The following is a 72,089-nucleotide window of genomic DNA, read 5'->3' as shown; positions in this document are numbered from 1 at the left end:
CCACACCCTCTAACATGTAAACTCACTGAGCAGGAGCAGGCCCTCAATCCCTCTGTTACTGTGTCACTATACCCCACTCCCTCTAACATGTAACCTCACTGAGCAGGGCCCTCAATCCCTCTGTCACTGTGTCACTATACCCCACACCCTCTAACATGTAAACTCACTGAGCAGGAGCAGGCCCTCAATCCCTCTGTTACTGTGTCACTATACCCCACTCCCTCTAACATGTAAACTCACTGAGCAGGGCCCTCAATCCCTCTGTTACTGTGTCACTATACCTCACTCCCTCTAACATGTAAACTCACTGAGCAGGGCCCTCAATCCCTCTGTTACTGTGTCACTATACCCCACACCCTCTAACATGTAAACTCACTGAGCAGGAGCAGGCCCTCAATCCCTCTGTTACTGTGTCACTATACCCCACTCACTCTAGCATGTAAACTCACTGAGCAGGCCCTCAATCCCTCTGTTACTGTGTCACTATACCCCACTCCCTCTAACATGTAAACTCACTGAGCAGGGCCCTCAATCCCTCTGTTACTGTGTCACTATACCCCACTCCCTCTAACATGTAAACTCACTGAGCAGGCCCTCAATCCCTCTGTTACTGTGTCACTATACCCCACTCCCTCTAACATGTAAACTCACTGAGCAGGCCCTCTATCCCTCTGTTACTGTGTCACTATATCCCCACTCCCTCTAACATGTAAACTCACTGAGCAGGGCCCTCAATCCCTCTTTTACTGTGTCACTATACCCCACTCCCTCTAACATGTAAACTCACTGAGCAGGGTCCTCAATCCCTCTGTTACTGTGTCACTATACCCCACTCCCTCTAACATGTAAACTCACTGAGCAGGGCCTCAATCCCTCTGTTACTGTGTCACTATACCCCACTCCCTCTAACATGTAAACTCACTGAGCAGGCCCTCAATCCCTCTGTTACTGTGTCACTATACCCCACTCCCTCTAACATGTAAACTCACTGAGCAGGCCCTCAATCCCTCTGTTACTGTGTCACTATGCCCCACTCCCTCTAACATGTAAACTCACTGAGCAGGGCCCTCAGTCCCCTCTGTTACTGTCACTATACCCCACTCCCTCTAGCATGTAAACTCACTGAGCAGGGCCCTCAATCCCTCTGTTACTGTGTCACTATACCCCACTCCCTCTAACAAGTAAACTCACCGAGCAGGGCCTCAATCCCTCTGTTACTGTGTCACTATACCCCACTCCCTCTAACATGTAAACTCACTGAGCAGGGCCTCAATCCCTCTGTTACTGTGTCACTATACCCCACTCCCTCTAACATGTAAACTCACTGAGCAGGGCCCTCAGTCCCTCTGTTACTGTGTCACTATACCCCACTCCCTCTAACATGTAAACTCACTGAGCAGGGCCCTCAATCCCTCTGTTACTGTTTCACTATACCCCACTCCCTCTAACATGTAAACTCACTGAGCAGGGCCTCAATCCCTCTGTTACTGTGTCACTATACCCCACTCCCTCTAACATGTAAACTTACTGAGCAGGGCCCTCAATCCCTCTGTTACTGTCACTATACCCCACTCCCTCTAACATGTAAACTCACTGAGCAGGGCCCTCAATCCCTCTGTTACTGTGTCACTATACCCCACTCCCTCTAACATGTAAACTCACTGAGCAGGCCCTCAACCCCTCTGTTACTGTGTCACTATGCCCCACTCCCTCTAACATGTAAACTCACTGAGCAGGGCCCTCAGTCCCTCTGTTACTGTGTCACTATAACCCACTCCCTCTAACATGTAAACTCACTGAGCAGGGCCCTCAATCCCTCTGTTACTGTGTCACTATACCCCACTCCCTCTAACATGTAAACTCACTGAGCAGGCCCTCAATCCCTCTGTTACTGTGTCACTATGCCCCACACCCTCTAACATGTAAACTCACTGAGCAGGGCCCTCAGTCCCTCTGTTACTGTGTCACTATAACCACTCCCTCTAACATGTAAACTCACTGAGCAGGGCCCTCAATCCCTCTGTTACTGTCACTATACCCCACTCCCTCTAACATGTAAACTCACTGAGCAGGCCCTCAATCCCTCTGTTACTGTCACTATACCCCACTCCCTCTAACATGTAAACTCACTGAGCAGGGCCTCAATCCCTCTGTTACTGTGTCACTATACCCCACTCCCTCTAACATGTAAACTTACTGAGCAGGGCCCTCAATCCCTCTGTTACTGTTTCACTATACCCCACTCCCTCTAACATGTAAACTCACTGAGCAGGCCCTCAATCCCTCTGTTACTGTCACTATACCCCACTCCCTCTAACATGTAAACTCACTGAGCAGGGCCCTCAATCCCTCTGTTACTGTGTCACTATACCCCACTACCTCTAACATGTAAGCTCACTGACCAGGGCCCTCAATCCCTCTGTTACTGTGTCACTATACCCCACTCCCTCTAACATGTAAACTCACTGAGCAGGGCCTCAATCCCTCTGTTACTGTGTCACTATACCCCACTCCCTCTAACATGTAAACTCACTGAGCAGGGCCTCAATCCCTCTGTTACTGTGTCACTATACCCCACTCCCTCTAACATGTAAACTCACTGAGCAGGGCCTCAATCCCTCTGTTACTGTGTCACTATACCCCACTCCCTCTAACATGTAAACTCACTGAGCAGGGCCCTCAATCCCTCTGTTACTGTGTCACTATACCCCACTCCCTCTAACATGTAACCTCACTGAGCAGGGCCCTAAATCCCTCTGTTACTGTGTCACTATACCCCACTCCCTCTAGCATGTAAACTCACTAAGCAGGGCCTCAATCCCTCTGTTACTGTGTCACTATACCCCACTCCCTCTAACATGTAAACTCACTAAGCAGGGCCCTCAATCCCTCTGTTACTGTGTCACTATACCCCACTCCCTCTAACATGTAACCTCACTGAGCAGGGCCCTCAATCCCTCTGTTACTGTGTCACTATACCCCACTCCCTCTAGCATGTGAACTCACTGAGCAGGGCCTCAATCCCTCTGTTACTGTGTCACTATACCCCACTCCCTCTAACATGTAAACTTTCTGAGCAGGCCCTCATCCCCCCTGTTACTGTGTCACTATACCCCACTCCCTCTAACATGTAAACTTACTGAGCAGGGCCCTCAATCCCTCTGTTACTGTTTCACTATACCCCACTCCCTCTAACATGTAAACTCACTGAGCAGGCCCTCAATCCCTCTGTTACTGTGTCACTATACCCCACTCCCTCTAACATGTAACCTCACTGAGCAGGGCCCTCAATCCCTCTGTTACTGTGTCACTATACCCCACTCCCTCTAACATGTAAACTCACTGAGCAGGCCCTCAATCCCTCTGTTACTGTGTCACTATACCCCACTCCCTCTAACATGTAACCTCACTGAGCAGGGCCTCAATCCCTCTGTTACTGTGTCACTATACCCCACACCCTCTAACATGTAAACTCACTGAGCAGGAGCAGGCCCTCAATCCCTCTGTTACTGTGTCACTATACCCCACTCCCTCTAACATGTAACCTCACTGAGCAGGGCCCTCAATCCCTCTGTTACTGTGTCACTATACCCCACTCCCTCTAACATGTAAACTCACTGAGCAGGGCCCTCAATCCCTCTGTTACTGTGTCACTATACCTCACTCCCTCTAACATGTAAACTCACTGAGCAGGGCCCTCAATCCCTCTGTTACTGTGTCACTATACCCCACACCCTCTAACATGTAAACTCACTGAGCAGGAGCAGGCCCTCAATCCCTCTGTTACTGTGTCACTATACCCCACTCCCTCTAACATGTAACCTCACTGAGCAGGGCCCTCAATCCCTCTGTTACTGTGTCACTATACCCCACTCCCTCTAACATGTAACCTCACTGAGCAGGCCCTCAATCCCTCTGTTACTGTGTCACTATACCCCACTCCCTCTAACATGTAACCTCACTGAGCAGGGCCCTCAATCCCTCTGTTACTGTGTCACTATACCCCACTCCCTCTAACATGTAAACTCACTGAGCAGGCCCTCAATCCCTCTGTTACTGTGTCACTATACCCCACTCCCTCTAACATGTAACCTCACTGAGCAGGGCCTCAATCCCTCTGTTACTGTGTCACTATACCCCACACCCTCTAACATGTAAACTCACTGAGCAGGAGCAGGCCCTCAATCCCTCTGTTACTGTGTCACTATACCCCACTCCCTCTAACATGTAACCTCACTGAGCAGGGCCCTCAATCCCTCTGTTACTGTGTCACTATACCCCACTCCCTCTAACATGTAAACTCACTGAGCAGGGCCCTCAATCCCTCTGTTACTGTGTCACTATACCTCACTCCCTCTAACATGTAAACTCACTGAGCAGGGCCCTCAATCCCTCTGTTACTGTGTCACTATACCCCACACCCTCTAACATGTAAACTCACTGAGCAGGAGCAGGCCCTCAATCCCTCTGTTACTGTGTCACTATACCCCACTCCCTCTAACATGTAACCTCACTGAGCAGGGCCCTCAATCCCTCTGTTACTGTGTCACTATACCCCACTCCCTCTAACATGTAACCTCACTGAGCAGGCCCTCAATCCCTCTGTTACTGTGTCACTATACCCCACTCCCTCTAACATGTAAACTCACTGAGCAGGGCCCTCAATCCCTCTGTTACTGTGTCACTATACCCCACTCCCTCTAACATGTAACCTCACTGAGCAGGCCCTCAATCCCTCTGTTACTGTCACTATACCCCACTCCCTCTAACATGTAACCTCACTGAGCAGGCCCTCAATCCCTCTGTTACTGTGTCACTATACCCCACTCCCTCTAACATGTAAACTCACTGAGCAGGGCCCTCAATCCCTCTGTTACTGTGTCACTATACCCCACTCCCTCTAACATGTAAACTCACTGAGCAGGGCCCTCAATCCCTCTGTTACTGTGTCACTATACCCCACTCCCTCTAGCATGTAAACTCACTGAGCAGGGCCTCAATCCCTCTGTTACTGTCACTATACCCCACTCCCTCTAGCATGTAAACTCACTGAGCAGGGCCTCAATCCCTCTGTTACCGTGTCACTATACCCCACTCCCTCTAACATGTAAACTCACTGAGCAGGCCCTCAATCCCTCTGTTACTGTGTCACTATACCCCACTCCCTCTAACATGTAAACTCACTGAGCAGTGCCCTCAATCCCTCTGTTACTGTGTCACTATACCCCACTCCCTCTAACATGTAAACTCACTGAGCAGGCCCTCAATCCCTTTGTTACTGTGTCACTATACCCCACTCCTTCTAACATTTAAACTCACTGAGCAGGCCCTCAATCCCTTTGTTACTGTGTCACTATACCCCACTCCTTCTAACATTTAAACTCACTGAGCAGGGCCCTCAATCCCTCTGTTACCGTGTCACTATACCCCACTCCCTCTAACATGTAAACTCACTGAGCAGGGCCTCAATCCCTCTGTTACTGTGTCACTATACCCCACTCCCTCTAGCATGTAAACTCACTGAGCAGGGCCCTCAATCCCTCTGTTACTGTGTCACTATACCCCACTCCCTCTAACATGTAAACTCACTGAGCAGGGCCCTCAATCCCTCTGTTACTGTCACTATACCCCACTCCCTCTAACATGTAAACTCACTGAGCAGGGCCTCAATCCCTCTGTTACTGTCACTATACCCCACTCCCTCTAACATGTAAACTCACTGAGCAGGGCCCTCAATCCCTCTGTTACTGTCACTATACCCCACTCCCTCTAACATGTAAACTCACTGAGCAGGCCCTCAATCCCTCTGTTACTGTGTCACTATACCCCACTCCCTCTAACATGTAAACTCACTGAGCAGGCCCTCAATCCCTCTGTTACTGTCACTATACCCCACTCCCTCTAGCATGAAAACTCACTGAGCAGGGACCTCAATCCCTCTGTTACTGTGTCACTTTACCCCACTCCCTCTAACATGTAAACTCACTGAGCAGGGCCTCAATCCCTCTGTTACTGTGTCATTATACCCCACTCCCTCTAACATGTAAACTCACTGAGCAGGGCCTCAATCCCTCTGTTACTGTGTCATTATACCCCACTCCCTCTAACATGTAAACTCACTGAGCAGGGCCTCAATCCCTCTGTTACTGTGTCATTATACCCCACTCCCTCTAGCATGAAAACTCACTGAGCAGGGACCTCAATCCCTCTGTTACTGTGTCACTATACCCCACTCCCTGTAACATGTAAACTCACTGAGCAGGCCCTCAATCCCTCTGTTACTGTGTCATTATACCCCACTCCCTCTAACATGTAAACTCATTGAGCAGGAAACTCAGTCCCTCTGTTACTGTGTCACTATACCCCACTCCCTCTAACATGTAAACTCACCGAGCAGGGCCCACAATCCCTCTGTTACTGTGTCACTATACCCCACTCCCTCTAGCATGTAAACTCACTGAGCAGGGCCCTCAATCCCTCTGTTACTGTGTCATTATACCCAACTCCCTCTAACATGTAACCTCACTGAGCAGGCCCTCAATCCCTCTGTTACTGTGTCACTATACCCCACTCCCTCTAACATGTAAACTCACTGAGCAGGGCCCCCAATCCCTCTGTTACTGTGTCACTATACCCCACTCCCTCTAACATGTAAACTCACTGAGCAGGGCCCTCAATCCCTCTGTTACTGTGTCACTATACCCCACTCCCTCTAACATGTAAACTCACTGAACTGGGCCCTCAATCCCTCTGTTACTGTGTCACTATACCCCACTCCCTCTAACATGTAAACTCACTGAGCAGGGCCCTCAATCCCTCTGTTACTGTGTCACTATACCCCACTCCCTCTAACATGTAAGCTCACTGAGCCGGGCCCTCAATCCCTCTGTTACTGTCACTATACCCCACTCCCTCTAACATGTAAACTCACTGAGCAGGGCCCCCAATCCCTCTGTTACAGTCACTATACCCCACTCCCTCTAACATGTAAACTCACTGAGCAGGACCCTCAATCCCTCTGTTACTGTCACTATACCCCACTCCCTCTAACATGTAAACTCACTGAGCAGGGCCCCCAATCCCTCTGTTACTGTGTCACTATACCCCACTCCCTCTAACATGTAAACTCACTGAGCAGGGCCCCCAATCCCTCTGTTACTGTGTCACTATACCCCACTCCCTCTAACATGTAAACTCACTGAGCAGGGCCCTCAATCCCTCTGTTACTGTGTCACTATACCCCACTCCCTCTAACATGTAAGCTCGCTGAGCAGGCCCTCAATCCCTCTGTTACTGTGTCACTATACCCCACTCCCTCTAACATGTAAACTCACTGAGCAGGGCCCTCAATCCCTCTGTTACTGTGTCACTATACCCCAGGGGAGGGCTGGCAGCCTTAGGCCTGGGGGGCAAAACCAGTCAAGTGGCCCATTGCGCCACCAAATCAGTTCACTATCCATGCCCACCTTTTCCTGGTTTTATAACGGATATTGATGTTATGCTAATCAGTAGCTCTTTGCCATACCCGCTCCTTCACGGCTCTGACTTTCAATGTTGTCAGAGCACAGGCTGAGAATCTCTGAGCCTGTGCTCTGACTCACTAACTGAGCGCCGGAACCACGAGGGAGATGATATGATCTGACTGCACCTACTGCTGGTGCGCACCAGTGGACCACCAGCGAATCGTTTAAATTAAATATGCTGGTGTACCCAACTTGTGAGCTGTGTTGGCCGCCGGGCGCCTCTGTTGTCATGGCACCCTGCGTGACCGCACAGCTTGCCCACCCTAATGGCTGGCCCTGCTGACACACACTGATGTTACTACTTAGATATCCCTCAATATTAATACAGAGATGAGAGTAAACACCAATAAACTGTGGAAACAGAGCTGATCCCCCCCCAAATTTATAAAGGTTTTGTTAGAGGATTTATTCAAGATTAAATCATGCCTCCTCCTCTCTCCCCCATGCGCTGCTCTGTAGGCTGGGAGGAAGTGAAGAGTAATCACAGTCTCCCAGCACAACGCCATCTGTGGCTGCATGGGGAACAGCTGTTTAATGTAATGCTTGCAGGACGGCCAGCTGCCGCAGAACCTCTTTGTTTCCGTCTCTGCAAAGGGCTCTAGGCACTGCTTGTGAGTGTGAGCCACTGTAAATTAGGGGTAGAGGGCACTTGCACTGCGGTCAAGACGGGTCTGGGCAGGAGGAGAGTGCAGTGCAATCCGTGCACTCCCCTCCTGTGGGTCACCAGTAGACTGGTGCACCTGCGCAGGATCAGAGCCGGTGCAAGGATTTTTGCCGCCCTAGACAAAATATAAATTTGCCGCCCCCCATGTGACATCACAATGCCCCACCCATATGATCTGCCATATGAACTAACGCCAGTGCTGCACACAGTGTGTGTTTACATTAAAAAGCCTGCAGGGACCAGCTATAGACACCAGAACCACTTCATTAAGCTATAGTGTCCCTTTAATGTGAGGTAAATTATAGATTAGTGTCACTAATAATATACTAGATTGCCTACTTACAATTAGATGAGGATGATGATGGGCTGCAGATTGGCTCCACTCGTCTGGTGTAGAACAGGACCTCTGGAGGCTGTTTGCAACTGTGGTCACAAAATTCAACGTTCTGGGAGAATTGGAAGCAGCTCCATTTTTTGGGGGGCCTCTTACACAGCTCAAGGTCTGGGCCCCAGTGCCTGACGGTGAGTATGCCCATAAGGCCCACTCATAAGTCCACTTATATGTTCCACCCACCCATGAGCTCGCTCACAGGGAGTGGAGTGTGTAGGGGATGTGTTATGTGTTATCTCATATGTGTGCTTATGGTATGTAGTATATAGGGATACCAGTTTGAGCAGGTGATGCAGTGTGTTTGTGTGTAGTGGAAGCAGTGTGTATTTGTGTATAAGGGATGTATTATGTGTTTCTGGTTGTGTGTGAGGGATGCATTGTGTAAATCTGTGTTTGTATGCATAAGGGATGCAAGGTGTGTGTCTGTATGTGTGTGCATTGAGTGTAAGAGATGCATTGTGTTTCTGTGTGCATGTAAGAAAAACAGTGTGTGTGTTTGCATGTGTGTGTAAGGGTTTGCATTGTATGTTTCTGTGTATGTGTGCAAATGATGCATTGTCTTTGTGTGTGTAAGGGTTGCATTGTGTGTGTGTGTGTAATGGATGCATTGTGTGTTTCTCTGTGTGTAAGGGAAGCATGTTCTGTTTCTGTGTGTATGTGTATGTATAGGGGTGCATTGTGTGTTTCTGTGTATGTATAGGGGCGCATTGTGTGTTTCTGTGTATGTATAGGGATGCATTGTGTGTGTGTGTGTGTGTGTGTGTGTGTGTGTGTGTGTGTGTGTGTGCGCGTAGTGTTAAAGAGCGCCCTGTCTTGCCCCCTGTCCTATAGAGCTGTCCCTATTGTCCCTTAGAGCTCTCCCCTGCCCCTTAGTGGTCTCTCCTCTCCCCCACCCTCCCCTAGCAGTCTCTTCTCACACTCACCCACCCTCCCTGTGCTCTTCTCATCCCCCCTCCACCCTCCCTGTGTTCTTCTCACTCCTCCCTCTGTGTGTTCTCAACCCCCCTGTGTTCTTCTTACCCCCCTCCTCCCCGTGTTCTTCTTACTCCCCCCTTGTTCTTCTTACCCCCTTCTTCTTATTACTCCCCCCTTCTTCTTACCCCCTCTTCTTCTTCTTACCCCCTCTTCTTCTTCTTACCCCCTCTTCTTCTTCTTACCCCCTCCTTCTTCTTCTTACCCCCTCCTTCTTCTTCTTACCCCCTCCTTCTTCTTCTTACCCCTTCCTTCTTCTTCTTACCCCTTCCTTCTTCTTCTTACCCCCTCCTTCTTCTTCTTACCCCATTGTTCTTCTTACCCCCCTTCTTCTTCTTACCCCCTTCTTCTTACCCCCCTTCTTCTTCTTCTTACTCCCCCCTCTTCTTCTTACTCCCCCCTCTTCTTCTTACCCCCTTCTTCTAATTACTCCCCACTCTTGTTCTTACCCCCCTCTTTTTCTTATCTCCCCTCCTTCTTACCCCCCCCCCTCTTATTATCCCCCCTCCCCTCTTATTATCCCCCCTCCCCTCTTATTATCCCCCCTCCCCTCTTATTATCCCCCTCCCCTCTTATTATCCCCCTCCCCTCTTATTATCCCCCTCTCTTCCCTCTTCTTACTCCCTCTCTTCCCTCTTCTTACTCCCTCTCTTCCCTCTTCTTACTCCCTCTCTTCCCTCTTCTTACTCCCTCTTCTTACTCCCCCCTCCCCTCTTCTTACTCCCCCCTTCTTCTTACTCTCCCCTTCTTCTTACTCTCCCCCCCTCCCCTTCTTCTTACTCTCCCCCCCTCCCCTCTTCTTACTCTCCCCCCTCCCCTCTTCTTACTCTCCCCCCTCCCCTCTTCTTACTCTCCCCCCTCCCCTCTTCTTACTCTCCCCCTCCCCCTTCTTACTGTCCCCCCTCTTCTTACTGTCCCCCCCTCTTCTTACTCTCCCCCCTCCCCTCTTTTTACTCTCCCCCCCCTCTTCTTACTCTCCCCCCCTCTTCTTACTCTCCCCCCCTCTTCTTACTGTCACCCCCTCCCCTCTTTTTACTCTCCCCCCTCCCTTCTTTTTACTCTCTCCCCCCTCCCTTCTTTTTACTCTCTCCCCCCTCCCTTCTTTTTACTCTCTCCCCCCCCCCCTCCCCTCCCCTCTTCTTACTCTTACCCCCTCCCCTGGAGGTGGCCGAGCTGCACTCCAGTCCGCGGTCCCGGCCGGAGTGATAGGAAGGTGCTCAGTGTGCACCTTCCTGTCAGTCCGGCCGGGTACAGGAAACAGAAACTCCTGTTCCGCGCGGAACAGGAGTTTCTGTTTCCTGTACCCGGCCGGACTGACAGGAAGTGCACACTCAGTGTGCACCTTCCCATCACTCCGGCCGGGACCGCGGACCGGAGTGCAGCTCGGCCACCTACAGGGGAGGGGAGGGAGGGAAAAGCAGCTGCAGTCGTCTGAGCGCTCTTTACAGATCGCTCGGCGGCTGCAGCATTTAAAGGGCCGGCCCGCCGCGGCCGGTCCTAAAATAATTTCGGGCGGCCTGGGGGGCAATTGCCTCCCTGCCCCCCGGCCCAGCCCGCCCCTGCTATACCCCACTCCCTCTAACATGTAAACTCACTGAGCAGGACCCTCAATCCCTCTGTTACTGTCACTATACCCCACTCCCTCTAACATGTAACCTCACTGAGCAGGGCCCTCAATCCCTCTGTTACTGTGTCACTATACCCCACTCCCTCTAACATGTAAACTCACTGAGCAGGGCCCACAATCCCTCTGTTACTGTGTCACTATACCCCACTCCCTCTAACATGTAAACTCACTGAGCAGGACCCTCAATCCCTCTGTTACTGTCACTATACCCCACTCCCTCTAACATGTAAACTCACTGAGCAGGGCCCCCAATCCCTCTGTTACTGTGTCACTATACCCCACTCCCTCTAACATGTAAACTCACTGAGCAGGGCCTCAATCCCTCTGTTACTGTGTCACTATACCCCACTCCCTCTAACATGTAAACTTACTGAGCAGGGCCTCAATCCCTCTGTTACTGTGTCTTTATACCCCACTCCCTCTAACATGTAAACTCACTGAGCAGGGCCTCAATCCCTCTGTTACTGTGTCACTATACCCCACTCCCTCTAACATGTAATCTCACTAAGCAGGGCTCTCAATGCCTCTGTTACTGTGTCACTATACCCCACTCCCTCTAACATGTAAACCTACTGAGCAGGGCCCTCAATCCCTCTGTTACTGTGTCACTATACCCCACTCCCTCTAACATGTAAACTCACTGAGCAGGGCCTCAATCCCTCTATTACTGTGTCACTATACCCCACTCCCTCTAACATGTAAACTCACTGAGCAGGCCCTCAATCCCTCTGTTACTGTGTCACTATACCCCACTCCCTCTAGCATGTAAACTCACTGAGCAGGGCCCTCAATCCCTCTGTTATTGTCACTATACTCCACTCCCTCTAACATGTAAACTCACTGAGCAGGGCCCTCAATCCCTCTGTTACTGTGTCACTATACCCCACTCCCTCTAACTTGTAAACTTACTGAGCAGGGCCTCAATCCCTCTGTTACTGTCACTATACCCCACTCCCTCTAACAAGTAAACTCACTGAGCAGGGCCCTCAATCCCTCTGTTACTGTGTCACTATACTCCACTCCCTCTAACATGTAAACTCACTGAGCAGGGCCTCAATCCCTCTATTACTGTGTCACTATACCCCACTCCCTCTAACATGTAACCTCACTGAGCAGGGCCCTCAATCCTTCTGTTACTGTGTCACTATACCCCACTCCCTCTAACATGTAAACTCACTGAGCAGGGCCCTCAATCCCTCTGTTACTGTGTCACTATACCTCACTCCCTCTAACATGTAAACTCACTGAGCAGGGCCCTCAATCCCTCTGTTACTGTGTCACTATACCCCACTCCCTCTAACATGTAAACTCACTGAGCAGGCCCTCAATCCCTCTGTTACTGTGTCACTATACCCCACTCCCTCTAACATGTAAACTCACTGAGCAGGCCCTCAATCCCTCTGTTACTGTGTCACTATACCCCACTCCATCTAACATGTAAACTTACTGAGCAGGGCCCTCAATCCCTCTGTTACTGTGTCACTATACCCCACTCCCTCTAACATGTAAACTCACTGAGCAGGCCCTCAATCCCTCTGTTACTGTGTCACTATACCCCACTCCTTCTAACATTTAAACTCACTGAGCAGGGCCCTCAATCCCTCTGTTACCGTGTCACTATACACCACTCCCTCTAACATGTAAACTCACTGAGCAGTGCCCTCAATCCCTCTGTTACTGTGTCACTATACCCCACTCCCTCTAACATGTAAACTCACTGAGCAGGGCCTCAATCCCTCTGTTACTGTGTCACTATACCCCACTCCCTCTAGCATGTAAACTCACTGAGCAGGGCCCTCAATCCCTCTGTTACTGTGTCAATATACCCCACTCCCTCTAACATGTGAACTCACTGAGCAGGGCCCTCAATCCCTCTGTTACTGTCACTATACCCCACTCCCTCTAACATGTAAACTCACTGAGCAGGGCCTCAATCCCTCTGTTACTGTCACTATACCCCACTCCCTCTAACATGTAAACTCACTGAGCAGGGCCCTCAATCCCTCTGTTACTGTCACTATACCCCACTCCCTCTAACATGTAAACTCACTGAGCAGGCCCTCAATCCCTCTGTTACTGTGTCACTATACCCCACTCCCTCTAACATGTAAACTCACTGAGCAGGCCCTCAATCCCTCTGTTACTGTCACTATACCCCACTCCCACTAGCATGTAAACTCACTGAGCAGGGCCCTCAATCCCTCTGTTACTGTGTCACTTTACCCCACTCCCTCTAACATGTAAACTCACTGAGCAGGCCCTCAATCCCTCTGTTACTGTCACTATACCCCACTCCCTCTAACTTGTAAACTTACTGAGCAGGGCCTCAATCCCTCTGTTACTGTCACTATACCCCACTCCCTCTAACAAGTAAACTCACTGAGCAGGGCCCTCAATCCCTCTGTTACTGTGTCACTATACTCCACTCCCTCTAACATGTAAACTCACTGAGCAGGGCCTCAATCCCTCTATTACTGTGTCACTATACCCCACTCCCTCTAACATGTAACCTCACTGAGCAGGGCCCTCAATCCCTCTGTTACTGTGTCACTATACCCCACTCCCTCTAACATGTAAACTCACTGAGCAGGGCCCTCAATCCCTCTGTTACTGTGTCACTATACCTCACTCCCTCTAACATGTAAACTCACTGAGCAGGGCCCTCAATCCCTCTGTTACTGTGTCACTATACCCCACTCCCTCTAACATGTAAACTCACTGAGCAGGCCCTCAATCCCTCTGTTACTGTGTCACTATACCCCACTCCCTCTAACATGTAAACTCACTGAGCAGGCCCTCAATCCCTCTGTTACTGTGTCACTATACCCCACTCCCTCTAACATGTAAACTTACTGAGCAGGGCCCTCAATCCCTCTGTTACTGTGTCACTATACCCCACTCCCTCTAACATGTAAACTCACTGAGCAGGCCCTCAATCCCTCTGTTACTGTGTCACTATACCCCACTCCTTCTAACATTTAAACTCACTGAGCAGGGCCCTCAATCCCTCTGTTACCGTGTCACTATACACCACTCCCTCTAACATGTAAACTCACTGAGCAGTGCCCTCAATCCCTCTGTTACTGTGTCACTATACCCCACTCCCTCTAACATGTAAACTCACTGAGCAGGGCCTCAATCCCTCTGTTACTGTGTCACTATACCCCACTCCCTCTAGCATGTAAACTCACTGAGCAGGGCCCTCAATCCCTCTGTTACTGTGTCAATATACCCCACTCCCTCTAACATGTAAACTCACTGAGCAGGGCCCTCAATCCCTCTGTTACTGTCACTATACCCCACTCCCTCTAACATGTAAACTCACTGAGCAGGGCCTCAATCCCTCTGTTACTGTCACTATACCCCACTCCCTCTAACATGTAAACTCACTGAGCAGGGCCCTCAATCCCTCTGTTACTGTCACTATACCCCACTCCCTCTAACATGTAAACTCACTGAGCAGGCCCTCAATCCCTCTGTTACTGTGTCACTATACCCCACTCCCTCTAACATGTAAACTCACTGAGCAGGCCCTCAATCCCTCTGTTACTGTCACTATACCCCACTCCCACTAGCATGTAAACTCACTGAGCAGGGCCCTCAATCCCTCTGTTACTGTGTCACTTTACCCCACTCCCTCTAACATGTAAACTCACTGAGCAGGCCCTCAATCCCTCTGTTACTGTCACTATACCCCACTCCCTCTAACTTGTAAACTTACTGAGCAGGGCCTCAATCCCTCTGTTACTGTCACTATACCCCACTCCCTCTAACAAGTAAACTCACTGAGCAGGGCCCTCAATCCCTCTGTTACTGTGTCACTATACTCCACTCCCTCTAACATGTAAACTCACTGAGCAGGGCCTCAATCCCTCTATTACTGTGTCACTATACCCCACTCCCTCTAACATGTAACCTCACTGAGCAGGGCCCTCAATCCCTCTGTTACTGTGTCACTATACCCCACTCCCTCTAACATGTAAACTCACTGAGCAGGGCCCTCAATCCCTCTGTTACTGTGTCACTATACCTCACTCCCTCTAACATGTAAACTCACTGAGCAGGGCCCTCAATCCCTCTGTTACTGTGTCACTATACCCCACTCCCTCTAACATGTAAACTCACTGAGCAGGCCCTCAATCCCTCTGTTACTGTGTCACTATACCCCACTCCCTCTAACATGTAAACTCACTGAGCAGGCCCTCAATCCCTCTGTTACTGTGTCACTATACCCCACTCCCTCTAACATGTAAACTTACTGAGCAGGGCCCTCAATCCCTCTGTTACTGTGTCACTATACCCCACTCCCTCTAACATGTAAACTCACTGAGCAGGCCCTCAATCCCTCTGTTACTGTGTCACTATACCCCACTCCTTCTAACATTTAAACTCACTGAGCAGGGCCCTCAATCCCTCTGTTACCGTGTCACTATACCCCACTCCCTCTAACATGTAAACTCACTGAGCAGTGCCCTCAATCCCTCTGTTACTGTGTCACTATACCCCACTCCCTCTAACATGTAAACTCACTGAGCAGGACCCTCAATCCCTCTGTTACTGTGTCACTATACCCCACTCCCTCTAGCATGTAAACTCACTGAGCAGGGCCCTCAATCCCTCTGTTACTGTGTCAATATACCCCACTCCCTCTAACATGTAAACTCACTGAGCATGGCCCTCAATCCCTCTGTTACTGTCACTATACCCCACTCCCTCTAACATGTAAACTCACTGAGCAGGGCCTCAATCCCTCTGTTACTGTCACTATACCCCACTCCCTCTAACATGTAAACTCACTGAGCAGGGCCCTCAATCCCTCTGTTACTGTCACTATACCCCACTCCCTCTAACATGTAAACTCACTGAGCAGGGCCCTCAATCCCTCTGTTACTGTCACTATACCCCACTCCCTCTAACATGTAAACTCACTGAGCAGGCCCTCAATCCCTCTGTTACTGTCACTATACCCCACTCCCACTAGCATGTAAACTCACTGAGCAGGGCCCTCAATCCCTCTGTTACTGTGTCACTTTACCCCACTCCCTCTAACATGTACACTCACTGAGCAGGGCCTCAATCCCTCTGTTACTGTCACTATACCCCACTGCCACTAGCATGTAAACTCACTGAGCAGGGCCCTCAATCCCTCTGTTACTGTGTCACTATACCCCACTCCCTCTAACATGTAAACTCACTGAGCAGGGCCTCAATCCCTCTGTTACTGTGTCACTATACCCCACTCCCTGTAACATGTAAACTCACTGAGCAGGCCCTCAATCCCTCTGTTACTGTGTCATTATACCCCACTCCCTCTAACATGTAAACTCACTGAGCAGGGACCTCAATCCCTCTGTTACTGTGTCACTATACCCCACTCCCTCTAACATGTAAACTCACCGAGCAGGGCCCACAATCCCTCTGTTACTGTGTCACTATACCCCACTCCCTCTAGCATGTAAACTCACTGAGCAGGGCCCTCAATCCCTCTGTTACTGTGTCATTATACCCAACTCCCTCTAACATGTAACCTCAATGAGCAGGCCCTCAATCCCTCTGTTACTGTGTCACTATACCCCACTCCCTCTAACATGTAAACTCACTGAGCAGGGCCCCCAATCCCTCTGTTACAGTCACTATACCCCACTCCCTCTAACATGTAAACTCACTGAGCAGGACCCTCAATCCCTCTGTTACTGTCACTATACCCCACTCCCTCTAACATGTAAACTCACTGAGCAGGGCCCCCAATCCCTCTGTTACTGTGTCACTATACCCCACTCCCTCTAACATGTAAACTCACTGAGCAGGGCCCTCAATCCCTCTGTTACTGTGTCACTATACCCCACTCCCTCTAACATGTAAACTCACTGAGCAGGGCCCTCAATCCCTCTGTTACTGTCACTATACCCCACTCCCTCTAACATGTAAACTCACTGAGCAGGGCCCCCAATCCCTCTGTTACAGTCACTATACCCCACTCCCTCTAACATGTAAACTCACTGAGCAGGACCCTCAATCCCTCTGTTACTGTCACTATACCCCACTCCCTCTAACATGTAAACTCACTGAGCAGGGCCCCCAATCCCTCTGTTACTGTGTCACTATACCCCACTCCCTCTAACATGTAAACTCACTGAGCAGGACCCTCAATCCCTCTGTTACTGTGTCATTATACCCCACTCCCTCTAACATGTAAACTCACTGAGCAGGGCCCTCAATCCCTCTGTTACTGTGTCATTATACCCCACTCCCTCTAACATGTAAACTCACTGAGCAGGACCCTCAATCCCTCTGTTACTGTGTCACTATACCCCACTCCCTCTAACATGTAAACTCACTGAGCAGGGCCCACAATCCCTCTGTTACTGTGTCACTATACCCCACTCCCTCTAACATGTAAACTCACTGAGCAGGACCCTCAATCCCTCTGTTACTGTCACTATACCCCACTCCCTCTAACATGTAAACTCACTGAGCAGGCCCTCAATCCCTCTGTTACTGTGTCACTATACCCCACTCCCTCTAACATGTAAACTCACTGAGCAGGCCCTCAATCCCTCTGTTACTGTGTCACTATACCCCACTCCCTCTAACATGTAAACTTACTGAGCAGGGCCCTCAATCCCTCTGTTACTGTGTCACTATACCCCACTCCTTCTAACATTTAAACTCACTGAGCAGGGCCCTCAATCCCTCTGTTACCGTGTCACTATACCCCACTCCCTCTAACATGTAAACTCACTGAGCAGTGCCCTCAATCCCTCTGTTACTGTGTCACTATACCCCACTCCCTCTAACATGTAAACTCACTGAGCAGGACCCTCAATCCCTCTGTTACTGTGTCACTATACCCCACTCCCTCTAGCATGTAAACTCACTGAGCAGGGCCCTCGATCCCTCTGTTACTGTGTCAATATACCCCACTCCCTCTAACATGTAAACTCACTGAGCATGGCCCTCAATCCCTCTGTTACTGTCACTATACCCCACTCCCTCTAACATGTAAACTCACTGAGCAGGGCCTCAATCCCTCTGTTACTGTCACTATACCCCACTCCCTCTAACATGTAAACTCACTGAGCAGGGCCCTCAATCCCTCTGTTACTGTCACTATACCCCACTCCCTCTAACATGTAAACTCACTGAGCAGGCCCTCAATCCCTCTGTTACTGTGTCACTATACCCCACTCCCTCTAACATGTAAACTCACTGAGCAGGCCCTCAATCCCTCTGTTACTGTCACTATACCCCACTCCCACTAGCATGTAAACTCACTGAGCAGGGCCCTCAATCCCTCTGTTACTGTGTCACTTTACCCCACTCCCTCTAACATGTAAACTCACTGAGCAGGGCCTCAATCCCTCTGTTACTGTCACTATACCCCACTCCCACTAGCATGTAAACTCACTGAGCAGGGCCCTCAATCCCTCTGTTACTGTGTCACTATACCCCACTCCCTCTAACATGTAAACTCACTGAGCAGGGCCTCAATCCCTCTGTTACTGTGTCACTATACCCCACTCCCTGTAACATGTAAACTCACTGAGCAGGCCCTCAATCCCTCTGTTACTGTGTCATTATACCCCACTCCCTCTAACATGTAAACTCACTGAGCAGGGACCTCAATCCCTCTGTTACTGTGTCACTATACCCCACTCCCTCTAACATGTAAACTCACCGAGCAGGGCCCACAATCCCTCTGTTACTGTGTCACTATACCCCACTCCCTCTAGCATGTAAACTCACTGAGCAGGGCCCTCAATCCCTCTGTTACTGTGTCATTATACCCAACTCCCTCTAACATGTAACCTCAATGAGCAGGCCCTCAATCCCTCTGTTACTGTGTCACTATACCCCACTCCCTCTAACATGTAAACTCACTGAGCAGGGCCCCCAATCCCTCTGTTACAGTCACTATACCCCACTCCCTCTAACATGTAAACTCACTGAGCAGGACCCTCAATCCCTCTGTTACTGTCACTATACCCCACTCCCTCTAACATGTAAACTCACTGAGCAGGGCCCCCAATCCCTCTGTTACTGTGTCACTATACCCCACTCCCTCTAACATGTAAACTCACTGAGCAGGGCCCTCAATCCCTCTGTTACTGTGTCACTATACCCCACTCCCTCTAACATGTAAACTCACTGAGCAGGGCCCTCAATCCCTCTGTTACTGTCACTATACCCCACTCCCTCTAACATGTAAACTCACTGAGCAGGGCCCCCAATCCCTCTGTTACAGTCACTATACCCCACTCCCTCTAACATGTAAACTCACTGAGCAGGACCCTCAATCCCTCTGTTACTGTCACTATACCCTACTCCCTCTAACATGTAAACTCACTGAGCAGGGCCCCCAATCCCTCTGTTACTGTGTCACTATACCTTACTCCCTCTAACATGTAAACTCACTGAGCAGGGCCCTCAATCCCTCTGTTACTGTGTCACTATACCCCACTCCCTCTAACATGTAAACTCACAGAGCAGGGCCCTCAATCCCTCTGTTACTGTGTCATTATACCCCACTCCCTCTAACATGTAAACTCACTGAGCAGGACCCTCAATCCCTCTGTTACTGTGTCACTATACCCCACTCCCTCTAACATGTAAACTCACTGAGCAGGGCCCACAATCCCTCTGTTACTGTGTCACTATACCCCACTCCCTCTAACATGTAAACTCACTGAGCAGGACCCTCAATCCCTCTGTTACTGTCACTATACCCCACTCCCTCTAACATGTAAACTCACTGAGCAGGGCCCCCAATCCCTCTGTTACTGTGTCACTATACCCCACTCCCTCTAACATGTAAACTCACTGAGCAGGGCCTCAATCCCTCTGTTACTGTGTCACTATACCCCACTCCCTCTAACATGTAAACTTACTGAGCAGGGCCCTCAATCCCTCTGTTACTGTGTCACTATACCCCACTCCCTCTAACATGTAAACTCACTGAGCAGGCCCTCAATCCCTCTGTTACTGTGTCACTATACCCCACTCCCTCTAACATGTAAACTTACTGAGCAGGGCCCTCAATCCCTCTGTTACTGTGTCACTATACCCCACTCCCTCTAACATGTAAACTCACTGAGCAGGCCCTCAATCCCTCTGTTACTGTGTCACTATACCCCACTCCTTCTAACATTTAAACTCACTGAGCAGGGCCCTCAATCCCTCTGTTACCGTGTCACTATACCCCACTCCCTCTAACATGTAAACTCACTGAGCAGTGCCCTCAATCCCTCTGTTACTGTGTCACTATACCCCACTCCCTCTAACATGTAAACTCACTGAGCAGGACCCTCAATCCCTCTGTTACTGTGTCACTATACCCCACTCCCTCTAGCATGTAAACTCACTGAGCAGGGCCCTCGATCCCTCTGTTACTGTGTCAATATACCCCACTCCCTCTAACATGTAAACTCACTGAGCATGGCCCTCAATCCCTCTGTTACTGTCACTATACCCCACTCCCTCTAACATGTAAACTCACTGAGCAGGGCCTCAATCCCTCTGTTACTGTCACTATACCCCACTCCCTCTAACATGTAAACTCACTGAGCAGGGCCCTCAATCCCTCTGTTACTGTCACTATACCCCACTCCCTCTAACATGTAAACTCACTGAGCAGGCCCTCAATCCCTCTGTTACTGTGTCACTATACCCCACTCCCTCTAACATGTAAACTCACTGAGCAGGCCCTCAATCCCTCTGTTACTGTCACTATACCCCACTCCCACTAGCATGTAAACTCACTGAGCAGGGCCCTCAATCCCTCTGTTACTGTGTCACTTTACCCCACTCCCTCTAACATGTAAACTCACTGAGCAGGGCCTCAATCCCTCTGTTACTGTCACTATACCCCACTCCCACTAGCATGTAAACTCACTGAGCAGGGCCCTCAATCCCTCTGTTACTGTGTCACTATACCCCACTCCCTCTAACATGTAAACTCACTGAGCAGGGCCTCAATCCCTCTGTTACTGTGTCACTATACCCCACTCCCTGTAACATGTAAACTCACTGAGCAGGCCCTCAATCCCTCTGTTACTGTGTCATTATACCCCACTCCCTCTAACATGTAAACTCACTGAGCAGGGACCTCAATCCCTCTGTTACTGTGTCACTATACCCCACTCCCTCTAACATGTAAACTCACCGAGCAGGGCCCACAATCCCTCTGTTACTGTGTCACTATACCCCACTCCCTCTAGCATGTAAACTCACTGAGCAGGGCCCTCAATCCCTCTGTTACTGTGTCACTATACCCCACTCCCTCTAACATGTAAACTCACTGAGCAGGGCCCCCAATCCCTCTGTTACAGTCACTATACCCCACTCCCTCTAACATGTAAACTCACTGAGCAGGACCCTCAATCCCTCTGTTACTGTCACTATACCCCACTCCCTCTAACATGTAAACTCACTGAGCAGGGCCCCCAATCCCTCTGTTACTGTGTCACTATACCCCACTCCCTCTAACATGTAAACTCACTGAGCAGGGCCCTCAATCCCTCTGTTACTGTGTCACTATACCCCACTCCCTCTAACATGTAAACTCACTGAGCAGGGCCCTCAATCCCTCTGTTACTGTCACTATACCCCACTCCCTCTAACATGTAAACTCACTGAGCAGGGCCCCCAATCCCTCTGTTACAGTCACTATACCCCACTCCCTCTAACATGTAAACTCACTGAGCAGGACCCTCAATCCCTCTGTTACTGTCACTATACCCTACTCCCTCTAACATGTAAACTCACTGAGCAGGGCCCCCAATCCCTCTGTTACTGTGTCACTATACCTTACTCCCTCTAACATGTAAACTCACTGAGCAGGGCCCTCAATCCCTCTGTTACTGTGTCACTATACCCCACTCCCTCTAACATGTAAACTCACAGAGCAGGGCCCTCAATCCCTCTGTTACTGTGTCATTATACCCCACTCCCTCTAACATGTAAACTCACTGAGCAGGACCCTCAATCCCTCTGTTACTGTGTCACTATACCCCACTCCCTCTAACATGTAAACTCACTGAGCAGGGCCCACAATCCCTCTGTTACTGTGTCACTATACCCCACTCCCTCTAACATGTAAACTCACTGAGCAGGACCCTCAATCCCTCTGTTACTGTCACTATACCCCACTCCCTCTAACATGTAAACTCACTGAGCAGGGCCCCCAATCCCTCTGTTACTGTGTCACTATACCCCACTCCCTCTAACATGTAAACTCACTGAGCAGGGCCTCAATCCCTCTGTTACTGTGTCACTATACCCCACTCCCTCTAACATGTAAACTTACTGAGCAGGGCCCTCAATCCCTCTGTTACTGTGTCACTATACCCCACTCCCTCTAACATGTAATCTCACTAAGCAGGGCCCTCAATCCCTCTGTTACTGTGTCACTATACCCCACTCCCTCTAACATGTAAACTTACTGAGCAGGGCCCTCAATCCCTCTGTTACTGTGTCACTATACCCCACTCCCTCTAACATGTAAACTCACTGAGCAGGGCCTCAATCCCTCTGTTACTGTGTCACTATACCCCACTCCCTCTAACATGTAAACTCACTGAGCAGGGCCTCAATCCCTCTGTTACTGTGTCACTATACCCCACTCCCTCTAACATGTAAACTCACTGAGCAGGGCCTCAATCCCTCTATTACTGTGTCACTATACCCCACTCCCTCTAACATGTAACCTCACTGAGCAGGGCCCTCAATCCCTCTGTTACTGTGTCACTATACCCCACTCCCTCTAACATGTAAACTCACTGAGCAGGGCCCTCAATCCCTCTGTTACTGTGTCACTATACCCCACTCCCTCTAACATGTAAACTCACTGAGCAGGACCCTCAATCCCTCTGTTACTGTCACTATACCCCACTCCCTCTAACATGTAAACTCACTGAGCAGGGCCCCCAATCCCTCTGTTACTGTGTCACTATACCCCACTCCCTCTAACATGTAAACTCACTGAGCAGGGCCCCCAATCCCTCTGTTACTGTGTCACTATACCCCACTCCCTCTAACATGTAAACTCACTGAGCAGGGCCTCAATCCCTCTGTTACTGTGTCACTATACCCCACTCCCTGTAACATGTAAACTCACTGAGCAGGCCCTCAATCCCTCTGTTACTGTGTCATTATACCCCACTCCCTCTAACATGTAAACTCACTGAGCAGGGACCTCAATCCCTCTGTTACTGTGTCACTATACCCCACTCCCTCTAACATGTAAACTTACTGAGCAGGGCCCTCAATCCCTCTGTTACTGTGTCACTATACCCCACTCCCTCTAACATGTAAACTCACTGAGCAGGCCCTCAATCCCTCTGTTACTGTGTCACTATACCCCACTCCCTCTAGCATGTAAACTCACTGAGCAGGGCCCTCAATCCCTCTGTTACTGTGTCACTATACCCTACTCCCTCTAGCATGTAAACTCACTGAGCAGGGCCTCAATCCCTCTGTTACTGTGCCACTATACTCCATTCCCTCTAGCATGTAAACTCACTGACCAGGGCCCTCAATCCCTCTGTTACTGTGTCACTATACCCCACTCCCTCTAACATGTAAGCTCACTGAGTAGGCCCTCAATCCCTCTGTTACACTATACCCCACTCCCTCTAGCATGTAAACTCACTGAGCAGGGTCCTCAATCCCCTCTGTTACTGTGTCACTATACCCCACTCCCTCTAACATGTAAACTCACTGAGCAGGACCTCAACCCCTCTGTTACCGTGTCACTATACCCCACTCCCTCTAACATGTAAACTCACTGAGCAGGGCCCTCAATCCCTCTGTTACTGTGTCACTATAACCCCCACTCCCTCTAACATGTAAACTCACTGAGCAGGGCCCTCAATCCCTCTGTTATTGTCACTATACTCCACTCCCTCTAACATGTAAACTCACTGAGCAGGGCCCTCAATCCCTCTGTTACTGTGTCACTATACCCCACTCCCTCTAACTTGTAAACTTACTGAGCAGGGCCTCAATCCCTCTGTTACTGTCACTATATCCCACTCCCTCTAACAAGTAAACTCACTGAGCAGGGCCCTCAATCCCTCTGTTACTGTGTCACTATACTCCACTCCCTCTAACATGTAAACTGACTGAGCAGGGCCTCAATCCCTCTATTACTGTGTCACTATACCACACTCCCTCTAACATGTAACCTCACTGGGCAGGGCCCTCAATCCCTCTGTTACTGTGTCACTATACCCCACTCCCTCTAACATGTAAACTCACTGAGCAGGGCCCTCAATCCCTCTGTTACTGTGTCACTATACCCCACTCCCTCTAACATGTAAACTCACTGAGCAGGACCCTCAATCCCTCTGTTACTGTCACTATACCCCACTCCCTCTAACATGTAAACTCACTGAGCAGGGCCTCAATCCCTCTGTTACTGTGTCACTATACCCCACTCCCTCTAGCATGTAAACTCACTGAGCAGGGCCCTCAATCCCTCTGTTACTGTGTCACTATACCCTACTCCCTCTAGCATGTAAACTCACTGAGCAGGGCCCTCAATCCCTCTGTTACTGTGTCACTATACCCCACTCCCTCTAACATGTAAGCTCACTGAGTAGGCCCTCAATCCCTCTGTTACACTATACCCCACTCCCTCTAGCATGTAAACTCACTGAGCAGGGTCCTCAATCCCCTCTGTTACTGTGTCACTATACCCCACTCCCTCTAACATGTAAACTCACTGAGCAGGACCTCAACCCCTCTGTTACCGTGTCACTATACCCCACTCCCTCTAACATGTAAACTCACTGAGCAGGGCCCTCAATCCCTCTGTTACTGTGTCACAATAACCCCCACTCCCTCTAACATGTAAACTCACTGAGCAGGGCCCTCAATCCCTCTGTTACTGTGTCACTATACCCCACTCCCTCTAACTTGTAAACTTACTGAGCAGGGCCTCAATCCCTCTGTTACTGTCACTATACTCCACTCCCTCTAACATGTAAACTCACTGAGCAGGGCCTCAATCCCTCTATTACTGTGTCACTATACCCCATTCCCTCTAGCATGTAAACTTACTGAGCAGGGCCTCAATCCCTCTGTTACTGTCACTATACCCCACTCCCTCTAACAAGTAAACTCACTGAGCAGGGCCCTCAATCCCTCTGTTACTGTGTCACTATACTCCACTCCCTCTAACATGTAAACTCACTGAGCAGGCCCTCAATCCCTCTGTTACTGTCACTATACCCCACTCCCTCTAGCATGTAAACTCAATGAGCAGGGTCTCAATCCCTCTGTTACTGTGTCACTATACCCCACTCCCTCTTGCATGTAAACTCACTGAGCAGGGCCCTCAATCCATCTGTTACTGTGTCATTATAACCCCCACTCCCTCTAACATGTAAACTCACTGAGCAGGCCCTCAATCCCTCTGTTACTGTCACTATACCCCACTCCCTCTAGCATGTAAACTCACTGAGCAGGCCCTCAATCCCTCTGTTACTGTGTCACTATACTCCACTCCCTCTAGCATGTAAACTCACTGAGCAGGGCCCTCAATCCCTCTGTTACTGTGTCACTATACTCCACTCCCTCTAACATGTAAACTCACTGAGCAGGCCCTCAATCCCTCTGTTACTGTCACTATACCCCACTCCCTCTAGCATGTAAACTCACTGAGCAGGCCGTCAGTCCCTCTGTTACTGTGTCACTATACCCCACTCCCTCTAACATGTAAACTCACTGAGCAGGGTCTCAATCCCTCTGTTACTGTGTCACTATACCCCACTCCCTCTAACATGTAAGCTCACTGAGTAGGCCCTCAATCCCTCTGTTACACTATACCCCACTCCCTCTAGCATGTAAACTCACTGAGCAGCGTCCTCAATCCCCTCTGTTACTGTGTCACTATACCCCACTCCCTCTAACATGTAAACTCACTGAGCAGGACCTCAACCCCTCTGTTACCGTGTCACTATACCCCACTCCCTCTAACATGTAAACTCACTGAGCAGGGCCCTCAATCCCTCTGTTATTGTCACTATACTCCATTCCCTCTAACATGTAAACTCACTGAGCAGGGCCCTCAATCTCTCTGTTACTGTGTCACTATACCCCACTCCCTCTAACTTGTAAACTTACTGAGCAGGGCCTCAATCCCTCTGTTACTGTCACTATACCCCACTCCCTCTAACATGTAAACTCACTGAGCAGGGCCTCAATCCCTCTATTACTGTGTCACTATACCCCACTCCCTCTAACATGTAACCTCACTGAGCAGGGCCCTCAATCCCTCTGTTACTGTGTCACTATACCCCACTCCCTCTAACATGTAAACTCACTGAGCAGGGCCCTCAATCCCTCTGTTACTGTGTCACTATACCCCACTCCCTCTAACATGTAAACTCACTGAGCAGGACCCTCAATCCTCTGTTACTGTCACTATACCCCACTCCCTCTAACATGTAAACTCACTGAGCAGGGCCCCCAATCCCTCTGTTACTGTGTCACTATACCCCACTCCCTCTAACATGTAAACTCACTGAGCAGGGCCTCAATCCCTCTGTTACTGTGTCACTATACCCCACTCCCTCTAACATGTAAACTTACTGAGCAGGGCCCTCAATCCCTCTGTTACTGTGTCACTATACCCCACTCCCTCTAGCATGTAAACTCACTGAGCAGGGCCCTCAATCCCTCTGTTACTGTGTCACTATACCCCACTCCCTCTAACATGTAAACTCACTGAGCAGGCCCTCAATCCCTCTGTTACTGTGTCACTATACCCCACTCCCTCTAGCATGTAAACTCACTGAGCAGGGCCTCAATCCCTCTGTTACTGTGCCACTATACTCCATTCCCTCTAGCATGTAAACTCACTGACCAGGGCCCTCAATCCCTCTGTTACTGTGTCACTATACCCCACTCCCTCTAACATGTAAGCTCACTGAGTAGGCCCTCAATCCCTCTGTTACACTATACCCCACTCCCTCTAGCATGTAAACTCACTGAGCAGGGTCCTCAATCCCCTCTGTTACTGTGTCACTATTCCCCACTCCCTCTAACATGTAAACTCACTGAGCAGGACCTCAACCCCTCTAGTACCGTATCACTATACCTCACTCCCTCTAACATGTAAACTCACTGAGCAGGGCCCTCAATCCCTCTGTTACTGTGTCACTATAACCCCCACTCCCTCTAACATGTAAACTCACTGAGCAGGGCCCTCAATCCCTCTGTTACTGTGTCACTATACCCCACTCCCTCTAACTTGTAAACTCACTGAGCAGGGCCCTCAATCCCTCTGTTACTGTGTCACTATACTCCACTCCCTCTAACATGTAAACTCACTGAGCAGGGCCTCAATCCCTCTATTACTGTGTCACTATACCCCATTCCCTCTAGCATGTAAACTTACTGAGCAGGGCCTCAATCCCTCTGTTACTGTCACTATACCCCACTCCCTCTAACAAGTAAACTCACTGAGCAGGGCCCTCAATCCCTCTGTTACTGTGTCACTATACTCCACTCCCTCTAACATGTAAACTCACTGAGCAGGCCCTCAATCCCTCTGTTACTGTCACTATACCCCACTCCCTCTAGCATGTAAACTCACTGAGCAGGCCCTCAATCCCTCTGTTACTGTGTCACTATACTCCACTCCCTCTAGCATGTAAACTCACTGAGCAGGGCCCTCAATCCCTCTGTTACTGTGTCACTATACTCCACTCCCTCTAACATGTAAACTCACTGAGCAGGCCCTCAATCCCTCTGTTACTGTCACTATACCCCACTCCCTCTAGCATGTAAACTCACTGAGCAGGCCGTCAGTCCCTCTGTTACTGTGTCACTATACCCCACTCCCTCTAACATGTAAACTCACTGAGCAGGGTCTCAATCCCTCTGTTACTGTGTCACTATACCCCACTCCCTCTAACATGTAAGCTCACTGAGTAGGCCCTCAATCCCTCTGTTACACTATACCCCACTCCCTCTAGCATGTAAACTCACTGAGCAGCGTCCTCAATCCCCTCTGTTACTGTGTCACTATACCCCACTCCCTCTAACATGTAAACTCACTGAGCAGGACCTCAACCCCTCTGTTACCGTGTCACTATACCCCACTCCCTCTAACATGTAAACTCACTGAGCAGGACCTCAACCCCTCTGTTACCGTGTCACTATACCCCACTCCCTCTAACATGTAAACTCACTGAGCAGGACCTCAACCCCTCTGTTACCATGTCACTATACCCCACTCCCTCTAACATGTAAGCTCACTGAGTAGGCCCTCAATCCCTCTGTTACACTATACCCCACTCCCTCTAGCATGTAAACTCACTGAGCAGTGTCCTCAATCCCCTCTGTTACTGTGTCACTATACCCCACTCCCTCTAACATGTAAACTCACTGAGCAGGGCCCTCAATCCCTCTGTTACTGTGTCACTATAACCCCCACTCCTTTTAACATGTAAACTCACTGAGCAGAGCCCTCAATTCCTCTGTTATTGTCACTATACTCCATTCCCTCTAATATGTAAACTCACTGAGCAGGCCCTCAATCCCTCTGTTACTGTCACTATACCCCAATCCCTCTAGCATGTAAACTCACTGAGCAGGGTCTCAATCCCTCTGTTACTGTGTCACTATAACCCACTCCCTCTTGCATGTAAACTCACTGAGCAGGGCCCTCAATCCATCTGTTACTGTGTCATTATAACCCCCACTCCCTCTAACATGTAAACTCACTGAGCAGGCCCTCAATCTCTCTGTTACTGTCACTATACCCCACTCCCTCTAGCATGTAAACTCACTGAGCAGGCCGTCAGTCCCTCTGTTACTGTGTCACTATACCCCACTCCCTCTAACATGTAAACTCACTGAGCAGGGTCTCAATCCCTCTGTTACTTTGTCACTATACCCCACTCCCTCTAGCATGTAAACTCACTGAGCAGGGTCTCAATCCCTCTGTTACTCTGTCACTATACCCCACTCCCTCTTGCATGTAAACTCACTGAGCAGGGCCCTCAATCCATCTGTTACTGTGTCATTATAACCCCCACTCCCTCTAACATGTAAACTCACTGAGCAGGCCCTCAATCCCTCTGTTACTGTCACTATACCCCACTCAATCTAACATGTAAACTCACTGAGCAGGGCCTCAATCTCTCTGTTCCTGTGCCACTATACCCCACTCCCTCTAGCATGTAAACTCACTGAGCAGGGCCCTCAATTCCTCTGTTACTGTGTCACTATAACCCCCACTCCCTCTAACATGTAAACTCACTGAGCAGGCCCTCAATCCCTCTGTTACTGTGTCACTATACCCCACTCCCTCTAGCATGTAAACTCACTGAGCAGGCCCTCAATCCCTCTGTTACTGTGTCACTATACCCCACTCCCTCTAACATGTAAACTCACTGAGCAGGGCCCTCAATCCCTCTGTTACTGTGTCACTATACCCCACTCCCTCTAACATGTAAACTCACTGAGCAGGGCCTCAATCCCTCTGTTACTGTGTCACTATACACCACTCCCTCTAACATTTAAACTCACTGAGCAGGACCTCAACCCCTCTGTTACCGTGTCACTATACCCCACTCCCTCTAACATGTAAACTCACTGAGCAGGACCTCAACCCCTCTGTTACCATGTCACTATACCCCACTCCCTCTAACATGTAAGCTCACTGAGTAGGCCCTCAATCCCTCTGTTACACTATACCCCACTCCCTCTAGCATGTAAACTCACTGAGCAGTGTCCTCAATCCCCTCTGTTACTGTGTCACTATACCCCACTCCCTCTAACATGTAAACTCACTGAGCAGGACCTCAACCCCTCTGTTACCGTGTCACTATACCCCACTCCCTCTAACATGTAAACTCACTGAGCAGGCCCTCAATCCCTCTGTTACTGTGTCACTATACCCCACTCCCTCTAACAAGTAAACTCACTGAGCAGGGCCCTCAATCCCTCTGTTACTGTGTCACTATACTCCACTCCCTCTAACATGTAAACTCACTGAGCAGGCCCTCAATCCCTCTGTTACTGTCACTATACCCCACTCCCTCTAACAAGTAAACTCACTGAGCAGGGCCCTCAATCCATCTGTTACTCTGTCACTATACCCCACTCACTGAGCAGGGCCTCAATCCCTCTGTTACTGTGTCACTATAACCCCCACTCCCTCTAACATGTAAACTCACTGAGCAGTGCCCTCAATCCCTCTTTTACTGTGCCACTATACCCCACTCCCTCTAACATGTAAACTCACTGAGCAGGGCCCTCAATCCCTCTGTTACTGTGTCACTATACCCCACTCCCTCTAACATGTAAACTCACTGAGCAGGGTCTCAATCCCTCTGTTACTGTGTCACTATACCCCACTCCCTCTAGCATGTAAACTCACTGAGCAGGGTCTCAATCCCTCTGTTACTCTGTCACTATACCCCACTCCCTCTTGCATGTAAACTCACTGAGCAGGGCCCTCAATCCATCTGTTACTGTGTCATTATAACCCCCACTCCCTCTAACATGTAAACTCACTGAGCAGGCCCTCAATCCCTCTGTTACTGTGTCACTATACCCCACTCCCTCTAGCATGTAAACTCACTGAGCAGGGTCTCAATCCCTCTGTTACTCTGTCACTATACCCCACTCCCTCTTGCATGTAAACTCACTGAGCAGGCCCTCAATCCCTCTGTTACTGTCACTATACCCCACTCAATCTAACATGTAAACTCACTGAGCAGGGCCTCAATCTCTCTGTTACTGTGCCACTATACCCCACTCCCTCTAGCATGTAAACTCACTGAGCAGGGCCCTCAATTCCTCTGTTACTGTGTCACTATAACCCCCACTCCCTCTAACATGTAAACTCACTGAGCAGGGCCCTCAATCCCTCTGTTACTGTGTCACTATACCCCACTCCCTCTAACATGTAAACTCACTGAGCAGGGCCTCAATCCCTCTGTTACTGTGTCACTATACCCCACTCCCTCTAACATGTAAACTCACTGAGCAGGCCCTTAATCCCTCTTACTGTGTCACTATACCCCCACTCCCTCTAACATGTAAACTCACTGAGCAGGCCCTCAATCCCTCTGTTACTGTGTCACTATACCCCACTCCCTCTAGCATGTAAACTCACTGAGCAGGCGCTCAATCCCTCTGTTACTGTGTCACTATACCCCACTGCCTCTAGCATGTAAACTCACTGAGCAGTGCCCTCAATCCCTCTTTTACTGTGCCACTATACCCCACTCCCTCTAACATGTAAACTCACTGAGCAGGGCCTCAATCCCTCTGTTACTGTCACTATACCCCACTCCCTCTAACATGTAAACTCACTGAGCAGGGCCTCAATCCCTCTGTTACTGTGTCACTATACCCCACTCCCTCTAACATGTAAACTCACTGAGCAGGGTCCTCAATCCCCTCTGTTACTGTGTCACTATACCCCACTCCCTCTAACATGTAAACTCACTGAGCAGGGCCTCAATCCCTCTGTTACTGTCACTATACCCCACTCCCTCTAACATGTAAACTCACTGAGCAGGGCCTCAATCCCTCTGTTACTGTCCCTATACCCCACTCCCTCTAACATGTAAACTCACTGAGCAGGCCCTCAATCCCTCTGTTACTGTGTCACTATAACCCCCACTCCCTCTAACATGTAAACTCACTGAGCAGGCCCTCAATCCCTCTGTTACTGTCACTATACCCCACTCCCTCTAGCATGTAAACTCACTGAGCAGGCCCTCAATCCCTCTGTTACTGTGTCACTATACCCCACTCCCTCTAGCATGTAAACTCACTGAGCAGGCGCTCAATCCCTCTGTTACTGTGTCACTATACCCCACTCCCTCTAACATGTAAACTCACTGAGCAGGGTCCTCAATCCCCTCTGTTACTGTGTCACTATACCCCACTCCCTCTAACATGTAAACTCACTGAGCAGGCCCTCAATCCCTCTGTTACTGTGTCACTATACCCCACTCCCTCTAACATGTAAACTCACTGAGCAGGGCCCTCAATCCCTCTGTTACTGTGTCACTATACCCCACTCCCTCTAGCATGTAAACTCACTGAGCAGGCCCTCAATCCCTCTGTTACTGTGTCACTATAACCCCCACTCCCTCTAACATGTAAACTCACTGAGCAGGCCCTCAATCCCTCTGTTACTGTCACTATACCCCACTCCCTCTAGCATGTAAACTCACTGAGCAGGCCCTCAATCCCTCTGTTACTGTGTCACTATACCCCATTCCCTCTAGCATGTAAACTCACTGAGCAGGCCCTCAATCCCACTGTTACTGTGTCACTATACCCCACTGACTCTAGCATGTAAACTCACTGAGCAGGGCCCTCAATCCTACCCCACTCCCTCTAACATGTAAACTCACTGAGCAGGGCCCTCAATCCCTCTGTTACTGTGTCACTATACCCCACTCCCTCTAACATGTAAACTCACTGAGCAGGGCCTCAATCCCTCTGTTACTGTCACTATACCCCACTCCCTCTAACATGTAAACTCACTGAGCAGGGCCTCAATCCCTCTGTTACTGTCACTATACCCCACTCCCTCTAACATGTAAACACACTGAGCAGGGCCTCAATCCCTCTGTTACTGTGTCACTATACCCCACTCCCTCTAACATGTAAACTCACTGAGCAGGCCCTCAATCCCTCTGTTACTGTGTCACTATACCCCACTCCCTCTAACATGTAAACTCACTGAGCAGGCCCTCAATCCCTCTGTTACTGTCACTATACCCCACTCCCTCTAGCATGTAAACTCACTGAGCAGGCCCTCAATCCCTCTGTTACTGTGTCACTATACCCCATTCCCTCTAGCATGTAAACTCACTGAGCAGGCCCTCAATCCTTCTGTTACTGTGTCACTATACCCCACTCCCTCTAGCATGTAAACTCACTGAGCAGGCCCTCAATCCCTCTGTTACTGTGTCACTATACCCCACTGCCTCTAGCATGTAAACTCACTGAGCAGGGCCCTCAATCCCTCTGTTACTGTGCCACCATACCCCACTCCCTCTAACATGTAAACTCACTGAGCAGGGCCCTCAATCCCTCTGTTACTGTGTCACTATACCCCACTCCCTCTAACATGTAAACTCACTGAGCAGGGCCTCAATCCCTCTGTTACTGTCACTATACCCCACTCCCTCTAACATGTACACTCACTGAGCAGGGCCTCAATCCCTCTGTTACTGTCACTATACCCCACTCCCTCTAACATGTAAACTCACTGAGCAGGGCCTCAATCCCTCTGTTACTGTGTCACTATACCCCACTCCCTCTAGCATGTAAACTCACTGAGCAGGGCCCTCAATCCCTCTGTTACTGTCACTATACCCCACTCCCTCTAGCATGTAAACTCACTGAGCAGGGCCCTCAATTCCTCTGTGTAGCGGCACCCCGGTGTAGTAGGGGTTTACGCCGCTGAGAAGGTGTCCTTTCCCCCAAGCACGAAGTTAGCTACAGCATAACAGGTTCCCCATAATTACGATATCCAAGTAATAGTCATCCCCTCCAAGCACGAGACGAGACTCTGTGTTGAGGGTCAAAGTAGGAATAATGTTTATTCGGTAACTCGGGCTTTTATGCCGTACAACAACTCCTCCCCGTATCCGGAGGAGATAATACATTTACAGTGGGAGTCACTCCCACTGTACCGAGCAGAATATTATACCATTATTACAAGTTTATATAACACACACAATATGTAACGAAAATACATTGTGCTACGTGTATTAGGGAACGGAGATCTAGGGGAACAATATACGTGAAAATCCCCTAGATCGGTTGGGCCGTTCGCCAGATACACGTTTGCACCAATTACTCAAAAACTATACAAGATAAACGGAAACTCTCTGTTGGACCGGGTGTCTTTAGTTCGGTACTTTGGATCCGTCGACTAGCATGGGCGTACGTTGTTGGTAAAGTCGGAATTCGTCGTGTGGAAAGTTCGGTCATTAGTCCACGCGGTCAAAATGGCCGCGACCCATTGTTCTCTCCACGTGGCGACGTATACCGTACGGATCCACAAGTACCCGAAATCCACAATAATCCATATGCAACGGCAATTCTCTGAGATGGTATCTGTTACACCAGAAAGGGGTCTGTCACACGGCTCCCTCCTAGTGGTACACTCCGGCAGACCTGGATTGATCCTTTCGGATTAACTTAGGGATGACCGGAATTCATTTGTCCGGAGAATTGTCCAGTTGTCGAGACAACCCATCGGCGTTGCCATTTAGCTTACCGGGTCGATAGCTGATGGTGAAATTGTACGTTTGCAGGGCCAAGCTCCATCTTAGCAATCTGCCATTGTCTCCTGCGACCCGGTTAAGCCATACCAATGGATTGTGATCTGTTACCAAAGAGAATTCCTGTCCATACAAATAAGGTGTTAGTTTTTTCAATGCCCATACCAGGGCCAGGCACTCTTTCTCTACGGCCGCATAACTCACTTCCCTCGGTAACAGCTTTCGGCTGAGGTATGCGACCGGATGCTCTTTTCCATCTTCCCCGATTTGGCTCAGCACAGCCCCCAGTCCATACATGGAAGCGTCTGTATGTACAAGGAAACGTTTGTTAGGTACTGGGGCAGCCAAGACAGGAGCATTAACAAGAGCATGTTTGAGAGATTGAAATGCGGCTTCGCAAGCGGGAGACCACAGGACCTGTCTGGGTAAATTCTTTTTGGTCAAGTCAGTCAAAGGTTTGGCTACCGTGCTATAATCCGGGACAAAGCGTCTATAGTACCCGGCGGTCCCTAAGAAGGCCAATACCTGGGTCTTGGTATTCGGTGTGGGCCAGTTTGCTACTGCCTCAACCTTGGCAGGCTCCGGTCTCTGGTTTCCACACCCCACCCGATGTCCCAGGTATTGGACCTCGGCCATTCCTAGATGGCATTTCTCGGGTTTTAGTGTCAGGCCCGCGGCCCGAATCTTATCTAGGACTACCCCTACGTGGACTAAATGTTCTTCCCAAGACTCACTGTAGATCGCAATGTCATCCAGGTATGCACACGCAAACTCCTGGAAGCCATCGAGGAGCCGATCCACCATTCGCTGGAACGTAGCCGGGGCATTTTTCATCCCGAATGGCATGACCTTAAATTGGTATAAGCCAAACGGGGTGACAAAGGCCGACTTGGGGACGGCATCCTCGGCCAGGGGGATCTGCCAATAACCCTTGCAGAGGTCTATGGTAGAGAGGTAGTTACCCCTGGCTATGCGATCTAATAATTCGTCTACCCGAGGCATTGGGTAAGCGTCAGTGGTAGTCTTTTCATTTAGCCGCCTGTAGTCGACGCAGAACCGAGTGGTTCCGTCTTTCTTGGGGACTAAGACTACGGGAGAGGCCCAGGGGCTGTCGGATGGCTCAATGACCCCCAGCTGTGTCATCTCCCGTATTTCCTTCAGCATTCCGTCCCGGACGGCTTCCGGAATACGGTACGGGGGTTGTCGGAGGGGGGCCTGCCCTGGGGTCTCTACTTTGTGTATGGCCAGGGTTGTGTATCCTGGCTCCTGGGAGAAGGTACTCTGCTTCTCCCATAGGAGCTGTCTAGCCTGCTCTAGCTCCGTAGGGTTCAGTCGTTCTCCCAGCTTCACTAGGCTAACTGGGTCGGGGTGAGTCTCCTTTTCCAGCAGGTCAGGTAGGGGTAAATTTTCGGGGTCATCAGTAGCTGGGGCACAAACAGCGTTAACATCTTCCTGTCGCTCTTGGTACTCTTTCAACATGTTCACATGAAAGGAGCGTTGGATCCTTTCATCTGCACAGCTGGCAATAAGGTAGGTGGTATCACAGAGTTGGGCTAAAACCTTGTAAGGACCCTGCCACGCAGCCTGCAGTTTGTTGTCCTTCACCGGTTTTAGCACCAACACCTTCTGCCCTATATGGAACAGTCGTTGCCGGGCACCCCTATCGTACCATCGTTTCTGTCGCCCCTGGGCCGCCTGGAGATTCTCCCTTACCAATAGGGAGAGTTGCTCCATGCGGTCCCGGAGCTCCAGGACATATGGCACAATAGGCGTCCCTGCCTGTTCGGTTTCCCCTTCCCAGTGGTCCCGAATGAGATCGAGGGGTCCTCGCACCCTCCTCCCATACAATAACTCAAAGGGAGAAAAACCCGTAGATTCTTGGGGGACCTCCCTATAGGCAAATAACAGGTGGGGTAAGAATCTCTCCCAGTCTCTGCAACCGTCCGTAAAGGTCCTCAACATTTGTTTGAGAGTCCCATTAAAGCGCTCACAGAGACCGTTAGTTTGGGGATGGTACGGGGAACTGAGCAGGGGTTTAATGTGGCACACTTTCCATAATTGCTGTGTGAGTACGGCAGTGAACTGGGTTCCCTGGTCGGATAGGATTTCTTTAGGGAACCCCACCCGAGTGAATATCTTAACCAAGGCATCGGCTACCGTCTCCGCTTCAATATTCGGCAGGGGTACCGCCTCGGGGTACCGGGTCCCATAGTCCACCACGGTAAGAATGTACTTCTTACCGGACGGGCTATGTCGCGCTAGGGGGCCTACAATGTCGACGGCGACCCTATAGAAGGGTTCCCCAATGATCGGCATCGACATTAATTTGGCCTTCGGGCGATCCCCCCTCTTACCCACCCGTTGGCAAGTGTCACAGGTTCTGCAATATTGTCGCACGTCCCGGTTAAACCCTGGCCAGAAGAAATTCTGGGTAATCCTATGGGCCGTGCGACGTACTCCTGAATGGCCAGCTAAGGGTATATCGTGAGCGATCCTCATGATCTCTCGCCTGTATTTTTTCGGTAGCACTAGTTGCTTCTGTGGGACGGGGTTTTTACCTGCTGCGGGCTCCTGGGGGATCCTATACAGTCTATCCCCCACCCACTCGTAGCTTTCCCCATCTGTTTCCACAAAATTTTTAAAAGCGGCAAAGTGTACTTTCCTCTTTTCTTCGGGAGTTTGGAAAGTCCCCGCAATTGGACTGGTGCCTGTGGAAGTCTGGCGCCGGTTGGCATCGACTGCCGCAATGACTTGGGTTACAATCCTAGGTGAGGGGTTTGGTCCGTAGTGAGCCAGCCTTACCCTCACCTCGTGGTCGAATTGTTCATCTGCTGGCGTTCGGACCAAAGCGATCTCCGGTGCTGGGTTTGGTTCGACATCCAGTCCGTCATTCTGTTCAGCTAAGTCCAATGCGACCAACTCTGCCAAAATGTCTCTTTTCTTTTTGTTGCTAGCCGAACGACCACGGCTCTCCAACAAGTCTTTTAGGGTAGATCGTTTCAACCTTCCGTAGTAGGCCTCCATCCTGATTACTCTCGGTAGCTGTCCTTCTGGGGTGAAAGAACCATCCCGCCGCTGCCACCAATTGTAGCGGCACCCCGGTGTAGTAGGGGTTTACGCCGCTGAGAAGGTGTCCTTTCCCCCAAGCACGAAGTTAGCTACAGCATAACAGGTTCCCCATAATTACGATATCCAAGTAATAGTCATCCCCTCCAAGCACGAGACGAGACTCTGTGTTGAGGGTCAAAGTAGGAATAATGTTTATTCGGTAACTCGGGCTTTTATGCCGTACAACAACTCCTCCCCGTATCCGGAGGAGATAATACATTTACAGTGGGAGTCACTCCCACTGTACCGAGCAGAATATTATACCATTATTACAAGTTTATATAACACACACAATATGTAACGAAAATACATTGTGCTACGTGTATTAGGGAACGGAGATCTAGGGGAACAATATACGTGAAAATCCCCTAGATCGGTTGGGCCGTTCGCCAGATACACGTTTGCACCAATTACTCAAAAACTATACAAGATAAACGGAAACTCTCTGTTGGACCGGGTGTCTTTAGTTCGGTACTTTGGATCCGTCGACTAGCATGGGCGTACGTTGTTGGTAAAGTCGGAATTCGTCGTGTGGAAAGTTCGGTCATTAGTCCACGCGGTCAAAATGGCCGCGACCCATTGTTCTCTCCACGTGGCGACGTATACCGTACGGATCCACAAGTACCCGAAATCCACAATAATCCATATGCAACGGCAATTCTCTGAGATGGTATCTGTTACACCAGAAAGGGGTCTGTCACACTCTGTTACTGTCACTATACCCCACTCCCTCTAACATGTAAACTCACTGAGCAGGGCCCTCAATCCCTCTGTTACTGTGTCACTATACCCCACTCCCTCTAACATGTAAACTCACCGAGCAGGGCCCTCAATCCATCTGTGTATGTATAATAATATATTACAATAATACCAGTGACATAATGTGTTTATATAATAATATATTATAATAATACCAGTGATATAATGTGTTTATAGAATAATATAATATAATAATACCAGTGATATCATGTGTTTATATAATAATATATTTATAATAATACCAGTAATATAATGTGTTGATATAATAATATATTATAATAATACCAGTGATATCATGTGTTTATATAATAATATAATATAATAATACCAGTGATATAATGTGTTTATAGAATAATATAATATAATATAATAATACCAGTGATATAATGTGTTTATATAATAATATATTTATAATAATACCAGTAATATAATGTGTTTATATCATAATATATTATAATAATACCTGTGATATAATGTGTTTATATCATAATATAATATAATAATACCAGTGATATAATGTGTTTATAGAATAATATAATATAATAATACCAGTAATATAATGTGTTTATATAATAATATATTATAATAATACCAGTGATATAATGTGTTTATATAATATAATACCAGTGATATAATGTGTTTATATAATAATATATTATAATAATACCAGTTATATAATGTGTTTATATAATAATATATTATAATAATACCAGTGATATAATGTGTTGATATAATAATATATTTATAATAATACCAGTGATATAATGTGTTGATATAATAATATATTATAATAATACCAGTGATATAATGTGTTTATATAATAATATATTTATAATAATACCAGTGATATAATGTGTTCATATAATAATATATTTATAATAATACCAGTGATATAATGTGTTTATAGAATAATATATTATAATAATACCAGTAATATAATGTGTTTATAGAATAATATATTATAATAATACCAGTAATATAATGTGTTTATATAATAATATATTATAATAATACCAGTGATATAATGTGTTTATATAATAATATATTTATAATACCAGTGATATAATGTGTTTATATAATAATATATTATAACAATACCAGTAATATAATGTGTTTATATAATAATATATTATAATAATACCAGTAATATAATGTGTTTATATAATAATATATTTATAATAATACCAGTGATATAATGTGTTTATAGTATAATATATTATAATAATACCAGTGATATAATGTGTTTATATAATAATATATTATAATAATACCAGTAATATAATGTGTTTATATAATAATATATTATAATAATACCAGTAATATAATGTGTTTATATAATAATATATTTATAATAATACCAGTAATATAATGTGTTTATATAATAATATATTTATAATAATACCAGTATTATAATGTGTTTATATAATAATATATTATAATAATACCAGTGATATAATGTGTTTATATAATAATATATTATAATAATACCAGTGATATAATGTGTTTATATAATAATATATTATAATAATACCAGTGATATAATGTGTTTATATAATAATATATTTATAATACCAGTGATATAATGTGTTTATATAATAATATATTATAATAATACCAGTGATATAATGTGTTTATATAATAATATATATATAATAATACCAGTGATATAATGTGTTTATATAATAATATATTATAATAATACCGGTGATATAATGTGTTTATATAATTATATATTTATAATAATACCAGTGATATAATGTGTTTATATAATTATATATTTATAATAATACCAGTGATATAATGTGTTTATATAATAATATATTATAATAATACCAGTGATATAATGTGTTTATATAATAATATATTATAATAATACCGGTGATATAATGTGTTTATATAATTATATATTTATAATAATACCAGTGATATAATGTGTTTATATAATAATATATTTATAATAATACCAGTGATATAATGTGTTTATATAATAATATATTATAATAATACCGGTGATATAATGTGTTTATATAATTATATATTTATAATAATACCAGTGATATAATGTGTTTATATAATTATATATTTATAATAATACCAGTGATATAATGTGTTTATATAATTATATATTTATAATAATACCAGTGATATAATGTGTTTATATAATTATATATTTATAATAATACCAGTGATATAATGTGTTTATATAATAATATATTATAATAATACCAGTAATATAATGTGTTTATATAATAATATATTATAATACCAGTAATATAATGTGTTTATATAATAATATATTATAATAATACCAGTGATATAATGTGTTTATATAATTATATATTTATAATAATACCAGTGATATAATGTGTTTATATAATAATATATTATAATAATACCAGTGATATAATGTGTTTATATAATAATATATTATAATAATACCGGTGATATAATGTGTTTATATAATTATATATTTATAATAATACCAGTGATATAATGTGTTTATATAATTATATATTTATAATAATACCAGTGATATAATGTGTTTATATAATAATATATTTATAATAATACCAGTGATATAATGTGTTTATATAATAATATATTATAATAATACCGGTGATATAATGTGTTTATATAATTATATATTTATAATAATACCAGTGATATAATGTGTTTATATAATTATATATTTATAATAATACCAGTGATATAATGTGTTTATATAATTATATATTTATAATAATACCAGTGATATAATGTGTTTATATAATAATATATTTATAATAATACCAGACACTCAGACAGTATTAACACAAGGAAGTGAGACTGAGCTCCAACAACATGGCGCCCACTATCCCCTTTCAGAACAGGGGGGTTGGAGACTAACCAATCATATTGCTCCGTTTGGCTGTGCTTCCGGTACGTGGTTGGAGCGCAGCGTGCGTTCCACGTGAAAATCTGAGCTCTAACTGCATCCGCGAGTCGAACGGTTACCAAGGTAACACACCGGGGCCAGCGCGTGAATAGAGTTAAACCGGGGGGATGGGGGGCTAATGGGAGTCCAGAACATGGGGGGGGGGGGAAGCTAATGGGAGTCCAGAACATGGGGGGGGAGCTAATGGGAGTCCAGAACATGGGGGGGGGGGGAGCTAATGGGAGTCCAGAACATGGGGGGGGGGGAGCTAATGGGAGTCCAGAACATGGAGGGGGGGGAGCTAATGGGAGTCCAGAACATGGGGGGGGGGGGGAGCTAATGGGAGTCCAGAACATGGGGGGGGGGGGGAGCTAATGGGAGTCCAGAACATGGGGGGGGGAGCTAATGGGAGTCCAGAACATGGGGGGGGGGGAGCTAATGGGAGTCCAGAACATGGGGGGGGGGGGAGCTAATGGGAGTCCAGAACATGGGGGGGGGGAGCTAATGGGAGTCCAGAACATGGGGGGGGGGGAGCTAATGGGAGTCCAGAACATGGGGGGGGGGGAGCTAATGGGAGTCCAGAACATGGGGGGGGGGGGGGGGGGGGGAGCTAATGGGAGTCCAGAACATGGGGGGGGGGGGGGGGGGAGCTAATGGGAGTCCAGAACATGGGGGGGGGGAGCTAATGGGAGTCCAGAACATGGGGGGGGGAGCTAATGGGAGTCCAGAACATGGGGGGGGGAGCTAATGGGAGTCCAGAACATGGGGGGGGAGCTAATGGGAGTCCAGAACATGGGGGGGGGGAGCTAATGGGAGTCCAGAACATGGGGGGGGGGAGCTAATGGGAGTCCAGAACATGGGGGGGGGAGCTAATGGGAGTCCAGAACATGGGGGGGGGGAGCTAATGGGAGTCCAGAACATGGGGGGGGGGAGCTAATGGGAGTCCAGAACATGGGGGGGGGGGGGGAGCTAATGGGAGTCCAGAACATGGGGGGGGGAGCTAATGGGAGTCCAGAACATGGGGGGGGGGAGCTAATGGGAGTCCAGAACATGGAGGGGGGGGAGCTAATGGGAGTCCAGAACATGGGGGGGGGAGCTAATGGGAGTCCAGAACATGGGGGGGGGAGCTAATGGGAGTCCAGAACATGGGGGGGGGAGCTAATGGGAGTCCAGAACATGGGGGGGAGGGGGGAGCTAATGGGAGTCCAGAACATGGGGGGGCTAATAGGAGTCCAGAACATGGGGGGGGGGGGAGCTAATGGGAGTCCAGAACATGGGGGGGAGCTAATGGGAGTCCAGAACATGGGGGGGGGAGCTAATGGGAGTCCAGAACATGGGGGGGGAGCTAATGGGAGTCCAGAACATGGGGGGGGGGGGAGCTAATGGGAGTCCAGAACATGGGGGGGGGGGGGGGGGAGCTAATGGGAGTCCAGAACATGGGGGGGGGAGCTAATGGGAGTCCAGAACATGGGGGGGGGAGCTAATGGGAGTCCAGAACATGGGGGGGGAGCTAATGGGAGTCCAGAACATGGGGGGGGGAGCTAATGGGAGTCCAGAACATGGGGGGGGGGAGCTAATGGGAGTCCAGAACATGGGGGGGGGAGCTAATGGGAGTCCAGAACATGGGGGGGGGGGAGCTAATGGGAGTCCAGAACATGGGGGGGGGGAGCTAATGGGAGTCCAGAACATGGGGGGGGGGGGGAGCTAATGGGAGTCCAGAACATGGGGGGGGGAGCTAATGGGAGTCCAGAACATGGGGGGGGGGAGCTAATGGGAGTCCAGAACATGGAGGGGGGGGGAGCTAATGGGAGTCCAGAACATGGGGGGGGGAGCTAATGGGAGTCCAGAACATGGGGGGGGGGAGCTAATGGGAGTCCAGAACATGGGGGGGGGAGCTAATGGGAGTCCAGAACATGGGGGGGAGGGGGGAGCTAATGGGAGTCCAGAACATGGGGGGGCTAATAGGAGTCCAGAACATGGGGGGGGGGGGGGGAGCTAATGGGAGTCCAGAACATGGGGGGGAGCTAATGGGAGTCCAGAACATGGGGGGGGGAGCTAATGGGAGTCCAGAACATGGGGGGGGAGCTAATGGGAGTCCAGAACATGGGGGGGAGCTAATGGGAGTCCAGAACATGGGGGGGAGCTAATGGGAGTCCAGAACATGGGGGGGGGAGCTAATGGGAGTCCAGAACATGGGGGGGAGCTAATGGGAGTCCAGAACATGGGGGGGAGCTAATGGGAGTCCAGAACATGGGGGGGAGCTAATGGGAGTCCAGAACATGGGGGGGGGAGCTAATGGGAGTCCAGAACATGGGGGGGGGGGGCTAATGGGAGTCCAGGACATGGGGGGGGAGCTAATGGGAGTCCAGAACATGGAGGGGGGGCTAATGGGAGTCCAGAACATGGGGGGGCTAATAGGAGTCCAGAACATGGGGGGGGAGCTAATGGGAGTCCAGAACATGGGGGGGAGCTAATGGGAGTCCAGAACATGGGGGGGGAGCTAATGGGAGTCCAGAACATGGGGGGGGAGCTAATGGGAGTCCAGAACATGGGGGGGGGAGCTAATGGGAGTCCAGAACATGGGGGGGGGAGCTAATGGGAGTCCAGAACATGGGGGGGGGAGCTAATGGGAGTCCAGAACATGGGGGGGGGAGCTAATGGGAGTCCAGGACATGGGGGGGAGCTAATGGGAGTCCAGGACATGGGGGGGGAGCTAATGGGAGTCCAGGACATGGGGGGGGGAGCTAATGGGAGTCCAGGACATGGGGGGGGAGCTAATGGGAGTCCAGGACATGGGGGGGAGCTAATGGGAGTCCAGAACATGGGGGGGGGGGGAGCTAATGGGAGTCCAGAACATGGGGAGGGGGAGCTAATGGGAGTCCAGAACATGGGGGGGGGGGAGCTAATGGGAGTCCAGGACATGGGGGGGGGAGCTAATGGGAGTCCAGGACATGGGGGGGAGCTAATGGGAGTCCAGGACATGGGGGGGGGAGCTAATGGGAGTCCAGGACATGGGGGGGGAGCTAATGGGAGTCCAGGACATGGGGGGGGAGCTAATGGGAGTCCAGGACATGGGGGGGAGCTAATGGGAGTCCAGAACATGGGGGGGGGGAGCTAATGGGAGTCCAGAACATGGGGGGGGGGAGCTAATGGGAGTCCAGAACATGGGGGGGGTGAGCTAATGGGAGTCCAGAACATGGGGGGGGGGAGCTAATGGGAGTCCAGAACATGGGGGGGGGGAGCTAATGGGAGTCCAGAACATGGGGGGGGAGCTAATGGGAGTCCAGAACATGGGGGGGGGAGCTAATGGGAGTCCAGAACATGGGGGGGAGCAGCTAATGGGAGTCCAGAACATGGGGGGGGGATTAGCTAATGGGAGTCCAGAACATGGGGGGGCTAATGGGAGTCCAGAACATGGGGGGGGGATTAGCTAATGGGAGTCCAGGACATGGGGGGGGATTAGCTAATGGGAGTCCAGAACATGGGGGGGCTAATGGGAGTCCAGGACATGTGGGGGGGGGGATTAGCTAATGGGAGTCCAGGACATGGGGGGGGGAGCTAATGGGAGTCCAGAACATGAGAGAGGGGGGGGGCTGCTAATGGGAGTCCAGAACATGGGGGGGGAGCTAATGGGAGTCCAGAACATGGAGGGGGGGCTAATGGGAGTCCAGAACATGGAGGGGGGGGCTAATGGGAGTCCAGAACATGGATGGGGGGGCAGCTAATGGGAGTCCAGAACATGGAGGGGGGGCAGCTAGTGGGAGTCCAGGACATGGGGGGGGGGGAGCTAAGGGGAGTCCAGAACATGGGGGGGGGGAGCTAATGGGAGTCCAGAACATGGAGGGGGGGGGGCTGCTAATGGGAGTCCAGAACATGGAGGGGGGGCTGCTAATGGGAGTCCAGAACATGGGGGGGGGAGCTAATGGGAGTCCAGAACATTGGGGGAGGAGCTAATGGGAGTCCAGAACATTGGGGGGGGGGGCTAATGGGAGTCCAGAACATGGGGGGGAGCTAATGGGAGTCCAGAACATGGGGGGGAGAGCTAATGGGAGTCCAGAACATGGGGGGGGGGGGGGGGTTAGCTAATGGGAGTCCAGAACAAGGGGGGGTTGCAGCTAATGGGAGTCCTGAACAAGGGGGGGGGTTTGCAGCTAATGGGAGTCCAGAACATGGGGGGTGGATTATCTAATGGGAGTCCAAAACATGAGGAGGAGGGGAGCTAATGGGAGTCCAGAACATGGGTGGGGGGGGGGTTAGCTAATGGGAGTCCAGAACAAGGGGGGGGGGGGAATCTAATGGGAGTCCAGAACAAGGGGGGGGGGTGCAGCTAATGGGAGTCCAGAACAGGGGGGGGGGGGAGAAGCTAATGGGAGTCCAGAATGGGGGAGGGGGTTGCAGTTAATGGAAGTTCAGAACGGGGGGGGGGGGGGGGAGCTAGTGGGATTACAGATCATTTGGGGGGGGCAGCTAATAGGAGTGCAGAACATGAGGGGGGGGGAGGTAAATGTAGTCCAGAACATGGGGGGGTGGGGGCAGCTAGTGAGGGAGAGTGCTGAGGGTTGAGCAATAACCAACTTTTTTTTTTCTCGTACAGATGGAGTTTTGGATCTATTTAACATGAAGTCCACATATTTAGCATTGTTCTAGCTTAGATCAGTGAGAGCAAAGGCATCTGGAGATATGTCCAAGCAAACAGAAGATGTGAAATGTAAGGTTTACTAAAAACTAATTTAAACCATGTATCTGTACCTATCACTGCTCTATTACAGGACCCTCACCCTATAACTGTACCTATCACTGGTCTATTACAGAACCCCTCACCCTATAACTGTACCTATCACTGGTCTATTACAGGACCCTCACCCTATAACTGTACCTATCACTGGTCTATTACAGGACCCCTCATCCTATAACTGTACCTATCACTGGTCTATTACAGGACCCCTCATCCTATAACTGTACCTATCACTGGTCTATTACAGGACCCTCACCCTATGACTGTACCTATCACTGCTCTATTACAAGACCCCTCACCCTATAACTGTACCTATCACTGGTCTATTACAGGACCCCTCACCCTATAACTGTACCTATTACTGGTCTATTACAGGACCCCTCACCCTATAACTGTATCTATCACTGGTCTATTACAGGACCCCTCACCCTAAAACTGTATCTATCGCTGGTCTATTACAGGACCCTCACCCTATAACTGTACCTATCACTGATCTATTACAGGACCTCTCGCCCTAAAATCGCTCTATTACAGGACCTCTCGCCCTAAAATCGCTCTATTACAGGACCCCTCACCATATAACTGTACCTATCACTGGTCTATTACAGGACCCCTCACCCTATAACTGTACCTATCACTGCTCTATTGCAGGACCCCTCACCCTATAACTGTACCTATCACTGGTCTATTACAGGACCCCTCACCCTATAACTGTACCTATCACTGGTCTATTACAGGACCCCTCACCCTATAACTGTACCTATCGCTGGTCTATTACAGTACCCCTCACCCTATAACTGTATCTATCACTGGTCTATTACAGGACCCTCACCTTATAACTGTACCTATCACTGGTCTATTACGGGACCCCTCACCCTATAACTGTACCTATCGCTGGTCTATTACAGGACCCCTCACCCTATAACTGTATCTATCACTGGTCTATTACAGGACCCCTCATCCTATAACTGTACCTATCACTGGTCTATTACAGGACCCCTCACCCTATAACTGTATCTATCACTGGTCTATTACAGGACCCCTCATCCTATAACTGTACCTATCACTGGCCTATTACAGGACCCCTCACCCTATAACTGTACCTATCACTGGTCTATTACAGGACCCCTCACCCTATAACTGTACCTATCACTGGTCTATTACAGGACCCCTCACCTTATAACTGTACCTATCACTGGTCTATTACGGGACCCCTCACCCTATAACTGTACCTATCGCTGGTCTATTACAGGACCCCTCACCCTATAACTGTATCTATCACTGGTCTATTACAGGACCCCTCACCCTATTATTCTCTCTTTTTTATATATTTTTTTATGCTACAGGGTTGTCCAGCCTTTCCAGTTCTCCTGTTCTGTTAAGCCTTGGGCCCACGTACCATTTTGGTGAAGGTGCTACAGGTTTTGCCTCAGATTTCAGTAGCTCTCAGCCAGGCGATGTTTACAACTTGTTGGATCATGAACTTCTCAATGCCATACTCAGGTGTTCTCCTACTGTAAGTCAAGGGATCTGTACGAGTTCATATTTAAAGCACCTGGTCTCCCTCACCCTTCAGCGACAAATCCTTTCCTTGACAAGGGATTTCTCTGTCTCTTTGAAGAGTACAAATGATTTAATTCTGCTATTGTGCGCTCAGTTGCAGCAGCGAACCATTAAGACAGCAGAACTTCAGCAGCTGTGCATGGGGCTGCGGGATCAGATACGCCATACTGCAGCATTTCAAAAGAAAGTTAGTGGGAATTGCTGGCTGCGCCTTAAATCGTCTACTGTACTTCAGACCACTAGAGATATGCAGAGGATTCTGACCCAGCGCTGCGTCCAGGCTGCACTTCTCACAGAACAATGTGTAGAGTCTGTTTTGATCTGGGTTTCGAGTGGACCCATGCAAGATACAGGAGAGCTTGCCCAGTCTCTGACTGTCTACAACCATGTGGTATCGGAGGTCTGGAAGTGGTCAGACCCGTGGAAGAGACCAGAAATGTTCCCACTGTCCAGAGTTGTTGCATTGCTTGCTGAGAAGAGGGGCCTAGCTCTGGCACAAGTATTCTGCCGTTCTCTGTGTCTACAAGGTGTGGACATTGGTATAAGAAGTGAGATGGGCCATGCAGCTCAATGGCAGCCCTTTGTTGGGTCTGGTCAAGCATTAGTCACTCTCATTCAGGAAGACTGGTTTCAAATATCCACTCTTTTGCAGACATTTGTATGTTCTGACCCAAGCATGTGGCATCCCAGTCTAAACAGGCCTACGTACAATGTTCATGGCTCAGACATGGATGTGTCTGCATCCTATTCTTATCACCTGTGGCCATCAGTTTGCACTCACATTTATGGTGCTTTATATGAAGGATTGAGACAGTCAGAGTTGCTCCCAGCCTTGTCAGCATGTGGACAGGCTGTATCTCTGCAGGTGATCAATACTCTGCATGATGTATTGGCATCAGGTAAGTACTCAGCCCTCTGCCTGTCATTAGTTGGAGTGAATACCACCTGTTAAAGTAAGACTCAGACGGTGTTAGTGCAGGGTACCGGGTGAGGATTGTGTTGGGGCGGGTTGAAGGGGGGAAGGGCGGTGTTGGGGCGGGGTGCCGGGGGAAGGGCGGTGTTGGGGCAGGGTGCCGGGGGAAGGGCGGTGTTGGGGCGGGGTGCCGGGGGAAGGGTGGTGCTGGGGCGGGGTGCCAGGGGGGAAGGGGGCGGTGTTGGGGCGGGGTGCCAGGGGGGAAGGGCGGTGTTGGGGCAGGGTGCCGGGGGGGAAGGGCGGTGTTGGGGCAGGGTGCCGGGGGGGAAGGGCGGTGTTGGGGCGGGGTGCTGGGGGAAGGGGGGTGCTGGGGGAGGAGGGTGTGTGGGCGGGGTGCCAGGGGGGAAGGGCGATGTTGGGGCGGGGTGCCAGGGGGGAAGGGCGGTGTTGGGGCGGGGTGCCGGGGGGGGGGAAGGCGGTGTTGGGGCAGGGTGCCGGGGGGGGAAGGGCGGTGTTGGGGCGGGGTGCCGGGGGGGGGGAAGGGCGGTGTTGGGGCGGGGTGCCGGGGGGGGGGGAAGGGCGGTGTTGGGGCGGGGTGCCGGGGGGGGGGAAGGGCGGTGTTGGGGCGGGGTGCCGGGGGGGGGGGGAAGGGCGGTGTTGGGGCGGGGTGCCGGGGGGGGGGGGGGAGGGCGGTGTTGGGGCGGGGGGGGAAGGAGGGCGGTGTTGGGGCGGGGTGCCGGGGGGGGGAAGGGCGGTGTTGGGGCGGGGTGCCGGGGGGGGGGAAGGGCGGTGTTGGGGCGGGGTGCCGGGGGGGGAAGGGCGGTGTTGGGGCGGGGTGCCGGGGGGGGAAGGGCGGTGTTGGGGCGGGGTGCCGGGGGAGGAGGGTATTGCCGTGCGATGGACTGTGTGAAGTCACTATTTGGATGCCGAGCTGACGTGATGTGTGTACTCTCTGTATACTAATTGATTATTTTTTTCATTTTATTTTTTTGTGCTTCAGCCGCAGTACCGGAGCAGTGCCGACTGGATTACCAAAGGCTATTCGCTTGTCTCCTCTCTACCTGCGTGTTTATCACCTGGGATCAAAGTAAAAAAAAATATATATATATATATATATATCAGGGAGAACACTTCATTAAGAGAGGGAGAGAGTGCTTGGTTTAGGGAGAGCACACTTGGTTAATATGGAGAGAGAATGTGCTTGGTTTATAGAGCAAGAGGGCACTTGGTTAATAGAAAGAACGCATGTTTGGTTAATAGAGAACGCATGTTTGGTTTGCAGAGAGAACGCGGGCATGTTTGGTTTGCAGAGAGAACGCGGGCATGTTTGGTTTGCAGAGAGAACGCGGGCATGTTTGGTTTGCAGAGAGAACGCGGGCATGTTTGGTTTGCAGAGAGAACGCGGGCATGTTTGGTTTGCAGAGAGAACGCGGGCATGTTTGGTTTGCAGAGAGAACGTGGGCATGTTTGGTTTGCAGAGAGAACGCGGGCATGTTTGGTTTGCAGAGAGAACGCGGGCATGTTTGGTTTGCAGAGAGAACGCGGGCATGTTTGGTTTGCAGAGAGAACGCGGGCATGTTTGGTTTGCAGAGAGAACGCACGCTTATTTTATTTTTTTTTAAAGCACGCGCCTGTTGGGGTTATAGAGTAAGTGATTGCTGTTTTTTTTAGAGAGAGCGCAAATGCTTGGTTTTTAGAGTGTGGTGTGTTTTTTTTGTTTGTTTGTTTTTTAAGAAAGAACCATTGTTGGAGAGAGTAGAGGCTGGGTTTCTAGAGAGAGAGAGAGAGAGAGAGAGCGTTTTTCTGAGGCTGTTTCTGGAGAGAGCACGGAGGCTAGGTTTGTGGAGCGAGTACGCGCGTTTGAGGAGAGAGTTTGTGTATTACAATGAGATTATTAATATAATGCCGGTAATTTCCTCTCTGCAGGGGTTTGTCAGGCTCTGAGCTCCGCCATTAATGATAAATGTGTAGCACAGAGCTCCTCTGATGTATATAGCCGAACAGCCGGGATTCTGAGCGATGTCTGCCACCAGCTTTCTCTTACACTTCATAGTGAGTAGGACCATGTCCCCATCCAGTGCTCCTCTGCTTCCCTTTGATTCTTGCTGAGCATTGCATCTTGTTGGCCATGATTTGCAGGTGCTCAAAGCAATGCAGATCTTTACTGTTTATGTGAGGTGATAATCAATTACCATGTGAGGCGCAGTTGCCCTTCCTAAAGCTAATACTCAGCCTGGGCTGGGCAATAAATGGCGATGTTGATTAGTTATGGGTATGTTTGTAATCTGACTTTATATCGTTCTCTCTCCCTCTCTCTCAGGACCAGCCGTACTGGGTTCCATGGCTGAAGACCTGGTTCTCAGTCGATGTGTAGTCTCTATACAGCTCTGCAGTCTGTGGCTGAGATCTCGCACTCAACATTGCTTATCCACAGGAGCACTTGGCAACTTAGTGCTGCTTACTCACGGAGACATGCCTGTAAGAATCACTCTGATACTGAGAGTGTTACTGTGAGGGTCACTCTGATACTGAGAGTGTTACTGTGAGGGTCACTCTGATACTGTGAGGGTTACTGTGAGGGTCACTCTGATACTGTGAGGGTCACTCTGATACTGAGAGGGTTACTGTGTGGGTCACTCTGATACTGTGAGGGTCACTCTGATACGGAGAGGGTTACTGTGAGGGTCACTCTGATACGGAGAGGGTTACTGTGAGGGTCACTCTGATACGGAGAGGGTTACTGTGAGGGTCACTCTGATACGGAGAGGGTTACTGTGAGGGTCACTCTGATACGGAGAGGGTTACTGTGAGGGTCACTCTGATACGGAGAGGGTTACTGTGAGGGTCACTCTGATACGGAGAGGGTTACTGTGAGGGTCACTCTGATACTGAGAGGGTTACTGTGAGGGTCACTCTGATACGGAGAGGGTTACTGTGAGGGTCACTGATACGGAGAGGGTTACTGTGAGGGTCACTCTGATACGGAGAGGGTTACTGTGAGGGTCACTCTGATACTGAGAGGGTTACTGTGAGGGTCACTCTGATACTGAGAGGGTTACTGTGAGGGTCACTCTGATACTGAAAGGGTTACTGTGAGGGTCACTCTGATACTGAGAGGGTTACTGTGAGGATCACTGATACTGTGAGGGTCACTCTGATACTGAGAGGGTTACTGTGAGGGTCACTCTGATACGGAGAGGGTTACTGTGAGGGTCACTCTGATACTGAGAGGGTTACTGTGAGGGTCACTCTGATACGGAGAGGGTTACTGTGAGGGTCACTCTGATACGGAGAGGGTTACTGTGAGGGTCACTCTGATACGGAGAGGGTTACTGTGAGGGTCACTCTGATACGGAGAGGGTTACTGTGAGGGTCACTCTGATACTGAGAGGGTTACTGTGAGAATCACTCTGATACTGAGAGGGTTACTGTGAGGGTCACTCTGATACGGAGAGGGTTACTGTGAGGGTCACTCTGATACTGAGAGGGTTACTGTGAGGGTCACTCTGATACTGAGAGGGTTACTGTGAGGGTCACTCTGATACTGAGAGGGTTACTGTGAGGGTCACTCTGATACTGAGAGGGTTACTGTGAGGGTCACTCTGATACTGAGAGGGTTACTGTGAGGGTCACTCTGATACGGAGAGGGTTACTGTGAGGGTCACTCTGATACGGAGAGGGTTACTGTGAGGGTCACTCTGATACGGAGAGGGTTACTGTGAGGGTCACTCTGATACTGAGAGGGTTACTGTGAGGGTCACTCTGATACGGAGAGGGTTACTGTGAGGGTCACTCTGATACTGAGAGGGTTACTGTGATGGTCACTCTGATACGGAGAGGGTTACTGTGAGGGTCACTCTGATACTGAGAGGATTACTGTGAGGGTCACTTTGATACGGAGAGGGTTACTCCACTACCAACATTTGTGAAGTCTAATGAACATCTACCAAGCCCAATAGGAATCTGTGGATATGATTAAGTGGGACTAACCCATCTTCCAGCTCAATGCTCCATGTAATAAGGAAACCATGAATCTCTCCTGATCTAATAAAAATGTATTAATGTGGGTGTCCAATTGTGGAGAGAAGCCATATTAGCCGTGTCCTGTGCCACTGTCTCAAGCCATAGACCTGGAAATGTCCTACTATGCTAATTAGATACTTGCTGATAATGGTGCCACAGAATCCCAGGAAATAGAGCCCGTCTCCACGCGTCTATTACTTCTGTTTAAATCTCTCACTCCCTTTTTCTCTGTAGGCCTTGCAGAAAGAGTCCATGAGACTTTACATTCCAGATACTGAAACCGAAAGCAAGAAATGGCTCCAAAGCCACAAACTTCGTCTACAGATCCATGCAGCAAGAACCAACATGGAGGTCAGTAATGGCAATATCCCAAGATAGAATGACGAGGGATTAGTCTAATGGGAGCGGGACATAGCTTCGCTTAATGGTAAATAATACTTATTAAACCCGGGGTATGTGGTATATGGTATATGTTACCCTGGGGTATATGGGGGTTAATACAATGCTGGGAGGATGGCCTGTTACCCCGGGTATATGGGGGTTAATACAATGCTGGGAGGATGGCCTGTTACCCCGGGTTATATGGGGGTTAATACAATGCTGGGAGGATGGCCTGTTACCCTGGGGTATATGGGGGTTAATACAATGCTGGGAGGATGGCCTGTTACCCTGGGGTATATGCTGGTTAATACAATGCTGGGAGGATGGCCTGTTACCCCGGGGTATATGGGGGTTAATACAATGCTGGGAGGATGGCCTGTTACCCCGGGTTATATGGGGGTTAATACAATGCTGGGAGGATGGCTTGTTACCCCGGGTTATATGGGGGTTAATACAATGCTGGGAGGATGGCCTGTTACCCCGGGTTATATGGGGGTTAATACAATGCTGGGAGGATGGCCTGTTACCCCGGGTTATATGGGGGTTAATACAATGCTGGGAGGATGGCCTGTTACCCCGGGTTATATGGGGGTTAATACAATGCTGGGAGGATGGCCTGTTACCCCGGGTTATATGCTGGTTAATACAATGCTGGGAGGATGGCTTGTTACCCCGGGTTATATGGGGGTTAATACAATGCTGGGAGGATGGCCTGTTACCCCGGGTTATATGGGGGTTAATACAATGCTGGGAGGATGGCCTGTTACCCCGGGTTATATGGGGGTTAATACAATGCTAGGAGGATGGCCTGTTACCCCGGGTTATATGGGGGTTAATACAATGCTGGGAGGATGGCCTGTTACCCCGGGTTATATGGGGGTTAATACAATGCTGGGAGGATGGCCTGTTACCCCGGGTTATATGGGGGTTAATACAATGCTGGGAGGATGGCCTGTTACCCCGGGTTATATGGGGGTTAATACAATGCTGGGAGGATGGCCTGTTACCCCGGGTTATATGGGGGTTAATACAATGCTGGGAGGATGGCCTGTTACCCCGGGTTATATGGGGGTTAATACAATGCTGGGAGGATGGCTTGTTACCCCGGGTTATATGGGGGTTAATACAATGCTGGGAGGATGGCCTGTTACCCCGGGTTATATGGGGGTTAATACAATGCTGGGAGGATGGCCTGTTACCCCGGGTTATATGGGGGTTAATACAATGCTGGGAGGATGGCCTGTTACCCCGGGTTATATGGGGGTTAATACAATGCTGGGAGGATGGCCTGTTACCCCGGGTTATATGGGGGTTAATACAATGCTGGGAGGATGGCTTGTTACCCCGGGTTATATGGGGGTTAATACAATGCTGGGAGGATGGCCTGTTACCCCGGGTTATATGGGGGTTAATACAATGCTGGGAGGATGGCCTGTTACCCCGGGTTATATGGGGGTTAATACAATGCTGGGAGGATGGCCTGTTACCCCGGGTTATATGGGGGTTAATACAATGCTGGGAGGATGGCCTGTTACCCCGGGTTATATGGGGGTTAATACAATGCTGGGAGGATGGCCTGTTACCCCGGGTTATATGAGGGTTAATACAATGCTGGGAGGATGGCCTGTTACCCCGGGTTATATGGGGGTTAATACAATGCTGGGAGGATGGCCTGTTACCCCGGGTTATATGGGGGTTAATACAATGCTGGGAGGATGGCCTGTTACCCCGGGTTATATGGGGGTTAATACAATGCTGGGAGGATGGCCTGTTACCCCGGGTTATATGGGGGTTAATACAATGCTGGGAGGATGGCTTGTTACCCCGGGTTATATGGGGGTTAATACAATGCTGGGAGGATGGCCTGTTACCCCGGGTTATATGGGGGTTAATACAATGCTGGGAGGATGGCCTGTTACCCCGGGTTATATGGGGGTTAATACAATGCTGGGAGGATGGCCTGTTACCCCGGGTTATATGGGGGTTAATACAATGCTGGGAGGATGGCCTGTTACCCCGGGTTATATGGGGGTTAATACAATGCTGGGAGGATGGCTTGTTACCCCGGGTTATATGGGGGTTAATACAATGCTGGGAGGATGGCCTGTTACCCCGGGTTATATGGGGGTTAATACAATGCTGGGAGGATGGCCTGTTACCCCGGGTTATATGGGGGTTAATACAATGCTGGGAGGATGGCCTGTTACCCCGGGTTATATGGGGGTTAATACAATGCTGGGAGGATGGCCTGTTACCCCGGGTTATATGGGGGTTAATACAATGCTGGGAGGATGGCCTGTTACCCCGGGTTATATGAGGGTTAATACAATGCTGGGAGGATGGCTTGTTACCCCGGGTTATATGGGGGTTAATACAATGCTGGGAGGATGGCCTGTTACCCCGGGTTATATGGGGGTTAATACAATGCTGGGAGGATGGCCTGTTACCCCGGGGTATATGGGGGTTAATACAATGCTGGGAGGATGGCCTGTTACCCCGGGTTATATGGGGGTTAATACAATGCTGGGAGGATGGCCTGTTACCCCGGGTTATATGGGGGTTAATACAATGCTGGGAGGATGGCCTGTTACCCTGGGGTATATGGGGGTTAATACAATGCTGGGAGGATGGCCTGTTACCCTGGGTTATATGGGGGTTAATACAATGCTGGGAGGATGGCCTGTTACCCCGGGTTATATGGGGGTTAATACAATGCTGGGAGGATGGCCTGTTACCCCGGGTTATATGGGGGTTAATACAATGCTGGGAGGATGGCCTGTTACCCTGGGGTATATGGGGGTTAATACAATGCTGGGAGGATGGCCTGTTACCCTGGGGTATATGGGGGTTAATACAATGCTAGGAGGATGGCCTGTTACCCCGGGGTATATGGGGGTTAATACAATGCTAGGAGGATGGCCTGTTACCCCGGGTTATATGGGGGTTAATACAATGCTGGGAGGATGGCCTGTTACCCCGGGGTATATGGGGGTTAATACAATGCTGGGAGGATGGCCTGTTACCCCGGGTTATATGCTGGTTAATACAATGCTGGGAGGATGGCCTGTTACCCCGGGTTATATGGGGGTTAATACAATGCTAGGAGGATGACCTGTTACCCTGGGGTATATGGGGGTTAATACAATGCTGGGAGGATGGCCTGTTACCCTGGGGTATATGGGGGTTAATACAATGCTGGGAGGATGGCCTGTTACCCCGGGTTATATGGGGGTTAATGCAATGCTGGGAGGATGGCCTGTTACCCCGGGTTATATGGGGGTTAATACAATGCTGGGAGGATGGCCTGTTACCCCGGGTTATATGGGGGTTAATACAATGCTGGGAGGATGGCCTGTTACCCCGGGTTATATGGGGGTTAATACAATGCTGGGAGGATGGCCTGTTACCCCGGGTTATATGGGGGTTAATACAATGCTGGGAGGATGGCCTGTTACCCCGGGTTATATGGGGGTTAATACAATGCTGGGAGGATGGCCTGTTACCCCGGGTTATATGGGGGTTAATACAATGCTGGGAGGATGGCCTGTTACCCCGGGTTATATGGGGGTTAATACAATGCTGGGAGGATGGCCTGTTACCCCGGGTTATATGAGGGTTAATACAATGCTGGGAGGATGGCTTGTTACCCTGGGGTATATGGGGGTTAATACAATGCTGGGAGGATGGCCTGTTACCCCGGGTTATATGGGGGTTAATACAATGCTGGGAGGATGGCCTGTTACCCCGGGTTATATGGGGGTTAATACAATGCTGGGAGGATGGCCTGTTACCCTGGGGTATATGGGGGTTAATACAATGCTGGGAGGATGGCCTGTTACCCCGGGTTATATGGGGGTTAATACAATGCTGGGAGGATGGCCTGTTACCCCGGGTTATATGGGGGTTAATGCAATGCTGGGAGGATGGCCTGTTACCCCGGGTTATATGGGGGTTAATACAATGCTGGGAGGATGGCCTGTTACCCCGGGTTATATGGGGGTTAATACAATGCTGGGAGGATGGCCTGTTACCCCGGGTTATATGGGGGTTAATACAATGCTGGGAGGATGGCCTGTTACCCCGGGTTATATGGGGGTTAATACAATGCTGGGAGGATGGCCTGTTACCCCGGGTTATATGGGGGTTAATACAATGCTGGGAGGATGGCCTGTTACCCCGGGTTATATGGGGGTTAATACAATGCTGGGAGGATGGCCTGTTACCCCGGGTTATATGCTGGTTAATACAATGCTGGGAGGATGGCCTGTTACCCCGGGTTATATGCTGGTTAATACAATGCTGGGAGGATGGCCTGTTACCCCGGGTTATATGCTGGTTAATACAATGCTGGGAGGATGGCCTGTTACCCCGGGTTATATGGGGGTTAATACAATGCTGGGAGGATGGCTTGTTACCCCGGGTTATATGGGGGTTAATACAATGCTGGGAGGATGGCCTGTTACCCCGGGTTATATGGGGGTTAATACAATGCTAGGAGGATGGCTTGTTACCCCGGGTTATATGGGGGTTAATACAATGCTGGGAGGACGGCCTGTTACCCCGGGTTATATGGGGGTTAATACAATGCTGGGAGGATGGCCTGTTACCCCGGGTTATATGCTGGTTAATACAATGCTGGGAGGATGGCCTGTTACCCCGGGTTATATGGGGGTTAATACAATGCTGGGAGGATGGCCTGTTACCCCGGGTTATATGGGGGTTAATACAATGCTGGGAGGATGGCCTGTTACCCCGGGTTATATGGGGGTTAATACAATGCTGGGAGGATGGCCTGTTACCCCGGGTTATATGGGGGTTAATACAATGCTGGGAGGATGGCTTGTTACCCCGGGTTATATGGGGGTTAATACAATGCTAGGAGGATGGCCTGTTACCCCGGGTTATATGGGGGTTAATACAATGCTGGGAGGATGGCCTGTTACCCTGGGGTATATGGGGGTTAATACAATGCTGGGAGGATGGCCTGTTACCCCGGGTTATATGAGGGTTAATGCAATGCTGGGAGGATGGCCTGTTACCCCGGGTTATATGCTGGTTAATACAATGCTGGGAGGATGGCCTGTTACCCCGGGTTATATGGGGGTTAATACAATGCTGGGAGGATGGCCTGTTACCCCGGGTTATATGGGGGTTAATACAATGCTGGGAGGATGGCCTGTTACCCCGGGTTATATGGGGGTTAATACAATGCTGGGAGGATGGCCTGTTACCCCGGGTTATATGGGGGTTAATACAATGCTGGGAGGATGGCTTGTTACCCCGGGTTATATGGGGGTTAATACAATGCTAGGAGGATGGCCTGTTACCCCGGGTTATATGGGGGTTAATACAATGCTAGGAGGATGGCTTGTTACCCCGGGTTATATGGGGGTTAATACAATGCTGGGAGGATGGCTTGTTACCCCGGGTTATATGGGGGTTAATACAATGCTAGGAGGATGGCCTGTTACCCTGGGGTATATGGGGGTTAATACAATGCTGGGAGGATGGCCTGTTACCCCGGGGTATATGAGGGTTAATACAATGCTGGGAGGATGGCCTGTTACCCCGGGTTATATGGGGGTTAATACAATGCTGGGAGGATGGCCTGTTACCCCGGGTTATATGGGGGTTAATACAATGCTGGGAGGATGGCTTGTTACCCCGGGTTATATGCTGGTTAATACAATGCTGGGAGGATGGCCTGTTACCCCGGGTTATATGGGGGTTAATACAATGCTGGGAGGATGGCCTGTTACCCCGGGTTATATGCTGGTTAATACAATGCTGGGAGGATGGCTTGTTACCCCGGGTTATATGCTGGTTAATACAATGCTGGGAGGATGGCCTGTTACCCCGGGTTATATGGGGGTTAATACAATGCTGGGAGGATGGCCTGTTACCCCGGGTTATATGAGGGTTAATACAATGCTGGGAGGATGGCTTGTTACCCTGGGGTATATGGGGGTTAATACAATGCTGGGAGGATGGCCTGTTACCCCGGGTTATATGGGGGTTAATACAATGCTGGGAGGATGGCCTGTTACCCCGGGTTATATGGGGGTTAATACAATGCTGGGAGGATGGCCTGTTACCCCGGGTTATATGGGGGTTAATACAATGCTGGGAGGATGGCCTGTTACCCCGGGTTATATGGGGGTTAATACAATGCTGGGAGGATGGCCTGTTACCCCGGGTTATATGGGGGTTAATACAATGCTGGGAGGATGGCCTGTTACCCCGGGTTATATGGGGGTTAATACAATGCTGGGAGGATGGCCTGTTACCCCGGGTTATATGCTGGTTAATACAATGCTGGGAGGATGGCCTGTTACCCCGGGTTATATGGGGGTTAATACAATGCTGGGAGGATGGCTTGTTACCCCGGGTTATATGGGGGTTAATACAATGCTAGGAGGATGGCCTGTTACCCCGGGTTATATGAGGGTTAATACAATGCTGGGAGGATGGCCTGTTACCCCGGGTTATATGGGGGTTAATACAATGCTGGGAGGATGGCCTGTTACCCCGGGTTATATGGGGGTTAATACAATGCTGGGAGGATGGCCTGTTACCCCGGGTTATATGGGGGTTAATACAATGCTGGGAGGATGGCCTGTTACCCTGGGGTATATGGGGGTTAATACAATGCTGGGAGGATGGCCTGTTACCCCGGGTTATATGAGGGTTAATGCAATGCTGGGAGGATGGCCTGTTACCCTGGGGTATATGAGGGTTAATACAATGCTGGGAGGATGGCCTGTTACCCCGGGTTATATGCTGGTTAATACAATGCTGGGAGGATGGCCTGTTACCCCGGGTTATATGGGGGTTAATACAATGCTGGGAGGATGGCCTGTTACCCCGGGTTATATGGGGGTTAATACAATGCTGGGAGGATGGCCTGTTACCCCGGGTTATATGGGGGTTAATACAATGCTGGGAGGATGGCTTGTTACCCCGGGTTATATGGGGGTTAATACAATGCTGGGAGGATGGCCTGTTACCCCGGGTTATATGCTGGTTAATACAATGCTGGGAGGATGGCCTGTTACCCCGGGGTATATGGGGGTTAATACAATGCTGGGAGGATGGCCTGTTACCCTGGGGTATATGGGGGTTAATACAATGCTGGGAGGATGGCCTGTTACCCCGGGTTATATGGGGGTTAATACAATGCTGGGAGGATGGCTTGTTACCCCGGGTTATATGGGGGTTAATACAATGCTGGGAGGATGGCCTGTTACCCCGGGTTATATGCTGGCTAATACAATGCTGGGAGGATGGCCTGTTACCCCGGGTTATATGGGGGTTAATACAATGCTGGGAGGATGGCCTGTTACCCCGGGTTATATGGGGGTTAATACAATGCTGGGAGGATGGCCTGTTACCCCGGGTTATATGAGGGTTAATACAATGCTGGGAGGATGGCCTGTTACCCCGGGTTATATGCTGGTTAATACAATGCTGGGAGGATGGCCTGTTACCCCGGGTTATATGGGGGTTAATACAATGCTGGGAGGATGGCCTGTTACCCCGGGTTATATGGGGGTTAATACAATGCTGGGAGGATGGCCTGTTACCCCGGGTTATATGGGGGTTAATACAATGCTGGGAGGATGGCCTGTTACCCCGGGTTATATGCTGGTTAATACAATGCTAGGAGGATGGCCTGTTACCCCGGGTTATATGGGGGTTAATACAATGCTGGGAGGATGGCCTGTTACCCCGGGTTATATGCTGGTTAATACAATGCTAGGAGGATGGCCTGTTACCCCGGGTTATATGGGGGTTAATACAATGCTGGGAGGATGGCCTGTTACCCCGGGTTATATGCTGGTTAATACAATGCTGGGAGGATGGCTTGTTACCCCGGGTTATATGGGGGTTAATACAATGCTAGGAGGATGGCCTGTTACCCCGGGTTATATGGGGGTTAATACAATGCTGGGAGGATGGCCTGTTACCCCGGGTTATATGGGGGTTAATACAATGCTGGGAGGATGGCCTGTTACCCCGGGTTATATGAGGGTTAATGCAATGCTGGGAGGATGGCCTGTTACCCCGGGTTATATGCTGGTTAATACAATGCTGGGAGGATGGCCTGTTACCCCGGGTTATATGGGGGTTAATACAATGCTGGGAGGATGGCCTGTTACCCCGGGTTATATGGGGGTTAATACAATGCTGGGAGGATGGCCTGTTACCCCGGGTTATATGCTGGTTAATACAATGCTAGGAGGATGGCCTGTTACCCCGGGTTATATGGGGGTTAATACAATGCTGGGAGGATGGCCTGTTACCCCGGGTTATATGGGGGTTAATACAATGCTGGGAGGATGGCCTGTTACCCCGGGTTATATGGGGGTTAATACAATGCTGGGAGGATGGCCTGTTACCCCGGGTTATATGGGGGTTAATACAATGCTGGGAGGATGGCCTGTTACCCCGGGTTATATGCTGGTTAATACAATGCTGGGAGGATGGCCTGTTACCCCGGGTTATATGCTGGTTAATACAATGCTGGGAGGATGGCCTGTTACCCCGGGTTATATGGGGGTTAATACAATGCTGGGAGGATGGCCTGTTACCCTGGGGTATATGGGGGTTAATACAATGCTGGGAGGATGGCTTGTTACCCCGGGTTATATGGGGGTTAATACAATGCTGGGAGGATGGCCTGTTACCCCGGGTTATATGCTGGTTAATACAATGCTGGGAGGATGGCCTGTTACCCCGGGTTATATGGGGGTTAATACAATGCTGGGAGGATGGCTTGTTACCCTGGGGTATATGGGGGTTAATACAATGCTGGGAGGATGGCTTGTTACCCCGGGTTATATGCTGGTTAATACAATGCTGGGAGGATGGCCTGTTACCCCGGGTTATATGGGGGTTAATACAATGCTGGGAGGATGGCCTGTTACCCCGGGTTATATGGGGGTTAATACAATGCTAGGAGGATGGCCTGTTACCCCGGGTTATATGGGGGTTAATACAATGCTGGGAGGATGGCCTGTTACCCCGGGTTATATGGGGGTTAATACAATGCTGGGAGGATGGCCTGTTACCCTGGGGTATATGGGGGTTAATACAATGCTGGGAGGATGGCCTGTTACCCCGGGTTATATGGGGGTTAATACAATGCTGGGAGGATGGCTTGTTACCCCGGGTTATATGGGGGTTAATACAATGCTGGGAGGATGGCCTGTTACCCCGGGTTATATGGGGGTTAATACAATGCTGGGAGGATGGCCTGTTACCCTGGGGTATATGGGGGTTAATACAATGCTGGGAGGATGGCTTGTTACCCTGGGGTATATGGGGGTTAATACAATGCTGGGAGGATGGCCTGTTACCCTGGGGTATATGGGGGTTAATACAATGCTGGGAGGATGGCCTGTTACCCCGGGTTATATGCTGGTTAATACAATGCTGGGAGGATGGCCTGTTACCCTGGGGTATATGGGGGTTAATACAATGCTGGGAGGATGGCTTGTTACCCCGGGTTATATGGGGGTTAATACAATGCTGGGAGGATGGCCTGTTACCCCGGGTTATATGGGGGTTAATACAATGCTGGGAGGATGGCTTGTTACCCCGGGTTATATGGGGGTTAATACAATGCTGGGAGGATGGCCTGTTACCCCGGGTTATATGGGGGTTAATACAATGCTGGGAGGATGGCCTGTTACCCCGGGTTATATGGGGGTTAATACAATGCTGGGAGGATGGCTTGTTACCCCGGGTTATATGGGGGTTAATACAATGCTGGGAGGATGGCCTGTTACCCCGGGTTATATGAGGGTTAATGCAATGCTGGGAGGATGGCCTGTTACCCCGGGTTATATGCTGGTTAATACAATGCTGGGAGGATGGCCTGTTACCCCGGGTTATATGGGGGTTAATACAATGCTGGGAGGATGGCCTGTTACCCCGGGTTATATGCTGGTTAATACAATGCTGGGAGGATGGCCTGTTACCCCGGGTTATATGGGGGTTAATACAATGCTGGGAGGATGGCCTGTTACCCCGGGTTATATGGGGGTTAATACAATGCTGGGAGGATGGCCTGTTACCCTGGGGTATATGGGGGTTAATACAATGCTGGGAGGATGGCCTGTTACCCCGGGTTATATGGGGGTTAATACAATGCTGGGAGGATGGCTTGTTACCCCGGGTTATATGGGGGTTAATACAATGCTGGGAGGATGGCCTGTTACCCTGGGGTATATGGGGGTTAATACAATGCTGGGAGGATGGCTTGTTACCCCGGGTTATATGGGGGTTAATACAATGCTAGGAGGATGGCCTGTCACCTCGGGTTATATGGGGGTTAATACAATGCTGGGAGGATGGCCTGTTACCCCGGGTTATATAGGGGTTAATACAATGCTGGGAGGATGGCCTGTTACCCTGGGGTATATGGGGGTTAATACAATGCTGGGAGGATGGCTTGTTACCCCGGGTTATATGGGGGTTAATACAATGCTGGGAGGATGGCCTGTTACCCCGGGTTATATGGGGGTTAATACAATGCTGGGAGGATGGCCTGTTACCCCGGGTTATATGGGGGTTAATACAATGCTGGGAGGATGGCCTGTTACCCCGGGTTATATGGGGGTTAATACAATGCTAGGAGGATGGCTTGTTACCCCGGGTTATATGGGGGTTAATACAATGCTGGGAGGATGGCTTGTTACCCCGGGTTATATGGGGGTTAATACAATGCTGGGAGGATGGCCTGTCACCCCGGGTTATATAGGGGTTATTACAATGCTGGGAGCGAGGAGTGTTACCACAGGGTATTTTGAGGTTAATAGAAAGGGAGGAGAAGCAGTGTTGATTTGAATGAGGGGATTGAGTTAGAACTTTTTTGGTCTCCGTTTAATATTATTTTATGTTTACTTATTTTCTCAGGATTTGGCAGTCTCTCTCCCTCACTCGCTGGGGTTGGCATGTGAGCGACATGCTAGTCAGGTTTTCCAGAAAATGATGCCATGCGGCCGTCACTGGCGTGGCAGGTTCAACTCTGGTAAGATCTACCACCAGGGACACCCTTTATATCGAGATCGCTATTTACCTGCCTTGCCTTCCTGTGTCCCAGTCTGGACCCAGATTAATTACGGGACAACTTTTTGTCTCCTTTCCATCCTGGTAGAACATATGGGAAGGAAGGGTGATGGATCAGGCAATAGATAGACCATATGGGAAGGAAGGGTGATGGATCAGGCAATAGATAGACCATATGGGAAGGAAGGGTGATGGATCAGGCAATAGATAGACCATATGGGAAGGAAGGGTGATGGATCAGGCAATAGATAGACCATATGGGAAGGAAGGGTGATGGATCAGGCAATAGATAGACCATATGGGAAGGAAGGGTGATGGATCAGGCAATAGATAGACCATATGGGAAGGAAGGGTGATGGATCAGGCAATAGATAGACCATATGGGAAGGAAGGGTGATGGATCAGGCAATAGATAGACCATATGGGAAGGAAGGGTGATGGATCAGGCAATAGATAGACCATATGGGAAGGAAGGGTGATGGATCAGGCAATAGATAGACCATATGGGAAGGAAGGGTGATGGATCAGGCAATAGATAGACCATATGGGAGGGAAGGGTGATGGATCAGGCAATAGATAGACCATATGGGAGGGAAGGGTGATGGATCAGGCAATAGATAGACCATATGGGAGGGAAGGGTGATGGATCAGGCAATAGATAGACCATATGGGAGGGAAGGGTGATGGATCAGGCAATAGATGGATAGATGGATTCATAGACCATATGGGAAGGAAGCTGTAACGGACCGTTTCTGCAGAAAAGGGTAAAAATCCGTTTAGGTGATAATCCCCTTTTCACAGACAGGCACAGCTACTGTAAAATCACCAAACCTCACGAATTGAATATAGGTGAATGCATCAAACTCCCGAACTGCATACCAGGGAATAAGGTAGCACTCCAAACTCCCGAACTGGAACCTCACGAATAGCTGCTAGCAGACGAACAGGAAAAGCAGACATCAGCTTACACTCCTAGCAATCAATCTCCAGCAGCATACAGTGAATCCCCCAAGAACAAGACAAGGCTCCGTGTTGAGGTTCAAGCAGTGGTCTGTTTATTGAGGGCTACCTGCCCCTGTATTTATGCAGGTCTCCCACCTGGTGGACACTCCCCTAGGGGACCAAATGGAAGACTGTAACACAGACAGACATGTATCACATTACAGACTTACAGAAGTAAAACATCCCCACAATGCATCCTGGCTTCCTCCTCTCTGCCCTGGAGATAATTGGATAAGTAATTCAATTATCTCCCAGGACAAAGGCAAGACTCCATTACACATGTGGGGACACAAATACAGTTCTCAAATCAACAGCACATGGAGAGACAAAACAATAAAAACAGCCAGGTGCAAACCATATAAGCACTCCCTCAAGTGCTTTAAATATTCAAATGTATATAGGATATAGAATGCACACCATAACAATCTCAAAAAAATATTTAAATTTTATTATGTACAAAAAAGTACCAGAATGTAAACATATAAGAAAAAATAAATATAAACAAAGTAACAGAAGTAAAGGCAGATACAATAAAATAATAGTAATAAATTACCACAAAAATCCTTACAAGCCTCAGACAGAAACACGAGTCACCAAACCCCCCCAACGTTTCGGCACCAACCAGTTTTATTTTCGGCACCAACCAATATTTTTTTGAGATTGTTATGGTGTGCATTCTATATCCTATAGACACAAATACAGTAACATGCTATAAAATATATAAAGACACATTTTATACATAAAACACAGACATGTAACATATCCCCAGATAGCTCAGGTCTGAGTGCACATTATTAGGTGAATGGCACGCAGACCACACAAATACAGTTTAATTGCCATGGAGCCAGAGTCTTTAATTACACTAATATGCTCCATGGCATGGCTATCTGGGTTAAAACATTCACCTATACAAACTACCGAATTTCCCTGCATTCACCAAATCCATACGAATTAGAACCAGGGGCTGGAGGTTCAGCGGTGCCTGCACGTAAAAGTGTCCGATTTTGGTGCATGAAAGCCGGGCAGAAAAGCGCTGGATGCCCGGGGAGCTCCAGAACACCGCCACCGAGCGGCTGCTAAGTGTAACAGCGGCCACCCAGTAACAAGCATTTAAGCTGCGGTTAACCGCAGCTTCAGGGAGGTAAATTGGCAGCACACTCCAGCTTCTGGGTGGCCAATTAACAGCGCCGGCCGGCTTCCCACGGCTCTGGGGAGGTTGCAAACAGGCTGTTTGTTCGGTAGATAGCATCTACCGAATGGCTGTGCAGAAAGGGAGAAATAAATCCTTCTGCACAGTAAAATTAACCCTTTAGCTGCCGGTCCATAATCCAAAGGCAACAGGCGGGCAACCAGGCTCCTCCAATGCAATGTGACGAGGTTGGTTTCGTCACAGAAGCGTTATGGATCAGGCAATAGATGGATAGACCATATGGGAAGGAAGGGTGATGGATCAGGCAATCGGAGAACGTGTCACACATTCAGGTATAACGTGGAGCAGAATTCTATATTGGTTCTGCTTGTTTCACTCTCAGATTTAGGTATCACTCCTAGTGATTATGCCATCTTTGCCAATCAAACTGTGCTGACCCCAGTTCTGGATGGAATGAACATGATGACTGTGGATCGACAGATCTGTGTGCTGTCTGTAACCCTCACTAGATTCATGGAAGCCTGGATGGGACACATCCTACGGGAAAAACTCCGCTTCAGGTGAGTGATGGCAGCATGTGTAGACAGAGCAAACGGGTCACTCGGGTCATACCATTCATACTCACTGTCTGTGTTTGGATTTTGCAGTCTTATCACATTTCCCTTCCCCTTTTACAGTCTATTTGGTTGGTCTCTGTTCCCTCACAGCACTCTGTTTATCCTGGGCCGTCTCTGTTCCCTCACAGCACTCTGTTTATCCTGGGCCGTCTCTGTTCCCTCACAGCACTCTGTTTGTTTATCCTGGGCCGTCTCTGTTCCCTCACAGCACTCTGTTTATCCTGGGCCGTCTCTGTTCCCTCACAGCACTCTGTTTATCCTGGGCCGTCTCTGTTCCCTCACAGCACTCTGTTTATCCTGGGCCGTCTCTTTTTCCCTCACAGCGCTCTGTTCTGTTAGGATTGTATTGTGCGTCTGTACCTTCCTTACTCTCGGGGTCCCTTCCCTCGCAGGATATCTCCTATTATTTTGCATTGTGTAGTCTGTGTCTGTCTTGCAGCCTGCAGGGAGCTCTTCAGCTGAGATGTGACTTTGAGAGTGTTCGTGGTTTGCTGCGGTCTCCAAGTTCAGGGCTTCCTTTAGAACTGATTGAAGTTGCCTTGTCTCTCCCCGTGTTCCAGCAGTCAGAGAATGCCATCATGTGTCTCCTGCAGCAGCCGTCTCGCAAGGCTTACCTTCCGTCTCGTACTTGCCCCCTTCTGTTGTGCTGTAAGTTCTGAGGTTAATGCTTGTTTCTTATCTTTATCTGTTTTACCTGTCCCGTGCTAACCTCTTTCTGGTTCCGGTTTTCAGGCCCTCTGCCCTGCCGAGCAGCCGTGGAGACCATGTCTGACAGCCTGCAGAGTCTAGACAGCCTAGAACGCAGAGCGTGGTCAACGCGCCGTTCTGCCAACTTGTCGCAGCACAGCCATGACTCCTACCTACCTCACAGTCAGCAGCAATGGCTGTCTCTGCGTGTGCACAAACGCTGGGATGGACTGCGTGTACCTTGGGAAGGCCAGGAGATGTCGGCTAGCTGACAGGCTGCACCCAGGCAAATGCCAGCAGGGGATCTATGTTAACATTACAGTAAGGGTTATTCTAAATGGCCAACAGGTTCTGAAACCAATCTCAATCACGAGACCTCATCCAAGACAGAAGGAATTCTGAGAGCCAGGTTTGTCTCATAGAGGGATTATAAGTGATGGGAGACAGGCCAGAGTATAATGTGACAGTGGAATTATAAGTGATGGGAGACAGGCCAGCACTTCAGGCAGGAGTATAATGGGATTATCATTGATAGCAGACAGTCCAGTACTGCAGGTGGTAGTATAATGTGAAAGTGGGATTAAAAGTGATGGGACATTGCATTTTACCACATTTGTTGGTTTGATGAGGTCAATATTTGTCTAGGATCCAGTCTTTATAATGTCATTATTATCTTTTATCTATTATCTTACTTGGCACAGTAAGGCTACCCTTTGGGGTTGTCTGACGGCAAAATTGCAAATTAGAATTTATGTGGCAAAAAGTCATTTCTATACCTCCACATTCCAGTGTGGTGACTTAAAGGATGGCTGTAGCCTTGTGTGTGGCTTCTTGGCCAATTAACACATTTCTGGGTGACCCCATATATGCAGATTGTAAGTGCGGCAACTGGGAAGAAAGTAAGTTATTTTTATTTTATTTTTACATTCTGTAATAAAAAATTATATTTTTAATAAACACATGATATTTTTGGCTTTGGTGTTTACGTCCTCATTAAATATCAGATCTATTTTGTGTGTGCTTTGATTTTCATTTCATGAGTAGTTTAGTCTGTCATGGAGGTTTAGGCTTTGCCCTTATCCCTATATTACTTGCCCTCCAATGCCTTGTAGGTTATTTGCTGGGGCACAGGGAGAACCCCCAAGATAGCTCTTAGTAAGACAGGATAAGCCATGGATGAAACATTTCCTTGATAACACAAAGAAAAAGGAAAAGCGATTTATACAATATAAAATGTGTTTCCTTCCAAAGCTTTCCTATGCCCAAAACAGTTCCAGGACGTTTTGTGCTTTTGGCCGGTCAAGTTCTTGAGTTCCATGTCAAAGAAATACTGAACGCACACTCTGGCTTTTTGGTAGCGTTTGTGCGTATGAACCATACGAACAAACCTACCGCATGGCGCTCTCCTGACATGTGGGGAAGGAGCAGGCGTCCATTCAAGTTCAACGGTGTTCGAGGGTTTCAGTGTCCGATTTTAGTTCCACGCAATCTACGCCCAAACACCGCTGCCTGCATTCTCGTGAACAAGATGGCCGCCACACAGTTCCCACGCGTTCGTGCATACATATGGCGGCCACCCAGTCGCACAATTAGAACCCACACTGATAGAACAGTCAGGAGAGGTTAACATGGGTCAATAAGCTCAGAGGTGGTCCACAGTTCATGGGTTGGTTCAGTTCCCGAACAGTCCAAGGGAATCCCACGAACCCAGTGTAACAAAACTCCTCTGTGATTGCAGTAATTATGATGGTCTTCCCTTCCCTACAGTGATTATGGTGTGGTTCTCCTTTCTGATATTTTATTTGCAACAAAGGACACGTCCCAGGACTTCGTTTAACCCTTGTCATTATATTCTCCCTTGTGTATTCGTGGATTGGTTCGCCTACATTAGTTAAAAACCTCTCCCTTGTGAGGTCAGCTATGTGGCAGTGGAGAAGGAGAGCTTAGCCCTGATGTGGGCCTTAAATAAATTGACTCGCTATTTGTACGGACAGAAGTTCACACTGGTTACAGACCATAATCCGCTTGTGTGGCTAAACCGTGTTGCAGGAGACAATGACCGGCTACTGAGATGGAACTTGGCACTCCAACCCTTACAACTTTACCATCCAGTACCGGCCCGGCAAGCAGAATGGCAACGCAAATGGATTATCTCGGCAGACTGACCTCAATCCTGAATAACAGAGTCTGGACAGCCCCAAGTTGCCCCGAAAAGGGGTCAAGCCGGGTCTGCCAGAGTGTCCCACAAGGAGGGAGCCATGTAACAAAACCCCTCTGTGATTGCAGTAATTATGATGGTTTTCCCTTCCCTACAGTGATTATGGTGTGGTTCTCCTTTCTGATATTTTATTTTCTACAAAGGACACGTCCCTGGACTTCCCCTTGTCAATATATTCTCCCTTGTGTATTCGTGGATTGGTTCGGTGAATTAAACTACTATTACAGCCAGGATAATGTTATTGAAGCAGACTAACAAACTGCCGAACGACCGACCACCCTGCATGTGGAGTGTGCTGCTTGTTAACCACTCAGACGCTGTGGTTAACTGCAGCTTAATTGACGAACGGCTGGGACGAACGGCTGGGTGGTAGTGTGGCAGCGGCCATTTTGTTTAGCCGAATGCGCTCAGGGGTGTTTTGTCGTCAGACGCCTAGAACTAAAATCGGACACTCAAAGGCATGAACACCGCTGGGAATTCCACCTTTGTGTGTTTGGCTAAAATCCATACGAACAGAGCGCTATTTCTTGAGAACAATCTACCGAACGAGACACGTCCAATGGAGTAATGCGCGAACAGATCCGTTCGTGCAATTTATACATTATGTGGATAAGAAGATAGACCGGCCGCACAGCCTAATTCTCTGGAACTCTTTTGGGCATGAAATCAAGCATGCGATTGGTCAAACGTGCCTTCACAGAATTTGTGAACCCCTGCTCTAATCTGGGTGAACAACATATCCAAAAATCACCCAGATCAGAGCTATCCAGGGATGTATAATTTCATACCTTCTTGCCCTCAACTCACAGCCTTGTCTCATGTTGTAGGGAACAGCTATACCTGCTATATCACTGCTATCTATTCTAAGAGCTCTCTTCAGCTATACTAGCTCCTCAGGATATCGGGTTGGAACTCTGCAGCGCTCTCCATCTATGAGAAGAAGGATATCCAGACGGTAGTTACCCTCACTCTCTATAGGGGTAATCGTCACATTTGGAGGCAGTGGTGGGACGGTCCTTTTACCCCAGGAGGCGTGCAGGTCGGATGGAAAGCCGATATGAGCAGCTAAAAAGGACAACTCTCAAGCCGTAGAGGGTGTAGTGGTTACCCCGTGTAGCAGGGGGGTTTCAACCGCTTGAGGGTGTCCTTTTTCCCGATCAGTGAGGAGGATTCTCAGCATTCAGTCGTGATCCAAGTGAAGAAGCTCTTACAAGAGCTAGTGTGAATAGCTGTATAGCGGTTACCCCCAATAAGAGACAGAACTCTAGATTGAGGGTGAAGTAGAACTGATTTTTAATGGCAGGTACTCTCCTTTTATGCAGTGCTCCCATGCAAGGGAGACACCCACAAGCAATTATACATTAACCAATCAATGATAAGATACATCCTACATATCCCCTCCTCTTAGATAAACTGTTAACCCAATTAAAAGTTGTAACGGATCGCCTGGCACCCCGACTTGGTACCTCTGTTAATGGATGCTCCTAGTGCTTCCTGAGGACTCCAAGCACTCTGGCAGACACCACAATCACCGAATCCGAGAAACCTTTAAATTCTCCCAAGCATATGAATGCTGTAGACCATTGAATAGGAACCATACGAATAGGCTTGTACTCCTAGCAGTCAACTGGAACAGCATGCAATAAATCCTTCCCCCAATAATGAGACGACACATCACTTTGAGGGTAAAACAGGAACTCTGGACTGGCTCATCCAGCCTGGCTTTTATTTCCAACTCACACATACAGGCCACACCCAGGGGGAGGCATAAAATAACCAATGACATAGATGTTACATCCCACACATCCCCTCCCCTTAGTGTGACACATAATCCCATTATGCATACAGTGTAGAATATACTTTTACACAACTTTCATAACTTTAAAACCATACATCACATTCACATAAAAATACATATCCACAATCAATCCATTCAGGGGAACAACATATTAAACAATGGCATGAATCTGACCAGGGGTTCAAAAGTTACTAAAAGTATCTTTTGTTCCTTTCTGGCTGGCAGAAAAACATCCCCACAATGCACCCTGGTTTCCTCCCTCCTGCCCTGGAGTTAATTGGAGAAGTAATCCAATTACCCAGGACTAAAGGCAGACTCCATTAACCACATGGTTGCAAAACGACATAAAACACTTTAAAATACATAAAGTCACATTTATCCATAACACACAGACATTTCACATATCCCCAGATAGCTGGGATCTGCGCGCACAAAACTACAGAATAGAGCGCAGATCCTACTCACACAGTTCACTCGCCACGGAGCCGAAGTCTTTAACTACACGAATGGGCTCCATGGCATAACTATCTGGGTTAACACATTCACATAAGGTCTGGTCCATAGTCCAAAGGCAAGAGGCGGGCAAGCAGCCCCCTCCAAGGACACGTGGCGAGTTCGGTTTCGCCACAAAAGTTATCCCAAGTTTCTGGATGTACCCCAAATATACGATCTGGGTGAACAAGATATTCAAAAATCAC

General features: G+C 49.0%; 1 protein-coding gene across 1 annotated transcript; it reads left to right on the top strand.

Moving 5' to 3' along the window:
* The first annotated feature begins 41,230 nt into the window (after window positions 1–41,230).
* On the top strand, window positions 41,231–67,819 carry CCDC142 (coiled-coil domain containing 142). The gene is made up of 11 exons (XM_063457507.1): window positions 41,231–41,315; window positions 45,826–45,939; window positions 47,313–48,428; window positions 49,443–49,529; window positions 50,369–50,494; window positions 50,763–50,920; window positions 52,700–52,816; window positions 63,767–63,881; window positions 66,454–66,631; window positions 67,128–67,336; window positions 67,421–67,819. The coding sequence occupies exons 2-11, from the start codon at window positions 45,912–45,914 to the stop codon at window positions 67,645–67,647; spliced, it is 2,361 nt and encodes a 786-aa protein (XP_063313577.1). The 5' UTR covers window positions 41,231–41,315; window positions 45,826–45,911; the 3' UTR covers window positions 67,648–67,819.
* The last annotated feature ends 4,270 nt before the right edge of the window (window positions 67,820–72,089 follow it).

This window comes from Pelobates fuscus, chromosome 6, assembly GCF_036172605.1.
Source record: "Pelobates fuscus isolate aPelFus1 chromosome 6, aPelFus1.pri, whole genome shotgun sequence".
Lineage (NCBI taxonomy): Eukaryota > Metazoa > Chordata > Amphibia > Anura > Pelobatidae > Pelobates > Pelobates fuscus.
Note: the sequence above shows the minus strand (reverse complement) of the source record. Positions and strands in the feature narration are given on the sequence as shown.

Bases quoted from the DNA above. Each gene is read 5' to 3' on its own strand.
- CCDC142 (XM_063457507.1), top strand. From the start codon at position 45,912: ATGTCCAAGCAAACAGAAGATGTGAAAT. The intron at 49,530-50,368 runs GTAAAAAAAAAT...TCCTCTCTGCAG, and splicing joins GTTTATCACCTGGGATCAAA to GGGTTTGTCAGGCTCTGAGC. The intron at 67,337-67,420 runs GTAAGTTCTGAG...TCCGGTTTTCAG, and splicing joins TTGCCCCCTTCTGTTGTGCT to GCCCTCTGCCCTGCCGAGCA.